The sequence below is a fragment of the Pteropus medius genome, unplaced genomic scaffold (genome assembly GCF_902729225.1).
Source record: "Pteropus medius unplaced genomic scaffold, Ma_sr-lr_union100, whole genome shotgun sequence".
NCBI classification, from domain to species: Eukaryota; Metazoa; Chordata; class Mammalia; order Chiroptera; family Pteropodidae; genus Pteropus; species Pteropus medius.
The window spans coordinates 1,811,451-1,883,539 of NW_024349222.1; the positions used below are offsets into that span (position 1 = coordinate 1,811,451).

At 31.9% G+C, this 72,089-nt stretch overlaps 1 pseudogene; it reads left to right on the plus strand.

Annotated features, from left to right (window-relative positions):
* The first annotated feature begins 54,523 nt into the window (after positions 1-54,523).
* Positions 54,524-54,642, plus strand: LOC120617154 (uncharacterized; annotated as a pseudogene).
* Positions 54,643-72,089: the final 17,447 nt, after the last annotated feature.

Genomic DNA, 72,089 nt, shown 5'->3' on the forward strand with positions numbered 1-72,089 from the left:
CAGCATTATTCACAACAGCCAAAGTATGGAAACAATCTGCCAATGGATGAATGTATAAAGAAAATATAGTATATATAGTAAGACAGATGAATCTATAGAATGTAGTAAACATATAATGGGTAAAGAAAATGTAGTACACACACACACAGTGGAATATTATTTAGACTTGAGAAAGAAGGAAATTTTTTAATTTGAAACAACATTGTTGAACCTGGAGGGCATTATGCTAAGTGAAATAAGCCAGACAGAGAGAGCATGGTATCACTTATGTGTGAAATCTAAAAATAAAAAGTCAAACTCATGAAAATAGAGAGTGCAAAAGTGGTTGTGAGGATCTGGTATTTGGGGAAATAGTGAGAGTTTGGTAAAAGTGTACAAACTTTCAGTTATAAGATTAATAAGATAGGATCCAATGTATAACAAGATGATTACAGTTGATAACACTTAATTATATAAATGAAATTTGTTAAGAGAGTAGAACTTATATGTTCTCACCAAAACAAACAAACAAAAAAGATAGATGTGTGAGGTGGTGGATTAGTTAACTCAATGAAAGATTCTTTGACAGTATATACACATATCAAATCGTCACGTTATACATCTTAAATATCTTAAAATATTATTTATCAATTTGACCTCAGTAAAGCTAGAAAAAATTATGTCTGCATAATTAAATCCTGAGAGCTTTAACCTTCACTATACCAATTTATATAACTCATTTTTATGAAATGTCCTGTAATTATTCTGGCATCTTTTCTACATGCGATTTTTAATGAAAAAAGTCCAAAAACTTGTAAGGAATAAGAGTATCCTAGTTTATGAAATATGATCCTTCACCTAACATCTTTGCTTTGCTCAAATAACAATGTTCTTAGTTAAGCCACATCTTATTTTATTATAAATACTCTTAATTTTTCCCAAAGTCCTCAGGTCTAGGACTCCTGCATTTTCTTAACTTGCTTTATTGATTAATAACCATTAAGTCTATATATAAATGCTATGACTAGGTTTGAATACTTGACAAAGTTAATGATTTGAAACTTTGATAATAACAATGTAATATCACATTTCTCCCAGTCAATAAAAATATGATTGAGAAAAAGTCCAAGAGATAAAGAGAAAATCACGATCTCTAACGTTTGACATTAGGACCTACCTGTGCACTAATGTTAGAGTGGAGAAGAGGGAGCTGGATATCCAGGCCTTTGCCTTTCAAATCTATAATTTTGAAACAGATTCTGTAGTTTGGAGGCTACTATTTATTCTGTAGAGGTCTCATTTTCAGCTCTTTCTGCACATAAACATTGTACTTTGCGAACACATAATCTCATGTTTCTTTATTGACCTCCTTGGGATGTTCTGCATGCCATATTTTCCTGATTATCTTCAGCTTTTGATTCTAATCAAGTATCAACACCTATAAGCCCAAGATTTAGTAAAACTTTTTTTTCTATGCACACACAATTTATCAATACAAATCAGCATCTTATTTTACTCAATTTAGTTTTGACTCTCTTGTCAGAATAAACTCTTTGAAATTATGTGGCCTATTAAAATTAGTTCTGTAGTTTTTGTGTCTTGTTCAGATTCAGGTTAAAATAAACCTTCTATAAATGTGAATTGAATTGTTACTACATTTAATAGATCATAATTTTATAGATATTCATAGAACAAATAAGTAGATAATCTTTATATTTAAGTCATCATTGTAGATGTATATCCTTAGTTTCTACTTGTTAAGGAATCTTTAAGGAACTTACAATGCAGTCTCTATCCTGAAGAAATTTCTGGCACAAGGAGAAAAGACATAATCTCAAATAACTATAGAAAATAAATTATAATTAATGTTATCCCATGATCTACATTGGAATACTTATGAATTTACAGATTAAAAAGGAAAAACAAATCATTTTCACCTAGAGTGTTAATAAGAAGCTTCATAGAGAAGATGTTTATCTTTAAATATGAGCCAACCTTTTTAAAAATGTACAGAATTTTAAGGTAGAGCTTGGGATAAGATGGCCATAAAAGCAAAATAGAGATTGACAAGGGCAAATGTAATGAGATATAAATGTGTAAAGGTGTCGAGATATAAATGTGATTGATAGTTTTGCTAAAGATTGGTCTACAACAAAATTAGAGCAGTTAAGAATGCCACAACAAAAAGCTGAAAGCATTTATTCTCTAGGCAACAGGTTTTAAATTGGAAGCGATGAAATTAAAGAGGTGTTATAAAACAAGTAATGTTCAGAACTGGTTGAAGAAATAAGAAGCAAGCAGCTGGAATAACTTAGTTGCACAGCATGAATAAATAAATACAAGGGAAATAGCGACAGAAATGTAACCATAGAGATAGGAACAGTTATCAGTTCCTTCTTAATGGTAATTCACAAACGATACTTCAGAAATTCTAACCGGGTTGAACTAAAATAAGAACAGTTTATTCCCTTTCTGAAGGAAATATCTATTCAAGTCAGATGTCATATTTTATTTTAAAACATTTTTATTGACTATTTTTTCAAAGCAGTTTAAACTTGACAGCAAAATTGAGGGAAAAGCATAGAGATTGTCCATGTAACACCAGCCCGTACACATGCATAACCTCCCCAATTATCATTATCCCTCATCAGAATTAAACATTTGTTACAATTGATAACCCTTTATTGACACATCATAATTACCCAGAGTCTATAGTTTACAGTACAGTTCACTCATGTGTTGTACATTTTATGAGTTTTAACAAATGTATTATGATGTGGATCCACCATTATGGTATCATAGAGTATTTTCACTACCCTAAAAATCCTTTGAGCTCCATCATTGTCGGAAGCCAGCCGACCAAGTCAAACCGGGTACCTGAATGGGGGAGCGGGGACTGAGAAAAAAGAGAAGACAGACAGGGTGCAGGAGAGAGAACAGATCTCACAACTGTCTCTCCGAGTTTATTTCTTATCCTTCTTTTTATACATAATCTGTTCCTTTTGGTATCCCAAGATAACATAATTAAAGTAACATCCTGAAGATCAAGGTACAATCCACACTTCCTTTGACACTCCCTTTGACACTCCCTTTATCTATACTTAATCTTCTTCTTCCTGGAATTCCACAGAACCAGCCTTTTCCTTTTTATGCAAGCAGGCCTCCCGAGATAAACCATGCACTCTTTTGAATTTGGGGAGCTTTAGCTCCCTACAATCATCCCTCACCGCACCCCAAACCTAGCAACCATTGACATTTTTACTATTTTCATAGTTTTGTCTTTTCCAGACTATCATGTAGTTGAAATCACATAGTATGTAACCTTTCAGACTGGTTTCTTTCACTTAATATATGCATTTAAGGTACCTTGATGTCTTTTCATGGCTTGGTCACTGATTTCTGTTTAGCACTGGAATAATATTCCACTGTCTAGATTTACCACATTTTACTTATCCGTTTACCTGCTAGAGGACATCTTGGTTGTTCTCAGATTTGGTAATTATTAATAGAGCTTCAGTAAACATCTTTGTACAGGTTTTTGTGTGGACATAAGGTTTCAGCACGCAAATACCAAGGAGACTGATTGCTGAATCCTATGGTAAGGGTAATTAGGTTTGCAAGAAACTGTCAAACTGTCTTCCAAAGTGGCTGTATCGTTTTGCATTTCCACAGCAATGAATAAGAGTTTCTGTTGTTCCACATCCTTGTAGTATTTGGTGTTGTCAGTGTTCTGGATTTTGGCCATTCTAATAGGTGTGTACTTCATTGATGTTTTAACTAATGACATACGATGTGCAGAATCTTTTTATAAACTTAATTTCAATCTGTAAATCTTCATTGGTATTAACATCTTCAATGCATATTTTGATTAAATTGTTTTCTTACTGTTGAGTTTTAAGAGTTCATTGTATATTTTGATTAATAGTCCATCAGATGTGTCTTTTCCAAGTCTATGTCTTATCTTCTCATTCTCTTTACATTGTTTTATGTTGTACAGAAGTTTTTAATTTTAATAAAGTCCAGCATATTAATTATTTCTTTCATGGATTATGTTTTTGGTATTATATCTAAAAAGTCATTGCCACATCCAAGTGTAGGTTTTCTTTTATATTATGTTCTAGGAGTTTTATAGCTTTGTGGTTTTTAATTACATCTGTGATTCATTTTGAGTTAATTTTTTGTGAAGAGTATAAGGTCTGTGATCAAATTCATTTTTTAAAGTAAATATTCAAATAAGTAACATATTTATTCTTGCCTAGACTAAAGTAGGCTGAATACATAGCATTTTTACATATTATGAGTACATAGTACTCTTACATAATCTCAATTTGCTCAAGGAGAAAGTCTTTATAATGTCAAAACTTTAGATTTAATGAATAAAGATTCATAGAAAAGTAATCATTATCCTCAGTCTCCCAATATACAGAGACCCAAGTTATATCAAAATTCATATATCTGAGCTCAGAATGTTAATTCTTGTCAAATATGTAATTTTTCAGAAGTGCAAAGGCTTTTAAATTCTTCTGGTTTTACATGTGGATAACAGTATTTCAGTGGCATTGCTGCTGTCTTTTGTAGCTTTATCCAGTTTTTACTAATCACCCAGAGGTGATTATACAAAATATGAAAACTGGAAGTTTTTTTGTTAATAATTAGACATACTAATAACATCTTTGTATTAGTTCTGTGTCCTACATTTAGCTATAAAATACTTATTTTTAATTGAAGTTTTTATTAAGGTAATTATATTTCTGAAGCTGTTGTATTAAATAAGTAATACAGAAAGATCATAGGTATTCTTAACCCAGCTTTACCCAATGGTAATATCTTGAAAAATTATAGTACAATATTGCAACCTAGATATTAACATGATAAAATCCACCTATATTATTCAGGTTTCACTATTTTTACTCATAAGTGTGTGTGTCCTACATAATTCTATAAAATGTGTGGGTTCATATATCCTCCCCACTAGGATTTCTGGTATTGCCTTTTTATAAACATATCCACCACTCTCCCAACCAGCTCTCCCTCTCTCCCACCCATGGTTCTACCCTCTATCAATCATTAATCTTCTCTTCATTTCTAAAATTGTGTTATTTCAAAGGCGCAACATAATTAAAGTCATAAATTAACATTTGTGTGTGGGGGGGGACTTGAACAACAGAAATTTATTTTCTCATAGTTCTGGAGGCTGGAAAGTTCGAGATAAGGTTCCAACAGGGTTCAGTTTCTTTTCTTTCCAGGAAAGAATAAAAAATTTAATAATAATAACACATAAAAATGATAGTTTATTATTATTTTTATATCAATTATGTCATGTGAAAAAATAATCTTATAAGATAGACACTTATATAAGTATCCTTTATTATTAGCCTTAACTGACAATTTAGAAAACTGAAGTCCAGAGACATTAAGTGTGGCAAAACCAAGGTCAAAACTCAGGTATTCTGACTCCCAAAATCTGCATTCTCTTTTCCACACCATGATATTGTTCCACTTTCCTGATTCTCTTTATTTTGGGGAGTAGATATCCAGAAGAGGGATTGCTAGGTCCATGATAATTCTATTCTTAATTTTTTGAGGAAACTCCCTAAAGTTTTCCACGGTGGATGTATCAATTTATATTCCTACCAACATTGTATGAGGGGTCATTTTTTTCTAACAACTTCTCCAACACTTGTTATTATTTGTATTATTGATAATACCAATTCTAACAGGTGTGAGGTGGTTAAAATTTTGGTGATGGCTTTTATCAATTAGCACAATTCCCCTGAGATTCATACAAGTTGTTGCATGTATTATTCTTTTTAATTGATGAATAATATTAAATTATATGAATATACCACAGTTTGTTTAACCACTTATGCCTTAAAAGACATCTAGATTATTTCTAGTTTTGTCTATTAAAAATAAAGCTGTTATATTCTTGTGTGAATATAAGTCTTTATTTCTCTGGAAAAAATGCCCAGGATTGCAATTGCTAGGCCATAGAGTACTTATATGTTGAGATTGTTAAAAAATAACCAAGCTATTTTTCAACAGTGTTTAAGTGATTTAACTTCTCTACTTCTTCAATAGTATATCTATATCTATGTATATATGTATGTGTGTATGTGTGTGTATGTACACATATATATAGCATTTTAATATATAAAGATTTCTTCTAACTCAATATCAAGTTTATTCCAAAGCTATGTATGTAGGATTGTTTATTAATTATTAATAATAATTAATTGACATAAATATTTTTACAGATATTTACTAAAAAAGATATGTGGATGGTATATAAGCACACTAAATGCTCAGCCTTGTTAGTTACTAGAGAAAAGTAGCTATTCAAAGCACGAGAGACCACTGCACACCAACTAGAAGGCCTTAATGAAAAATATTCTCTGTGTTGAGGATTTGGAGCAACTGAAACTCTGATACATTGTTGATGAGAAAATTATACGTATTTTGGAAAACAGGCCTAACAGGTTTGTTAAAAATGTTAATACACTACTCAGTTATTCACTCTTAGATATTTATCCAAGAAAAAAATCTTATGTCTATACAAAAACTTGTACACAAGTGTTCATGGAAACTTTTAGCAAATGCTACAAAACTGAAAAGTCTAAATCTATTGGTAAATAAATAGATAAACAAATTGAGGTATCTGCACACAATTCAATACTACTCAATAATAAAAAATATCAAGCTACTGATGCATATAACATGATTAGTCTCATAATAATAATGTGTTGAGTACAAAAGTCTAAACAAACAAAAAAGTACATAAATTATCATTTCATTTATTTTAAATTTTATGACATTCAAACTAATCTTTAATAACAGAAAACCATGCACCTGTTGCCTGGGAGTCTGGGGGTAGGGAGTGGGGAAGTAAGAAATTACTAAGAGGTGTGATGAAACTTTGTGTATGATGGAAATGTTCATTGTCTTGATTGTGCTGACGGTGTCATTGATGTATACATATGTCATCAAATCTCTGACTTAAAATATAAACAATTTATTGTATTTTAATTAGACCTCTAATGGTCAGGAAAAAGCAGCTCAAAACTATAATGAGATATCAACTCACATCTATTTGGGATGGCTATTATTTAAAAAAAAAAGATATCAAGTAAGGTCGGAGAGGATGTGGATAAACTGGAACATTTCCAGACTCTTGGTAGGAATGTAAAATGCTGCAGTCACTATAGAAAACAGTATCGAGTTATCTCAAAAAATTGGAAATAGAACTATCATATGATACAGCAATGTCAATTCTGGGAATTTATCAAAAATAATTGAAATCAGGATCTCAAAGAGATAGCTGCACCTCTAAGATCATTTCAGCACTATCACAGTAACCAAAATATGGAAACAATCTAAACATCCATAACTTGATGAATGGATAAAGAAAATGTGACACATACATTACAGTGGCATGTTATTCGACCTTAACGAAAAGAAAATCATGCCATATGTGATGATATAGATGAACCTTGAGAATATTATGCTAAGTAAAATAAGCTGGTCACAGAAAGACAAATGTGCATTATCCCACTTACATAAGGTATCTGAAATAGACAAACTCATAGAAACAGAGCAGAATGGTGGCTACTAGGGGTTTGGGAGAGGGAAAAATAGGGAGATGCTGTTCAACAAATATACAATTTCAGTTACACAAAATAAATAAATTCTAGAGATTTGCTTTACAACATTGTGCTATAGTTAATACTGTACTAAGCATATACATATTTGTTAATAGATTAGACTGCATGTTAAGCATTCTTACCACACACACACACACAAATAATCTAATGAGCAATCAGTCATTATTATAAACTTTTGAGGAGAGTATGATAAAATTACATCTTCATTTTAAAGGATGATACTTTTGTAAATTTGATTATGGAAAGGATATGCAATATAAGCAGGTGTTCTTTAGGAGTCTGGTATGCTATTGTAGCAATCCAACTAAAAGATAAAGACCTGATATTAAAATTCAGTCTGAAATTATATGTTACTCTGAAATAATAATCAAGAAAAAATGATTACAGATATATCATGATGCTGAGTGTACTATTCTCCTTAACAGTAAATTTTTTAATGACAAAATATTTGTCTCGGTTATAATTAACTCACAAAATTTTTAGTTTGAGCAGTACATTTAAAAATTAAAATGATTGCTAGAATTTATGGAGTAAGGAATTAGGATATGACTAGTTCTTCCCTACACAAATTAACTGGCATGTAGAGAAACTGGAGACATCAGAAAAGAGCTCAATAGTAATTAATGGACTGAAAAATAATGTATATTGGGGAAAGCTGAATGATGTAAAACTTTTAACTAAACTAGAAAGTTACTAAATTGTGATGAACTAGATTGTAAAGAATTCTGAGTGATAATTAGAAAATTTTAATTTCCAGTAAGAAAGTTATTTATTTTTTTTGCCCTGGGTTTTTAAGAAAAAATGTTTTTCCTTAAAAGAACTTTGAAATATTAAATAAGCTTAGATAAAATGGGAAATTATAACAATGCTTTCTATCCAGTGCTCTTTTCATTCTTGAGGTTTGATGATGTTCAGTTTATTCAACCGTGGTGAAGGTGGAAAATGCATTTCATTTTTGTATCATCAAGTGGGGAAATAACTATATTAACTGACAGGTTTTTTTCCATATATTTGTTGTTTCTTGATTAATTCTCCAGTTATATTCAATATTACTCTCTGAATTATTGCAACAATCTTACATATATAAGGTCAATTGATTAAATTATATGTTGAATCTAATACGTATAACTATTTCTTAAGAGAAAAATCAGAAATTCGGTCTATTTCTTTCAATTTCCTTATTCATGTATATTTTAACATAGCAATATTATAATGTGCATATCATTTTGATAACTTTTTATACTTGAAATTTTGCATATATATTTGTCATGTTATAAACGTATAAATATTATTATATTGTTAAATAATATTTGTTTTATGAATATAGCATATTTGGAATCCATTTGATTATACAAATCATTTCAAAATTTTAACATAAAAATTTTTGCAATATACACTTTTTTAATAAAATTTATTGGGTGACAGTTAATAAAATGATACAGGTTTCAAGTATACAATTAAATAACACATCATCTGTGTGTTCACCACTCAAAGTCAAATCTCCTTTTGTCACCATATATTTGACTCTCTTTACGCTTATCTACTCCCTTTCCCCATTCTCCCTCTGGTAACCACTAAACTGTTGTCTGTGTCTATAAGTTTTTGTTTGTTTGTCTTGTTCATTTGTTGCTTTCAGTTTTACATTTCACATATGTGTGAAATCTTATGGTTCTCAATTTTTTCTGTCTGACTTATTTCACTTAGCATGATAATCTCAAGATTCATCCATGTTGTTGAAAATGGCAGTATTTCATCTTTTCTTATGACTGAGTAATATCCCATTGTATATATGGACCACATCTTCTTTCTCCAATCAACTATCCAAGGGCACTTCAGTGGTTTTCATGTGTTGGCCTCAGTGATAATGCTGCAATGAACATCAAGATGTATATATCCTAATGAATAAATGTTCTGAAATTGGGGGGAGTAGATACCCAGAAGAAGGATTGCTGAGTCATATGGCAATTCCAGTCTTAATCTTTTTGAGGAAACTTCATACTGTTTTGTATAGTTCCCATCAGCACTGTATAAGGGTTATTTTTCTCCACCACCTTTCTAACAGTTGTAATTAACTTGTCTTTTTGATAATAACAATTCTTACAGGTATGAAGTGGTATCTCATTGCAATTTTAATTTGCATTTTCCTAATAGCTAATGAAGTTGAGCATCTTTTCATATGTCTGTTGGCCATTTGTGGCCAGCAATGCAAACTTCTATATATTAATTTTTTTCTGCCTTGATCTACTATTTTGAATTATATTCTTCTGAAGCCTTTGTAAGAAAACTGTTGAGTCAAAGACCTTAAAAGTTTTTCAGATTCTTTAAAAATATTGGCAAATTACTTTCTAAAAATTTGAGTCAATTTTCTAACAATATAATTACATTTTCAATGTATATACTCTTTCTCAAATGTATGGGATATTCTCATTAAAATAATAACAAATACTTTTTGCTAATTTGAAAAACAAATTATTGCATTAATTGTCATACTTTACAGTGTTAATAAAAGCCAACCTGTTAGCAATTAATTATTTTTAAAGAACAATGGGATCAACAATGTGAAACACCACACTTTTAAAATTAATTAATAAAGTATTTGTTCATATATATGTTAATGAAAGTTAGTACCTGAAAATCACCAAGTAGGTTTTTGAGAATCTTAGACATTAACATTATCAAAATTATCTTCATTATTTTTCCCTGCTCTGCCTTAGTATTTTCCTACTAAAGAGACATGAGGGTGAAAAAGAAGTAGAAACGTTCCAATTGAAGTTGTCTCATTTTCACACGTTTGCATAGAGTGAAGTAAAAGTTTTTATCTAGAATTGTGTCAACTACTTCGTTTTTCTCCCTGCATACTGGAAGTGCATTAGATGACCCTACATGCCATTGTGAGATCAAATTTTGATAAACCAATTTAATCTGATTATTCCCCTAATAAGGCTTCTCATCGTTTACCAAATTTAAAGCAGAAGAGTCACCTCATCAAGTTCTTTGATAATGTGTCTTCAATCTACATTTTTATCCTAATTTGTACTACAGGGAACATATTCCAGATGCTTCAGTCAAGCAAGAATATTTGTTCTTCCTTAGAGAGACGCCAGGTCTCCCTGCTTTTGTGAATCATCTACCCTGGGCTATTTTTTGTCCTTGGAATATTTCTTTCTATGGTAACTATGTCTGAATATAAATGACACCAACTCAAAAAAGTTTTTCTGATAAACCCAATGAGATGTGATTTTTTTTTTACTTCTTTTATCTTCCAGAAAACTTTGTTTTCAGAAGTGCAGTATTGCTTAATGTTTAAGATAGCCGATTTTGAAACCAACTGCCTGTGTTACATTCATGGCTCCTCTGCTTAGTAATTATGAAATATTGGACAAATTATTTAACCAATTTGTTTTGTAGTATATTCATCAGAAAGCGGGATATCAATAGTATCTACCTCACCAGATTGCTGCAAAAATCAAATGAATACTTAAAATACTTAGAATAATTCATTGTACAACAGTTAATAATACATAATATTTTCAACTTTTAAAAAAATTATTGGTGCATAAAACTCAAAACTTTTATTATATCATTAGCATTATCGACCACCAAATTTCTCCTGTGCCTCACAGTACATACATGCATATACCTGTAAACGCAATTAAACAAATGTAATACAGCATAGATATTGCTTTTTTTATTTTTCTTCCAAATCATAATACTTAAACTGCTGACTTGCTTATATACATTATATATGATCAGTGTATCTGTAGGTATAGCCTTCATACACCATTTCTCTGTAGAATATTTAATGGCATAAAATGTTTTTAAACAAATTTACTCTAATAACTTATTTATCCTTTCTACAAATATCTAAGGAGCATTCACTCTATGCCAGAATTTCTTTCTAGGCCATGAAAATACATTATATGATAAACATGGTAGGTTGAATAATTAACTCAAAAGATATTTATTCTCTAGTCTCTGGAACTTTTTGAGTCTATTACTTTGTAAGCAAAAGGAACTTTGCAGATGTGGTTAAATTAAGAATTTTGGTAAGAGGCAAATATTCTGGATTATGTAGATGTACTCAGTGTTATTCCTACTCACAAAAGAAAGGAAGAAGTGTCCAAGTCAGGAGACTAAATGTGATGATAGAAATTAATGTTGGAGTGGTGTGCTTTGAAGATAGAAAAAAGGGATCACAAGCTCATTAATATAGACAGTCTCTATTGAATTTGTGATAACTTATTATAGAAATAAGAAACTAATATAATTGTTACAGTAACACTATCATTCAATCATACATTTGAATATCGATGTTATTTTATAATCCCCTCCCACATTATTCTTGGATTTGCTAATAAAACTTACTTTTGTCAATGATACATTAACAAACATAACATTCAAAATATTGCACATAATATATTAAGGTTTGTCGTCTCTTATTGTTGGAAAACATTCTACTACCCTGTGAAAAATCCCAAACTGGCCTTTTTTAGAATAAAAGAAAACAAATGGATAGAGTTTGCAGCTATTCCAGCCATGTTAGCCTTAACAGTCATGTCCCAGATTCATTAAAAAGCCTAAAGATTACAAAAGCCATGCAGCAGGAGTTTGTTTGGATAAAACTGAGTGAGGAAAGGACAAGTAGTAGAGAATGAGAGAGGAGGGATAGCAGGGCCATGGAGGCTGGGGGATGACATGGATTATGCTCTGATAGATAAGGGAAGCCATGAAGTGGCATCATCTGACTTATATTTTAAAATAATTATTCTTGCTGCTAAACAGAGAAGAGACTATAGCTGGGTAAGGATAAAAGCGCAAAATCCAATTAGAAGCTTATTGCAGTAGTTCAGATGAGAGATGATATTTGATATTTGGATCATGACGGAAACAGTAAAAGTAGTGCAAATTTGTGAGTGAGGTTCAAGGATATTTTCAAAGCTGAGAAGAGAGGATTTGCTAATGGATTGAACATGAGTTGACTATAAGGTTTATCTTATTTGCTGATGTAGGGTAAACTGGGGCAACAGCAGGTTAGTGTTTGGGAGAGCAGGTAAATTATGCTTCAGTTTTGAAGATGTGATGTTGAAGATGTTTATCAGATGCCTAAGGGGAGATGCTAAGTAGGCAGTTGCCATTGTTACATAGACAAAGCCAGAGTTCAAGGAAGAGAACAGAACAGTCTCGTTGCAGATAAAATACTGTGAGCCATCATCATATCCATAGTAAAGGCATATTCATTTGCATTTCACTTTATCATGCTTCACAGCTATTCTATATTTTATTACAAATTGAAGGCAAGACCCTCAACCAACAATATTATGACTCACTTTGTCACAATACTCACTTACTTTGTTGCGGTGGTTTCTAAATAAATCCATAATATATCTGAGGTATGTCTGTATTTAAAACCGGGGGAAGAAAAGCTCTTCTAGGGAGAGAGTATAGAGAGGAAAGAGAAAAGCCCTGCAACTGAGTCCTAGGGCTTTCCAAAACTGAGAACAAAGGCAAAGAGAAGGAACCAGTACTTGTGGAGGAGGCTGTAATCAAATTTTATCTACCAATATGTTCTATGTGAAATCCACACAAAAAATCTCATTTAATTTTCTATTTTATATATGTAAATGACCAAGGTTCGGGAACTTAAACAATTTGCCTAATATTATAAGTGTGGTAACTAGCATGAATTCCCTAATTTATAAGTTCCCAATTCTGAAGTTTTAAACACAGATCTGACTATATTAAAGAACTAAGCCACATAGCCATCATTTTCTGTTCTTGTATAGAATTATTCACTAAAAATTACTAAGGTTTGTTTGACTTGTCATACACAATGCTTCTTGGGATTGGAATCCCTAGTTGCCCTCTATTTTACTAACTACAAAACTGTTTACAGCTGGGATATGTTCCATTATTACTCATTCTCTACTATGTAAGATAATTATCCAGAGCATAAAAAGAAGTGAATAAGGCTGTTGGAAGAGAACGGTCACATTACAACAATTCAGTTTGGTTATTACCGCATCAGTTCTCCCCTGTTGGTTTTATCCTCTCAATTGTTGAGCATTATCTTCCATTTTAAAAATCCTTTATACTTGGAGGGACCGAATAACATTTCATTAAAATTATCATAAAGCTGACAAGCAATGATGACTATAAATAATTTTACTGTGTAAGCCTATAGGATATAAACACTTCCTACTCTGATACAAAAAGGTGAATAGGCTTCATGGGGGAGTCGTAGAATCTAGGTGCTCAATTTTACTCTGTCTCTTCATATTTGAGCTGGAGGGATACAACATAAAAAGGTTGTTTCTAAAGCAGCTTTTAGCACCTTTGGCTTTCTTTAATTTAAGCACCATAGAAATTAGGATTTATGATGAAGAGAATGTTTATATTGACAAAAAACAATTTTAAGACATGTAAAAGTAATCAATGTATCCGCATTATTTAAAATCAGACAGAAATTGGGTCACTTTTAGATTACTCATAAGGCTAATGTCCAGGGCCTCTATCAGTGAGAAAGTTGTGATTTAAAATGAAATAGTATATGCGTATGATTATATTTTCATATATATTAAATAATGTCACATATATGCAGGGTATGCTCATTTTTTTCCTAATAATAGCAAAGCATTGAAAAAAGTCCAAATACCACTTTCGAAAAATAAAATTCAAACTCCTGGACAAGGGACAGAATGCTCTTCACAACTCGTCCCTAATCTGTGTTCAAGGATATCTTCAGAACACGATTTTCTTCACTTTTACAAGCATACAGCCTGGGACTCAGAGCTACGAACCAAGCCCCGGGCATCAGACTTGAGGAGACAGAGATAGAGGAGATGATAATTTACTTATGAGAGTCCCAGCCCTTAATCTTATAAATTCTAAATCATTGTTTCTGGTCTGCATTCTAAGAATCTACTTTTTTAAGAAGTGTATTTTGAAAAGAACTGGACTAACCCCATTTATTATTAGTCATTACTCTTCACTTCTGAACTCTTACTTATTCCATTCCCATTGCTGAGAATATTTTTCTTTTCTTTTTGGGTAATTAATTCCTATGATATTTGAAGTCCAAATCTACATCTCTATTCCTTGTAATATGTTTCCCTATGTGTGTTCCATTAGCATTTTGTATGTATTTCCCTTTTATTTCTTATAAACTCAAAGCATAGATCACCAACTAGTCGTATTATCACATGGGAGCTTGTTAGAAATGAATCTCAGACTCCACCCCAAATTTACTGAATCAGAATCTCTTTTTAACAAGATCCAAAGTGGATTCTTATGCACATTAAACTTTGACAAGTAATTCTTTTCACATTTCACAGTAGCTACTTTTTTAAAGGACATAATTTCCTCAGCTTTCAGCACAAAAACAAATATATAGTAAGTACTTACTATGAATATGCTAAGTTGAAAGTGTATTTGTAAAAGGATTTTTGTTGCTGCAAAGAAAACAGGAAGGAAATGTAAACATACAATAAAAAAAAAGAATAATGATTAATACAAAACAGGAATACATAGGTGTATGAAAAATGTGATAGAAACAGTATTCATTATAAGATACTTCATTTTCATGGTCAAAGGACTCATTTCCTTTTGTGGCTTAGCAACCTTGTACAAGTAATGCTTAATGTTGCTTGGCTAACTTAAAATTCAATATTCTATTTTAGCCCATTTCAATGTCAAAAAGTGTTCTACAATGTTATTAATAGCACAAACCATTACCATGAAAACATTAGTACCTCTGTTTGCAGTAGTGATTTTAAAACAAGTTTGTATAAATGTTTCAAAAATCCCCAATGTAGAGTCAACTTCCTTGAAAGTCCTGATCAAAGGTCCTGGGGCGTGGCTTAGGAATCTGCATCCGTACTCCCCAGAAAATGTTGATTCATATTATCATGAGAGCTCTTGGCTGAGTATACAGTTATTTTTAGTTATTGGTTGAACTGTGTTCCTTCCAAAAGATATGTTGAAGTCCTAACCACCAGTACCTCCAAATGTCACCTTAATTGGAAATATGGTAGCTGTAGATGTAATTAGTTAAAATGAGATAATACTGGAATGAGATGAGCCATTAGGTCATCAAGAGGAAAGAGAGAGAGATGGAGAGACCACCAGATGAAGATGGAGGCAGAAAATGGAGTGAGGGATTGCAAGCCAAGAAACACCGAGGATTGCTGGCTGTCCTCCGAAGCTGGGAGAGAGGCATGGAATAGATTCTCCCTCAAAACCCTCAAAAGGAACCAAGTCTGCCAACAGTTTGATTTTGGACTTCATGCCTCCATAACAGTAAGAAAATAAGTTTCTGTTGTTTTAAGCCACCTGGTTTGTAGTATCTATTTTCACACCAACCCTAGAAAACATATTTATGTTTGTTTTGAGATAGTACAAGTGTCACTCTTGTTCTTTTCTTGTTGTCGTAGAGAGCTGCCATTCTCAAACATTAGTGAATGTACCATGATCTCATTGGCTGTGTATACTATGATTCCTAAACTCCGCCTTTTATCAACAGAATCTTTAAGAGTGGTTACTGGGCATCTGCTCCTTTCTAATATAGCAGACCTGCTGAGTACTTTTTATTTGAGACTACCAAACTCAAACCTTGTATTTCTTGGAAGGTTAGTGGGCAGTTCAAACCACAGTATATCATTAAATTGCATTTATCTTTTTAAATACAATCAATAGATGGAAGTGAAGTATGCTTTCCAACTAGATCTTCCTAATTTCAAAGTCTATTCACTTTCTCGACTGTGACAGAGCTTTACCTTGAAGGCTATTGGGGGAGGAGGACAGAGGTAGGGTGAGCAGGGATGTTAGGTTCTCATTTGCAAATAGAGAATCTGAGTGGAGAGAATTTATTTGTGTTGAAGTTTTGAAAATTGCCTGCAGGAGATAATGAGCAGAGCAGATTAGCTAAAGTTAAGGGCATCTTTTGTAAAGCCTTGGTGTGTTTGGGAACATATGTGGTGGCGGGCAAAGTGTCTTCTTTCTTTTTATGCACAGAATCCAGCATCACGGCGGCAATCTGTAGTGCACAGTAGCATTTGAGAGTATTTGGAGGTGGCATCTTTAATATGACATTGGCAATCTCATCAAAGGCACTAACAAAACTGGCAATGAAGAGATTTCTTTAATTTAATTATTCTTCAAATAAATAAACCTAAGCCAAGTTTTCATCATTAAGATGTAAACTGAAATGTTACTTCATCAAAGAGACCTTTCTTTATTGTTGTTCCTGAAACAGAGAGCATTGTCCAGTTGCTCTAGCAGAGTATTCTGATTACATTTCTTCATAACTCTTATATCTCTCTGAAATTATAATTTGTATTTATTTGATTGCTTATGTAACATTGATTTCTCCTTCTGAAATAGACGACCTTTAAGCACAGGGGACTTGACTGTGTTGATCACAACTGAATCTTAGTCTAGAGAGATACCTGGAATATTCAAAGGTTCAAGATATTTGTGGAATGATTGAATAAATAATCCAGTGAGCTAGATCAAAAGAAGATAAATGTGGCAGTGGTGTGCAATAAATCATTGGATAGGATAGTTTGGATTTTTTATAGAACACTCATTTTGAAGCAACAAGGAATCATTTGTTGTATTTGGGATTCACAAGATATTTCATATTTTGGTAATCATGCTGATAAAGTCTCAATTATATAATTTTGGATTAGAATATATGTGACAAAAGTATGTACTTATATATACAAATGTATATTATTTGGATCTCTCTCTCCCTCACCCACAACACATATACATATATAAACACACTTTAAAAATACTTAAAGCTGAGACAACAAAATAAGGAATATTAATAACAAAAGTACTTAAAGCTACCAAGTATAAAAGTTTTTCATATTTTCAATTTGCTAGAATCAGTGCAAAATTATTTTAAGATTAAATAAGGACATACTTAAGAGGTTTTAGTGTTCATCTATTATGCATTGAGGATATACTAGTATGTGAAATAGTCACTAAACTCACGGGCTTCTGTCTGGATATTCAAATAAGTAAATGTTCATTTGACATATGGAACAGCTCAATGCTATGATAGAGGAAATAAAAAATGTACAGCGAGCATAGGTGTCTAACTAAACCAGATATAGAAGAAATCAGGAAAAAAAAAAAAAACCTCCTAAGAGATGATGGTGGTTAAGCTGTGACACAGATGAGTTAAAACTACATAAATAATGGATGTGTGAGTGTGAATTTGTGTGTGTGTGTGTGTGTGTGCATTTGCATATGTGAGTTTTGTGGTTACATAAGGGCAGAGATGAAGCAAAGCTAGAGCTCACAATGGGGGTTATCGCACTAGTGATCAGAAAAATAAAGGTAAAAGTATTTTGTATACATTTTGTTGACAAAAGTTATAAAATTTGACAATATCTAGCATTGTAGCAAATGTAAATCAAGGGTATTGTTTATATATTATTTAGGTAGAGATGTAAATTAACATAGTCATTTCAGAAAACTGGAATTACTTCATAATTGGACATACTCATACACTAATAACTCAATAATCTTAATTTTAGACACATAATCACACCAAAAAATGTGTATATGTGTGTGTATAAATAGTAGACAAATACAGGTATTTTTATAGCATTACTGTCTGTTTGCATGGAAAAATTATGAGTGTGCCATGAAAAGAGTATTATTATTTATTTAATTCTGTATAACTCAGGTCTAGTGGAGGAGGACAAAAGTATGTGGGGACTTGTACTCATGGTAAGTAGACTGTATTAGCTGTGTTGATAATCTTGACAGAAATAGAAGCTGTGAGAATGGAAACAAGAGAAAGGACGAGATATATAGTTATCAGGTGTCTTTGATAGGATTTGTTGACTGGTTATGAGGATGAGAAAGGAGGAATATGAGTGACTAAAGGGGCCAACTCAGTTCATGGTAGTGCCAATTACTGAGATATTGAATATAGAAAAGGAAGCCAATTTGGGACATGTGAAGAGAGATATTGATTTCTACTTAAATAATAGGAAAGCATTAAATAAAACAGTAGCTCTTTGGTGTAGCCACAGTAATTTGCAGAGTATTGGATAAATTTAACAGTTTCTTTGGGTGTTTAAAAGTTTTTTTTATAATGAAAAAAACATACTGAAATATAATTTTTTCCTACATTCTGCTTGAAACTGATTCATAGACAATTACCATGGTATCCCTCATATCACAGGTCAATATTTTTTTAAAACATAAAAATAGATCGTCTATCCATTTTAAGATGTTTTCTGTTGTTTGTACCATTATATATTTACAGATTACTTTTTAAAGCTCTCTTATCATTCTTGACACTTCAGAAAAGTGGATATTATCCCAAGTTGGCACTTAGTTTAATCTGCATATGGATGATTTTGTTTTTCCTCTTGTTGATCCTTGAAGACTTTCATTTGTCTCTCCCATATGGCAAAAATGGGTACATATTTTGTGAGCATCTGCAAGACAATATTTAATACCATCAAATTCCTAAGAAATTATGTTCCAGGTGACACATGTTTTCACAACCAGTGCAGTTAAAATATTTAATGTCATACTGCCTGAACAGAATAAAAATCAATTGTCAGTTTACTGAACAAATAGGAATATTATTTGATTCTCTATAATTTATTTTGGGCAAAACTGTATTTTAATTAATTTATTTGACCATTCAATGTGTTATTTTGATTATTACTTTTTCTGTTTGATCCAAATGTCCATCAAAAAAATGGAATCAGGATGAAGGTTGACATACAAAAGTGGTATGATATTGTAGATGACACCTTCAACTTCATGTTCATATGCCCTGTTGATACCAGTTGTGACCTAAAATTCTAGATGTTGAAACTTAGAGATTTTTTTAAACCTTGGAAACAAATGTTCGATCTCCTGATGTTTCTTTTGTATAAAATATTTTTAAATACTTCTTTTGGAGTTATCTTCAGGGTTAGATTATAAGCCATGCAAGGAAATAAGTACCATTGCTTCAAAGTTTTAAACCAAAACTTTATTGCTAGTTGTTAAACTCATTATTCAGTCACATTATCTCTGAGAAAAACTTTGGATGCTTCCAAAATTTAAATCTAAGATTAAAGGGCAAATGTGTTTTACTACTGATAGTATTAAAATAGATATGTCACTGGAGACAGCATTCATTTGGATGTATTATATCTTAGATGCTTTTCTACAAAATCTTTTGCATAGCTTAAAATTTATATATTTTTTTCTATACCAAGCTGAGTATGACACACATGATATTTTCCCCAGGAAGTTTTCTAAATAATGAAGAGATTACTAAACACTGCTATTAAAATCTCTGTTATTCCTCTGAACTAAGTCATTTTTTTTTTTTTTTTTTTTTTTTTTTTTTTTTTTTTTTTTTGTTAAGAGCCAGAGAGTATTTGAGTCTCTATGGGCCATATTGTCTCTATAGCAACTATTCAACTCTACCATGGTAACAAGAAAACATGTATAGACTATATGTAAACAAATGGTTATGACTATGTGCCAATAAAACATTATTTACAAAAATATGCAGCAGGGTCCATCGTATTTAACCTCTACTCTAAACAATCTTAGGTCTCTACTGAGTAGACGTAACACATATTTTTTACCCTGTTTAAAAAATAATTAATAGATAATGGAAGGGCATATAATGAGTACTGTGTAAGCATAAGCGTAAAGTTAAATATCATAGGTAGAACTAAGAAAACATCTCCTGTGTATTGGAGAGGTTTCAATATTTATTGAATGAATAACAAATATCAGCCTTTATAATAAGAACAGGAGAAATAATAATGGAAAAAACAAACACAAATCCCAGTCAAAAGAAGCCTGCATTTAATGCTATGAAGAACATTCCTGTGTGCTTTGGAATGGTATTCTCTGCTATGAGAGGCAAAGAGTTAAATAAAATCACTTATTTCTTTTCTTTTCTTTTCTTTTTTTCCATTCAGGTCTCCAAGACTTTCCATAACCCAAGCAGCAGATTAAACTATTTGCAGAATGAATAAGTAAGACAGGGATAAGAGAAAACAAAAATACTGCTGTATAGGTAATAAGATTACAATATAAAGACTTTATACAATTTGACACATCTAAAGTGATAATAGAAATGGTGAAAATTCATATAGTAGCATCACTTCTAAATCTATATCAATGTAATTTTCTAGAAGAAATTAGAAATTAATAATTTGAGGGAATCTGCTAGTAACTAAGGGCACTCCAAAGGTGCTCCATATAGGTTACTTCCTTGATCTTAAACAGAAACCACCTAGTGAATTTGAAATTATTTTTTATATTTGTCACATATTAAAGTTAGAGCTTAAAAAAACATTCTAATCAACCAATAAAAAAATCTAAATCAAATAACTGAATTTTTCTACAAAAAATCTATGCTGCTTACATTATAATAAACTGTACACAAAAAATAATATGAAGAAGAATATTAGAATTATTATAAGTACTATTATAAAGATAAGAAACTTTCCCATTAATTAAAATCTTAAGACTTGGCTTATACTAAATAGCAAAAATCATCTTCTTAATTTCTGAATTTGTTTTCAGGAAAAAGAGTCTTTAGATGTGACTTTTAATCTTCCTTTGCAAATAATTTTAATAACTGTTCAGTCATAACAGTAGAACATATACTGAATACAAAATATTATCATTATCCACTGATAATGATATCTACCTTTTGTACAAAGCAAGTCAATTACTTTATATGACATTCAAGAGATGACATTCTGCCTCCTACCAGAGCAAAAACCAGCTGTAAGGATTTGTGGGAAATTTTTGTATTTATTTCTCACGTGCACTGTTATCTAAGATTTTGTGTAAAGAAATTTTGACTTCATGAAATTTTGACCTAGTTGAAAGCTAATCCCTGTAGAAGAAATAATTTCACTCTATCCACTATACCAACCTCATAGAATAATGAATAGAATATAGAGAAAATGCTTTAACTATACTTGGCACAGTGTGTAAGATTTGATTTCATTTATATGAGATACCTAGAACAGGCAAATTTATAGAGACAGAGAGTACAAAAAATTACTATGGGCTGAGGTAAGGAGGGCATAGGGAGTTAGTGTTTAATAGCTAAAGAGTTTCTATTTAGGATGATGAAAATTCTGGAAATAGATAGTGGTGATGGTTGCACAACAACATGAATGCTCTTAAGCCACTGAACTGTATACTTAAAAATAATTAAAATGGTAAATTTTATGTTACGTATATTTTACTACAATAAAATTATTTAAAATAATATTTAAGAAGTCTCAAACTCTAGCTTCTACTGAGAGAAATAGTACAAGCTACTGCTAGGTTAACTACATCTTGTTATATGTAAGAAAATGAGGATAAACTAAAAGTCTTCATGTTACCCTCTTTTTAAAAATTTAAAAATTTATTATAGTTGTGTAAACTGCAATGTTCAACACTTATTATCAGTTCTAGCTCCCATATCATATAGCATAAGATTATTTTGAATTCATTACATTTTACTTTATACATTTGTTATTTAAGATAAAATTACTATTTAAATCGTTATTTTATTAAAATATTACTTACCTGGAACAAAAATATTGTTTTGGTCTGTTCATTTGTTTTTTATTATTTATTTTATTTTTGTGTGTGTGTGTGTGTTTGTTTGTTTACTCCAAATAACATATAACATAAATCTTTTTGGAATATGCTATATCTGGTTCTGATGTATTCAAGATGCCCAAGTTTTAAAATTATCTAGACCTGTAGAGTCTAGAATAACATGAAAAGATACTCGACTTCACTAGCTATTAAGGAAATGCAAATCAAAACCACAGTGAGAAACTCTCTCACACCTATTAGAATGGCAATCATAAATAGGACAAGTAATAAGTGTTGGAGAGGTTGTAAGAAACTCTCATACAAGTGAAATCATATGGTTCTCTATTTTTTATGTCTGATTTACTTAATTTAGCATGCTAATCTCAAGATCCATCCATGTTGTAGCAAATAACAGTATTTCATCTTTTCTTATTGCTGAGAAATATTCTATTGTATTCATGTATGAACAATTTAAATAAGGTCACGCTACAGTAGATCATATGATACCAGAATTTTTTGATTGTTGCAAGTATGAAAAAATTACAGTCTCTCTCTGTTAAGGAAGTGGATTTTAATCCCATTGATAGATTTCATTCGTTTCCTCTTTTGCTCTACCCTGCATAGCATAAGAATAACCTCAGTATCAAATTGCAAATATGATAGGTATAATTTGTCAACATAGGTCAGGATTGACCTGCATTGTCTTTCTCTTTAATAGCTCACCTCACCTAGCATGTAAAGTCACCTTTAAGAATACCAACTTACCTATATTACTACCAAATAGCTCGTTTTCTTCTTATAAACCAAGACTTCAAGAAGTATTGGTTTATAACACCAATCTCTTCTCCCCTCAAGAATGCCTAGGTGTTTTCTGAGCTGCATATTTTTCCCAGAAAAAAAAAAGTATAGATTACCCTCTAATGCACATTAATCTGTGTATTTCCATGGATGTATGTAATATACTCCATCTGAAATATGGCACAAGGTGTCCATCTGTAATGCACTCCCCTTTCTGAAGCAAGTCTGAGGCATTTCCTTATTGTATAAACTAGTTATCTAGAAAATTGCCATTATTTCAGAAAAGTGCAATTTTTTAAAATTACGTAGGGATTATGTGCTCTTAAGGGTACTTTGAAAATGACAGGTTTTCCAAAGAAAGTCTTAAAAGCATTTACGGGAGTCCAAAAAAAAAAAGTGCTTTCAGTAAGAGGAAAAACACTTTGATTCTGTCAAATAGATCACTCAAATTATTCTCTGTACAGCTTCTCTCTGGAAAGTCATATTTTTCCTAGTTCTTTTAATTTTCATTCCCATAATTGTCCTTGCCAAGATTATTATATATAATGTAATTTTGATTACATTAATGGACTAGTTTATAGAAAATATTCAAAAACAGAAAAGTAATATAAAAAGAAGGTAGACCAAATGCAAAACTCATCCTATTAGTAGATTTCAAGTATGAGGCTAGCTTTAGAATTTGCATTTATGATTACATCATTGTTGCAGTTTCCTCCTTTCCAGCAGCATCTTAAAGATGAAAGCATAGTTTTAAAGTTGAATGATTCCTCTTCATATTGTTATATAATTTATGGAAATGCTTATTAACATGTTTCTTTATATTTCTTTTACAATCTTGGGGGTGTGAAAATGGCCTTCAAATCCACAATTTCAACTTTTCAAAGATAATCAATGAAATTCAGAAGTCCTTGGAATCAACAGTACATTTTTATCTATGAGGGGGTACCAAGTATCAATTCTTTGGCCTATATTCCTCAAAGAAAGAGTATAAAATATCTTTGGATATTTAATGTCACTTACATGGACATTAAACATAAATTTTAACATACCAGTAAATGAATTTTAGAAAAGAAATGTTACAAGAAAAACCCTAATCAGCTCCATAAAAACCTCTGTGTAAACTATAATTCTAAAACTTTATTATTACTTCTTCAAATCAGACAATTTATTTTCTAACCATTTAGCCATGAATGGGGGAAAAAAGTGAAGTAATGAGTAAACTATTTCTTAAACCAAGAAGTATATTTCTGAACATAAAAGAGTAAATAGCAAAATTATTTGCCACTGAGCATCTTTTCCTTATTTTGTTTTCATTGATGAAAATGTTTTAAGATTGGAGAATACTAAAGTTATGATTGAATAATGAGAAGCCACAATATATTTTGTATTTTAATGCATTTTTGAGGGTCTAAGAGCTTCATATCATTTCGATTAATATCTTAAAATAAGTATCTTCCAAAAAGTTATGTGTATTGAGTACTTCAAAATGACTATTAAAATCCTAAAGGTAGATCAAATATGCTTGGTGCCAAAAGTTATGCCATCCTGCTAAGATAATTACCACATTTTTTAAGTGTACTGATTTCATCATAAGTATTAATCGATTTAATATATACTAGATATTATTTTAATTTTTCAATTCACAGTTTTTCTCCCTTTTTCTATTTTAGTAACTCACATGGTAAATCCTATTCAGAGGGTTGTATATACTAGTATATGTACATGTAAGTACATATCCAAATAATAGATGTGCTTATGAAAATTAGAAAAAGTAATTTATTTTGCTCATGATTAATGAAAATGTCTGATCAGTAAACTGTTGGATAATGAATGACTTAATAATCATAATATCAGAGGCTAACTAAAATGCTTGTGATATATATAAATTCATATGAATAAATTTATTCTTCTTTGCTTCAATAACAATGCAATAATTGTGGCCTGTGTTGGTGTTTTTTAATGAAGTAAAAACAATGAAATATTCTATTATATAAGTGTGTGTGTGTGTGTGTGTGTGTGTGTGTGTGTAAATTAAGAATTACTTGCCAAATATAAATCAGTCATTGTATACTGATGACTTAGAAAGTCTTATACCAAGTAAATGTGTTCAAATTACCTTTATAGACAAGGACAAAATGATTCAGAAATCTTATGAACAATTTTTACAAAAAATATGAAAAGAAACTCCAATAACAAAATAAGAGACTATTCATTTATAAGAGAATAGAGAAATAAAATCAAATGTCACATAATGATTACAAGGCCTATTTGTTTCATTATCTTGCAGATCCTACAGGTGTTGGCTTCACTGAGGAACACTTGAAGTATAATGTGATACTCAAGGTGGTCTAAAGAGAACCCAGCCTGTTATGTGCACTCTATCTGTGCCATATTCTAAATCCGTGAAGCTTTATATAAAGAATTACCTATTTGATAGAACACAGGAGTGGGAGAGGGTATAAAGCTCGTCTTCTTGGAATTCTTTCTCACACAAGGACCCTTCTTTTCTGAAGCCTCTGGGTATCAAGGAAACATAATATATTGGCATTGCCCAGATAGGGGGAGGAGCTAAATATCAAGAATTCTAGGTTTTCTCCTTTGTTTCTCAGTGTCAGTAAGAGACTGTCAGAATAAACAACATTAAAATGGCACAGATGTGGTATCCAACAGAATTACCAGGGAAACATATCTTACTGGCATTGCTACTGGGAAACTATTAAACTTTGAACTACATCATTCTTTGTAGTCCTCATATCTGTGTTTAACAAATGGATATGATAATATTAATTGTTGATTCCCCCAAAACTCATTTATTTCTAAATAAATGTGTATATGTATACAAGTAGTGTGGCATTCTAAAATTAATTATTGTAACTTTTATATGTTTTGATAATATATACATATGTTCTAAATTAGCCTGTCTGTGATTTTTTTTCATTATGTTGGAATAACGTAAAGAGTTAGTGGAATACATACCTTTGGAAACTATTTTCATGGTTAAGATTTTAAGTGCTGACCTTTTGGTTTAATTCAAAGAGCCTCTCATCACAAGAGTAACTCTCCTAGAGTAATCTCCTGATAGTTTAAAAGTATATTTGTTATCTACTAGGCTTTGTAATGTCTATTTAGCTAAAATGGGTTCTGAAACACTTTTATAATTCTCCAAAAATTTGTACAGTGATGAAAATAAATTATTTGAGTAATCTTTCATCTGAGACGAATTTAAGAAAAAAAAAGTATTTTTGTAAATAATAAAATCTCTTTATAGGTTTAATTTTTTAACATAAGAACTAAGAAGAATAGCATGAAACAAAGATTCATAGAGAAGATTCCATTTTCCATTTCGTACAGCATTATCAAATTAAAAATAGTCAGTATGTTTTATGTATATTTTTATATTTTTTATAAACTTGTTGCCTTATTTTTACCCCCGTATAAGAGCAAAAAACTTTAAAATAATTTATATTTTTATCTAAAAGTCAACACTCAGTTAACGAAGTTAAATTTTTTGCACAATCTACCATTGATTCTCCTTTTAGAAAGTAATGAAATACTTTGGGATATAGTAGCTTTGTACTGAGAGACAGCTAGGTTTATATCCTGGCTCAGCCATTCTAAATAAATGTATATTAAAGGAGTCATAAGTTGGCCCTTTAGTCCAAAGGTAGTGACATGCTCAGGTAGCCTTTTTTCCCTCTCTTCCCAAAGTCAACACCCATGTGTTTATCCTCTGTACATTACACATCAGATGCTAGAAAAGGCAAAACTAAAAAGAGTCTGGTTGAAAAAAAAAATAGTAAATATTTAGAAGAAAGCACTCCTAACTAATGTCAAACTGATTTTCATAAGATGGTGAAACTCTCAAACTAACCATGCAAATACTGCTAATGTTCAAAATACAGCATACCATAGCATATGAATACATATTAATATATCAGTGTATCTTTAATGGTAAATACTTTTTTGAAAATTCTTTAAGTGATGTCTACTACCAATTCTATTGTCTTTTAATGTTTAAATATAGTTATTAAGATCCTTAAGTAAATTACTACGCATTTGAATTTCCACAAATAGTTCTTAATTTCATATTTTTTATATTTACATCAAGGAAATGAATGTATACTGACATAATAATGCCTTCTATTTTGTTTTCCTTAAAATAATAACAGAGCTTAATAAAAATATTTCACATTAAATTTTATATTCTCTAAATACTGCAACAGGCAGGTGTTATCTTTGTAGTAAAAAATAATAATAAAGTGTGTATGGTAGTTAAATAACTTAATAAATATTGCATAGTCAATGAGGTATCAGGAATTTGAAATTGAGAGAGATTCTGATTCCAATTCCAATTCCTTTTTTTAGTGCAATAATGCATGAATTTTGCAATTCTTTTATTTGTACTCTTTAGATTTAGCTAGAATATGTAAACAGGCTAAATGACATTCTCTGAAGTGATCTAATATTGTTGGTAATAAGTGTAAAGTTATCAATTCATAGATTTGTTTGCTTCAAAGACTTAATTGTTATCTTTAAACTATCTTCTTTATTAAACATAATTACAAGCTTATACATAACAGGAAAAAATGAGAATATAATTAAATATAAAACTGATATAAGTTTATCAGATTGGCTCATGTTTTGCTAAACTCACTTCTTTTCTTTGCTTAATATTCAAGTTCTATGCATACTACTAAATAGTTAAGTCACGTACCTCTCCAAGCTTAAAAGAGATTCTACGTTCTATTTCTTTGGCTAATGATGTTCTAAAAACTACTAGACAGATAATAGATTTCTAGCATCTATAAATTAATGACAAAATATATTTCTCATTTATGTCAAAGTTCTCATTTATGTAAAGGTCTGAGGGAAGTATATTGGTCAGAAGAAAGGAATATAGGTGTGAGAGTTAGCACAGATAGTAAAAAGATGAATTTAAAAACCTCAATTTCTTCATGTAAAATGAAGACTATCATGCCTAACAAAAAAATGTGAAGATCAAATGAAACTCTCATGGTAAAAAAGCATAGCACATTTTAGAGGTGTATCCTTGAACTATCTTATTTCATGTACTGAAACACTGGGACTTTCCAGAAGATAGAAATTGCAATGTTTTTATTCCTCTCTCTGTTTAAAACAAACCTAAAACATGATCTTGAAAAAAAGAGATCAAGCTAGATGAACATTAAGAAAGCTGCACAGGCTAAACAATAATCCCTGGTCTATAACTATAAGCGTCAATTTTGAAAGGCCCCTTTACCCTTTCAAAGTACTAAGAGATTCAGACTTATTTAAAAAAAATCCTTAAAAAATATAAATATTCCAAAAGCATAGTCATTTGGCCTTCATCCTAAACCTGGATTTTTTAAAAGGTCTCTTTGAAAGCATAGATAATGGTGATTCAATTCTATTTATAAAATCATTATAATGCTATTTGTAGCCAGGGTAGCTTAGTCATTTGACCTACTCTAAAGTTTACAATGGTTGTACCTCTTTGGTCATGGCTGCCAAAACTCAAAGAATTCTAAACAGTGAGACGCAAGTCAACCCCTTGGAACTTAATGAAAATGGGTTGCTTAGTAGCAATTGTCTTTTAAAAATGGTTAATCATAGCTGATAGAGCAAAAGCATGTGTATTCACATTTCTAAATAGCTAAGAAAGGTGATTTCTCTCCAGTAAGAATAAAATTGACTATAATTATAAATTACAAATCGAAAAGGGTTATGCATATTTTTCATCTATGAGCTTGCAAATTATTGTGACTTGATGGAGAGAGGGTTAACTGAAATCAGATGGAAGTTTGTAACATCAAAGTACATAGGTGTGACTCATAACAGATAAAGATGAATTGAAAAAGTTAATAGATGTCTTAGATGTGTGCACTTTGTGTATTTCCACAGAGCTTGACTCAGCTGGGTTAAGAACACTGTGTTTTCCTTGGTTTTCTTGGGACAAAATTGAACATAAGCAGATGTGAAATTCGAGTTATGCTCAAATTGTTTCCTACTATATCAGTCTCTTTGGAACAAATTTGTGTTTCAAAACAACCATTATAGCAGAACTGACTGCAGTTGAACTCTGTAACAAGACACAAATTTTCTTCTTCCTCTTGCTTCCCTTTGAAACCTAGCAAAAAGCAGTGTCAATAAAAATTTGAAAGATTTGGTAATGTGGCTCTAGGCAGAAGAACAAATAGAAGTCTTTTTGGAATATAAATGTAGAAGGAATATGCTAAAAAGAAATCAAAATTTTTCATGTTTTGCAAGTTCTAGCCCAACAAAGAGATTAGAGAATGCATTCATGTTGGAACTTAATGAAGCAATTCAACCAGCCAGAATCTGTGGAAATGTCTGCATCCATAGCTTAGGGGTTAAAAAAGTATCCAAAGGATGCTGGAGGAATACATTATTGAAGAAAACTTGGAATTACACAAATCTGTGTAATTGGAAATCTTAAATTCCTCTATTAAATTAATGGTTTTAAACATTTATGGTCCTCTTGAGGATTTGATGAATGCAATTAAATATAAGACATTAATGCTTATCTTGGTCCAGTCCATTGTGAAAAATAAAGCATGGGATTATTATGGCACAGAAAAGATTTACATTTTTAAAGGTTTTACATTTTATTTCTAAGATAAATACCATAGATTGCATTCATCCTAAAAGTATTCCATTCTATGATAGACTGAGAAACTGTATATCAAAGATAGAATATTCTTTTTTTTTAATTAAAAACCAAGCATATCTTATTCAATCATAATTGTTAATTATCTATGAAAATTTGACTTATGAACACAGTTTTAACTCTCTTCTTGGAACTTAATTTTTATGAGCTCTAGGTTCCTGAGCATTATGATTTTTTATTAAAAGTTAAAGAGATTCCAGGCCAGGGTCAACTACATGATTGAGAAAGTTGCTCCATATCACACCCTACAAAATGTATAGTATTTTAATTTGGCTATAGAAGAAATTCTCAAATTGTCTTGTCTGTGTATGTCTACCATGCAGGATTTTTAAACTATGCATTTGCTTTTAACCTATAACTTAAAATATAGAATTAAAGCATATTATTCCTATGAGATTGCATATTGTTATACAAGAAAGTCTTTATTCCTTCCTGAAACAAATAACCAATTATGGGGACCCTCGTGGAGATTAATTGATCATCCAGATCTATCTTTGCTTCTTCTATAGGGATGTCTGAGTTATACATACAATTCCACCATCGAAGAAGAAAACTATAAGCCAATGTTTAAATAAATTAAAATTGGTTTTGCATGATTTAGAATCAAAGAGCTCTGCTTTCTGATCATTAATTGACTTCTAAACAACTGTGGGAATGAGTTTGAACATATGACTTAAATATTGAGCTATAGATGCTAGAAGGGACATATCTATCTGTGTTTGGCTTATCCAGCATCTCATATACCCCTTTACTTATATTTGAAGTTATAACTTTCTCTTTTGTAAGTGGTGGTAAAGTCTCATAGGCACATAAGCCAAGTCAAGATTTGAGATAAAGCTTTGTGTGTCAATAACAAGGCGAAATTTTGAGTTAAGCCTTCAGCTCAACTCACCAACTAATAAATTATAAGGATGAGGAAACCAGTATTTCAAAGAAAAAAAAATCTTTGAATATCCAGTCTGTTCTTCAGAAAAAATAAATAAATAAAAAGTTATTCTTTGCATTTATATTTGCCTAGATGCAATTGTATTTTCTAAGAGCTGATTTTTATACTTTGACATGATTCTGAACAATTTTTTTATAAATGTTATTCTTAAAAAGCTAGATTTCCTGATAATTATTTTTACTTGTTTCTGAGTTTAATTATTGCCCTTCTAAATCAGTTTGTAAACATTTCTCAAGAATATAGAGCTATAACTTTGTATGTACATATTTATGTAATGAACAATGTCCTCTCACAATTCTTTCTGATACTTACTGCTTTTTTAAAATTTAGACTCAAGTTCAGAATAATACAACTGTTGATTTGGCTTTCACATAAAAAAACTACATTTAGTATTTCCTAGATAGTCATTAAGTAGCTCCAAGTTTTATTCCCTCCCTTATTAAAAGAGAATTAATAGAATGTGTACATGTGTTTCTTCATATATTAATTAGATAATGTTTCTGTAAAAGTTATACTGTTTATGAAGCTTAAACGAAGAAATCAGCTGCTAATTAAAATATATAAATAAATAAAAGAAAAGCCAAAACTCTCTTTAATGGGTTGTGTACAGGTAAAATGTTATTGACATCAATAGTTTCAGAAGAATGTTTACATCCACGTGTTTCATTATAGATAGAAGGAAACAATGTGCAGAGTAACATTCTAATTTTCAATAAATTAATATTTAATGAGATTTTAATCCTAGATTAAGCTATCTTCATCGTTTTTGACAATTAACCCACACTTTGCTGGATGAATGAAAGTCCCTGGAGTTTTTTCAGTGTCCTACTGTCTATAATGTGTTTTTAGCATAACAATAATCTTACATGTATGTCATATATCAAAAAGAGGATTGCATTTGCCTCCATTCTAGTATTATTGATTGCTAAAATAAATTATTTAGAACCACTCAGTATTATCAAAAAGCGTTCCTTTTTTCTCTCTCTCTGCTAGCCTGAATCACTCTTGTAAAGGCTAAAAATTAGAGGGGTGGAAAAAAGTATAAGAACAATAATTTCAGTAAAGTACTATACTTCCTCTTGACGATTAGTAATGCAAGAAATAGATTCATGAGTAGATCATTCCCAGTGAAAGATGACTTCAATGTCAAACAGACTCCTTTAAAATACTGAATTGTATATCAAACCTATATCCAATATATCATTTGCAAATATATTCTCCCATTCAGTGGGCTTTTTGTTTTGTTGAAAATTTCCTTCACTGCGCAGAACCTTTTTATGTTGTTGCAGTCCATGTGTTTATTTTTGCTTTTGTCTCTCTTGCTTGAGGGGCCTTTTCCAAAAAGATAATATTTAAAATGATGTCAAATAGTTTACTTCCTATTTTTATCATGTTTTTAATTTTTGATTACAGTCGGCACACAATATTATATTAATTTCAGTCATATAACATGGTGATTAGACATTATATATTTTATGAAGTGATCACCCCGATAAATCTAGTACCCATCTGACACCTTACATAGATATTACAATATTATTGACTATGCTTTATTTCCCCATCACTGTTTTGTAAATACCTATTTGTACTTCTTAATCACTCCCCCTTTTACACTCACCACCCCCAACATCCCACCCATCTGGCAACCATCAAAATGTTCTCTGTATCTATGAACTTGCTTCTGTTTTGTTTGTTTGTTTATTTTGTTCTTTAGACCCTATATGTAAGTGAAATCATTTGTCATTTGTCTTTCTCTGTCTGACTTACTCCACTCAGCACAGTACTCTCTAGATCCATCTTTATTGTTGGAAATGGTAAGATTTCCCTCTTTTTATGGCTGAGCGATATTCCATTGCATATATATACCACTCTTTGTCCATTCATCTATTAATGGACACTCAGGTTTCTTCCATATCTTGGCTACTATAAATAATGCTGCAATATGAATTTCTATGTCCCTTTGAAGTCCTGTTTTGGGATTAATTTGGATAAATTCCCAGAAGTGGGATTAATAGATCCTTCTTTGTCTGTTGTTATAGACTTTGTTTTGTTTTTAATTAAAGTTATTGAGGTGACATTTGTTAATAAAATTATATAGGTTTCAAGTATACAATTCAATAATATATCATATGTATGTTACATTGTGTGTTCATTACCCAAAGTTAAATTTTCTTCTGTCACTAAATATTTGACCCCCATCTACCCCTATCTCGTACCTCTTTCCCCCTTCCCTCTGGTAACCCCTAATCAACTGTTCGTATCCCCGAGTCTCTGTTTGTTTGTCTTATTCATCTGTTGCTTTCAGTTTTATATCTTACATATAAGTTAAATCATATGGTTCTCAACGTTTTCTGTCTGACTGATTTCACTTAGCATGATAATCTTAAGATCCATCTATATTGTCACAAATGGCAGTATTTTATCTTTTCTTATGGCTGAGTAATATTCCATTGTACATGTGTACCACATCTTCTTTATCCAATCATGTAACCAAAGACACTTTCAGATGTTTTCATGTCTTGGCCACTGTGAATAATGCTACTGTAAACATCGGGGTGCGTATATCCTTGCAGATAAATGTTTTAAAATTTGGGGAGGGTGAATATCAAGAAGAGGGATTGCTGGGTCATATGGTAATGCCATTCTTAATTCTTTGAGGATCTTCATACACTTTTGCATAGTGGCTGTACCAATTTACATTTCCACCAGCAGTGTATGAGGGTTACTTTTTCCCCACAACCTTTCCAACACTTAATTACTTGTCCTGTTGATGATAGCCATTCTAACAGGTGTGAGGTGATATCTCATTGTGATTTACTAGACTTGTTTTAAAGATCATTTTGTCTGGTATATTGCTACCCCTGGCTTTTTGTTTATTACTATTTTCATGAAATATCTTTTTCTATCCTTTTACTTAAATCTGTGTCTTTCGATCTAAAATGAATCTCTTGTAGGCAGCATATGTAAGGAACTTGTTTTCTTACTCATTCATCCACCTTATCTTTTAACTGGAACACCTAATCCATTTATATTTCAAATAATTCTTGATATATATATTTAGTTATTGTTATTTTATTATTCATCTTTTTTATCTTTTTTTTTCTTTTTTCTTCCTCTTAAAGACGTCCCTCCAACATTTCCTGTAATACTGGCTTGGTGGTGATGAACCCCTTTAGCTTTTCCTTGTTTAGCAAGCTCTTTATCTGTCCTTCAATTTTAAATGATAGCTTTGCTGGGGAAAGTAATCTTTGTTATATACACTTGTTTTTTTTTTGTTGTTGTTGTTTTTTTTTATCATTTTGACTATTTTGTGCCAGTCCCTTCTGCCTTGCAACATTTCTGTTGAAAAATCAGCTGATAAGCTTATGGGAGCTCCCTTGTAGGTAACTAGGTGCTTTTTCTCTTGCTGCTTTTAGATTCTTTAACCTTTCACATTTTAATGATCATGTGTCTTGGTGTGGACCTCTTTGGGTTCATCCTGTTTGGGACTCTTTGGGCTTCCTGGGCTTGTATATTTTCTTCTTCACATAGGGAAAGTTTCTCATCATTATTTCTTCAAATAGGTTTCATTTCCTTTGGTACCCCAATGATGCAAATGTTGATACCCTTGATGTTGTCCAAGAGGTCCCTTAATTTTTTCTCACTTTTTTGATTATTTTTTTTCTGCCACTCTGATTAGGTGTTTTCTGCTACCCTATCTTCTAAATCACTGATTTGATCCTCTGCTTCATGTAATCTACTGTTGATTCCCTCTAACATATTTTTCATTTCAGTATTGTATTCGTCATTTCTGACTGGTTCTTTTTTTATGTTTTTTATCTCTATTTTTACACTTCTCATCTCTTTGTTAAAGGTCTCACTGAGTTCATATACTCTTCTCCTAAGTTCACTGACCATCCTTATAACCAGTATTTTGAACTCTGCATTTGATAGTTTGTATGTGTTCATTTTGTTTAGTTCTTTTTCCAAAGCTTTTCTAGTCTGTCATTTGGGATATGTTTCTTTGTCTCCCCATTTAACTGCCTCTCTGTATTTGTTTGTATGTATTAAGTAGGGCTCCCGGTCTTAGTGGAATGGTCTTATGAAGTAGGTGTCTTTTGGAGTTCAGTGGTTCAATCTTCCTTGATCACCTGAGCCAGGTGGTCCAGGTGTGTCCCTTTTGTGGGTTGTGTGTGTCCTCCTGCTGTAATTGAGCCTTGTTTGCTGTTTGTTCATCAGTTAAGGAACTGACCCTTAGGCTGATTGGTTATGAGGACTGGGTGATGAGCAACTGGTCCTGTGGAGCAGGATTCACTTTAGCAGGGCTCCATTGCCTGCCCAATCTGCCTTTTGGGTATGTTTCTGGAAGCAGCCAGGTGGTGCCCCAGCTGGGTCCAAAGCGGCTGGCCACCAGGAGGGCCAAACTTGGGGCCTCTTGAAAGGAGTCCTTCCTCAGGCCAAGTTCAGCTACAGCCTGTGCCTTGCCCAGAGCCACCTGGCAAATAGCAGCCACCCATGCTGGGTTTGGAGGTGCCTCAAGCATCCAAGCAGTGAACTGAAGCTGGCTGCCGCTAGTACTGGGCTTGAGGCTACTCAGCAAGAGATAGATTGCTCACCAAGGCTAGATTCTGCTTCTTTAGTTTTTGTAAACCTTTGAGAGATTTTAGGAAAACTTGCAGCACAAGTGAAGACAGGTCATTTGAATTGAAAATCCACTGAAAGTGGCTTGAGGGACAGAGTCTCGGGGAATCACCAGAGCAGGGCAACTAGTATTAGATACATTGATGAAGACTCACATATGGTGCCCACTTGGGTCTGCAAGCTGGGTTGGGGAGGGCTCAACAAAGGAACAATGACTCTGCCAGCACTTCTGTCTGGAAGAAAGCTGCCCCACCAGCCCTTGCCTGAAGCCAAACAACTCAATTCCTCCTCATATGTCCCTGGCACCTTTCAAACTGCTGCTCCAGGGCTGGAGCTCAGAGCGAGTGAGCCCTTCACTGAATAAGTCTGCATGCAGGCTGCATGAGAGGAAAGACTGTGAATCACTCAACCATCATTCCTGCTGGTTTTCATAGCCAGAAGTTTTGGGGACTTCTCATCCCTGGGCTGGAGAGCTCAATGAGGTGTTGGGACCCTTCACTCCTCTGGGAGAAACTCCACAGCCAAGATATTTTTCCTGATTCTCAACCACCACATGTGAATGTGTCACCAGCTTGTTCCACATCTGTACCCCTCCTACCAGTCTCAAGGTAGCCTCTTCTTTTTTGTAGGACTTCTTTCAGTTAGACTTTATGCTACCTTTAATGATGGCTGTTCTATAGTTTGGTTGTAATTTTGATGCGGTCATGAGAGGAGGCAAACACAGTGTTTACTTACCCCACCATCTAGACCAGAAGCCCTATGTTCTCTTTGAGGAGTTTTATGGTTTCAGACCTTACATTTCAGTCCTTAACCCATTTTGAGTTTATTTTTGTATATTGTGTAAAAGAGTTGTCCAGTTTGATTTTTTAGTTTTTTCATATATCTGTCCCGTTTTCCCAACTCCACTTGTTTAAGAGACAGTCATTACTCTAGTGTATATTTTTACCTCCTTTGTCATAGATTAGTTGACCATATAAGCAATGGTTTATTTCTGGGCTCTCTACTCTATTTGATTGCTCTAAATGTCTGTTTTTGTGCCAATACCATACTATTTTGATTATTATAGTTTTATAGTATAGTTTGAGATCAGGAGCATTATACCTCCAGCTTTGTTATTTTTTCTTAAGACTACATTGGCTATTCAGGGCCTTTTGTGGTCCCATATCAATTCTTCTAGTTCTGGGAAGAATGACATTGATATTTGATAGCAATTGAATTGAATCTTTAAATTGCTTTGGGTAGTATGGTTATTTTTAACAATATTAATTCTTCCAATCCATGAACACAGTATATCTTTCCATTTATTTGTGTCTTCTTCAATTTTTTTTTTTCTTTAATGTCTTATAGTTTTCAGAGTACATGTCTTTCACTTGCTTGGTTAAGTTTATTTCTAGATATTTTATCATTTTTTTTTTACACAATCATGAATGGTATTGTTGTCTTCATTTCTCCTTTTGATTGTTCATTATTAGTGTATAGAAATGTGACCGATTTCTGGATGTTAATTTTGTAATCTGCTACTTTACTGAATTAATTTATCCATTCTAACAGATTTTGGGTAGACTCTTTAGGGTTTGCTCTATATAGTATCATGTCATCTGCAAATAATGACAGTTTTAATTTTTCCTTTTCTATTTGAATAACTTTTATTTATTTTTCTTGTCTGATTTCCGAGGTTAGGATTCTCAGTACTACATTGTATGATAGTGGTGGGAGTGATCGTCATTGTCTTGCTCCTGATCTTAGAGAAAAAGCTTTTGGCTTTTCACTAGTTAGTATAATGCTAGCTGTGAGTTTGTCATATATAGCCTTAATCAAGTTGAGAGAAGTTTCTTCTATAACCACTTTGTTGAGAGTTTTTATCATAAATATATATTACATTTTGTCCAATGCTTTTTCTGCATCTGTTCAGATAATCATGATTTTTATCTTTCATTTTGTTGATGTGCTGAATCACATTAATTGTTTTGCAGATGCCTACCTTGTATTAAACTAGGATACATTTTTCCATCATTGTTTTTGTTGTTTTGAATCATAATCAGGAACTTCTTATATGCATACTCAAATGTTATCTGACTATAATCGTTTGAATTAAATACTGTATTACATAATTTGAACTGTGCATACTGCCTTTATAAATTCTATTTTTATTCATATTTTTGAAATACATAAGTTTGAATATTCATTACGCTATACAATTCAAGTAAAAAGATTCAAAGCTCTGAAATGGTCTATGCATTTTTCTCCAAACAAACACTGTTATATTCAATTTTCTATACAATTTCAACTTTTGCATGAGTTAATCCTTGAACCCTAGCCTTCAATTATATCCTCTGTGTCTCAGGCTAAAAGAAAATCCTGAATTAAGTTACCTAAATTATATAAATTTCTTGATCTTTATTTCTTTACCATACCCCCAATAGAGATTAATAATATATATCTCCTAAGAATATTTGAATTTTAAATCAAATGCCATCTGTATAAACGATAGCACATTTAAGAGGTATAGAGGAAAGGCTTGACATCTAGATGCCTAGGATTAGTTGGCATTTACTTCCTTATGCTTTAATTTTATCAACTCTAAAATGGTGATACAATGGTGCCTATTTAGTATATTTAATGTACATTAGGTCTTTATAATTTGTTCATCTTATAATTGAAAGTTTGTATCTTTGGCCAACAGTTTTTGAAAGCACAATTTAATTGTCGTATTTTTATGATTTTTTTTATTTTACCTCTTGGAATATTTTGAACTATAAGAAGTTGTGTATTTCAACATTTAAGAGTGTTTTTTTTTTTTAATTTTGATAATCAGAGAGTTCCTTATTGCATGTGATAATTGTTTTAATGCAAAACTGTAAAATCTACATGCTCATTAGGTTGTAAGAATCCTTTATATAAGATAGACAAAGTTCTTCATCAGATACATTATTGTGAATATTTCGTCCAATTCTGTGTTGTGTTCTATTTTATCATATAAACTTTTGAAGATAAGTTTTCAATTTTGGTAAACTCCCATTTATTATTCTTAATAACTCATTTTGTCTTAAAAATAATTTATCTATTCTGTCACAATGTTTAAAATATTTTTTCTAAACTTTGATATTATCATTTACATTTATTTTTTAACATTTTATTTATCATTTTATTTAACACTTTATGTATTCCCCCGCTCCCCTTTCCACCCTTACCCCAGGTAACCACTAGTCCATTGTCCATGTCCATAAGTCTCTGTTTGTCCTGTTCATTTATTGCTTTTAGATTTAAATCCCAAATATAAGTGATAGTATGTGATTTTCAAACTTTTCTGTCTGGCTTATTTCATTTAGTATGATTATTTCAAGGTCTATCCATGTTGCTGCAAATGGTAGTATTTCATCTCTTCTTAGAGATGAGTAATATTCTATTGTATATATGTACTACAGATTCTTTAGCCAATCATCTGTCGTAGAACACTTTGGTTACTTCCATATCCTGACCACTGTAAATAATGCTGCTATGAACATCAGCGGGCAAATATCTTATTGAATATGAGTTTTCAAGTCTTTGAGGTAAATATTCAGTAGAGGGATTGCTGGATTATATGCTAGATCAATTCTTAGTTTTTTGAGGAACTTCCATTCTGTTTTCCATAGTGGCTGTACCAATTTGCAGTCCCCCCAGCAGTGGATGAGGGTTCCTATTTCTCCACATCTTCTCCAACATTTGTTATTACTTCCCCTGTTGATTATAGCCATTCTAACATGTACGAAATGTTATCTCACTGTGGTTTTGACTGGCATTTCCCTAATAGCTAGCGATGTTGAACATCTTTTCATATTTGTTGGCTATTTGTGTGTCCTCCAGGGAGAAGTGTCTGTTCAAGTCCTCTGCCCATTTTTGATTAGATCATTTGTTTTATTGTTGTTATTGAGTCATATGAGTTCTTTGTATATTTTGGATATCAGGTCCTTATCAGAGGCATTGCTTGCAAATATATTTTCGCATTCTGATTGTTGTCACTTTACCTTGTTGACGATTTCTTTTGCTGAGCAGGAGCTTTTTAGTTTGATGTAGTCTCACTCATTTATTTTTGCTTTCACTTCCCCTGCTTTTAAGGTCAAATTCATAAAATCCTCTTTAAGTTCAAGGATGCTGAGTTTTATTCCTATGTTTTCTTCTATGCATTTTATTGTTTCAAGTCTTATATTCAGGTCCTTAATCCATTTTGAGTTAATTTTGGTGTGTGGTGATAGACACAGTCTAGTTTCAGTCTTTTGCAGGTGACCTTCCAGTTTTCCCAGCATCATTTATTGAAGAGTTTTCCTTTCTCTACTGTACGTTTTTGGCTTTTTTGTCAAAAATTATTTGCCCATATAAATATGAGATGGCTTTTGGACTCTCAATTCTGTTCCACTGGTCCGTGTGTCTGTTTTTCTGCCAATACCATGCTGTTTTGATCACTGTTGCTTTGTAGCATAATTTGAAGTCGGACAGAGTGATGCCTCTGGACTTGTTCTTTATTCTCAGGATGGCTTTTGCATTTTGGTGTCTTTTGTGCTTCCATACAAATCTGTTGATTTTGTGTTCTATTTCTTTAAAAAATGCTGATGGGCTTTTGATGGGGATTGCATTAAATTTATATAATGCTTTAGGTAATAAAGTCATTTTCACTATGCTGATTCTTCCAATCCTTCGAACACAGAATATCTTTCCATTTCTTTGTATCTTCTTCAATTTTTTTTAATAGCATCTTGTAGTTTTCATTATATAGGTCTTTCACATGTTTCATTAGATTTATTCCTAGGTATTTTATTTTTTTTGTTGCTATTACAAAAGGATTTATTTTTTCCACTTCTTTTTCTGACACTTTATTATTAGAAAATAGGAAAGCTATGGGTTTTTGAATGTTGATTTTGTATCTAGAGATTTTACTATATTTGCTTATTGTTTCTAGTAGTGTTCTTGTGGAGTCTTTAGGGTTTTCTAATAGAGAATCATGTCATCTGCAAATAGTGACAGTCTGACTTCTTCATTTCCTACTTGGATGCCTTTTATATATTTCTCTTGTCTGATTGCACTCACTAGTATTTCCGATGTTATATTGGATAACAGTGGTGATAGTGGACAGCCTTGCCTTGTCCCTGATTTTAGAGGGAAAGTTTTTAGTTTTTCATCATTAAGTTTGTCATAGATGGACTTTATGATGTTAAGGTACTTTCCTTCTATACCGATTTTGTTGAGAGTTTTAATCATAAATGGATACTGTATCTTGTCGAAGGCTTTTTCTGCATCTATTAATATGATCATATGATTCTTATTAATTTGTTTATGTGGTATATCACATAAATTGATTTGCGCATGTTGAACCATAACTGTACCTCTGGGATGAAGTCCACTTGATTGTGGTGTATTTTCTTTTTAATGTGTTACTGTATTTGGTTTGCTAGTATCTTATTTAGGAATTTTGCATCTGTGTTCATGAGAGATATTGGTCTGTAGTTTTCTTTTTTGTGTGTTATCTTTACCAGGTTTTGGTATCAGGGTAATATTTGCCTCATAAAATGAGTTGGGAAGTATTGCCTCCTCTTTAATTTTTTGGAAGAGTTTGAGGAGAATAGGTATTACATCTTTGAATGTTAGGTAGAATCCACTGGTGAAGCCATCTGGTCCTGAACTTTTACTTTTTGGTAGGTTTTTGATGATCGTTTCAATTTCCATATAGCTAATTGGTCTATTTAGATTTTCCAGTTCTTCTTGATTCAGTCTAGGAAGGTTGTATTTTTCTAAGTACTGGTTCATTTCTTCTAGGTTATTAAATTTGGTGTCATATACTTTTTCATAGTATTTTTGTATGATCCTTTGTATTTCTGCAATATCCATTGTAATTTCTCCTCTTTCATCCCTGATTTTGTTTATTTGTGTCCTTTCTCTCTCTCTCTCTTTTTTAGTGAGTCTGGACAGGGGTTTGTCAATGTTATTAACTTTTTTTTATAAAAACAGCTTTTTATTGCATTTTTTTCTATTGTATTTTTTTTGTTTTTGTTGTGGTTTGTTTGTTTTCCTTTCAATTTCATTGATTTCTGCTCTAATTTTGATGATGTCTTTCCTTCTGTTGATTTTAGGCTTCACTGATTCTTCTATTTCTAGTTTTTTAAGATGAAGTATTAGGTTGTTTATTTGGCCTTTTTTTTGTTTTTCGAGATAGGCCTGTAATGATATGAACTTTTGTCTTACAACCACTTTTGCCATGTCCCAAAAGTTTTGATATTTTGTATTATCATTATCATTCTTTTCTAGATATCTCTCGATCTCTCTTTTTATTTCTTCTCTGACCCAGTAATTCTTCAGTATCATGTTGTTTAATCTCCATGTATTTGTGGTTCTTCCTGATTTCCTTTTATAGTTGACTTCTAGTTTCAGAACATTATGATCAGAGAATATGGTTGGTATATTTTCAACCCTCTTATATTTGTTGTGGCTATCTCTGTGTCCCAATATGTGGTCAATCCCTGAGAATGTTCCATGTGCACTAGAGAAGAATGTATAAGTAGCTGTTTTGGGATGAAAAGCTCTGTAATATCAATTATGTTCAGTGATCTAATGTGTCATTTAAGGAGGTTATTTCTGTATTGATTTTCTCTTTGGATGATCTGTCCATATCTGACAGTGGTGTATTCAGGTCCCCTACTACGACAGTGTTTTTGTCGTTTCTCTCTTTAGTTCTGTTAGTAATTGCTTTACATATTTTGGGGCCCCTAATTGGGATCATAGTTATTAATGTGTTATTTCTTCTTGATACATGATTTCCTTTATCATTATGAAGTATTCTTCAGTATCTTTCTTTATCTTTTTTATTTTGAAGTCTATTTCATCCAATATTAGTACCGCTACTCCTCTTTTTCTCTGAATGCCATTTGTTGAAATATTTTCTACTGTTTCATTTTGAGTCTTTGGAGCTGAGATGTATCTCCTGGAGATAGCAAATATTGGATTTTGTTTGTTGATCCATTCTGAAACTCTGTGTTTTTTATTGGTGAGTTCAGTCCATTTACATTTAGGATGATTATTGGAATATGAGGGCTTCTTATAGCCATTTTCTCTTTTGCTTTCTGGTAGCTCGGTGTTTCCATTGCTTCTTTGTCCTTGTGTTTCTGTTTTCTTTATTTTGGTTGGCTTTTGTGGGTTTTGCCTCTGGTTCTTCTTGTTTTATGTTATATACTTCAGTTCTGAATCTTTGGTGTGTGGTTACCATTATGAGTATATAAAGAATAGTTATATATATACATATATTGGCTTTTACTTTCTTCTGTGCGTGCCTTATCTCCATTCCCCTTTGCAAATTTGGATCTTTGAATCCTCCCCTTTTCATTCATTGTTGTCTCGATTTATACCTATGTATGCTGAACGTTCATTACTATCTTACTATAGCAAATTTCTTCTTATTTTTAGCTTATTATGCCCTGTGGCTAGTAAAGGTTCAACTCCTCTGCTTTTATCAGCCTGCTAGTCATCTTATTCCTAATTATGCATTTTTTTTGTCATTTTATTTTAGATGAGTTGACCCCTTTCAGTATTTCTTGTAGTGTAGGCCTCATAGAGAATTCCCTCAATTTTTGTATATGTGAGAAGGTCTTTATTTCTCTGTCATATCTAAAGAAAAGCTTAGCTGGATACATTATTCTTGGCTGCTAGTTTCTTTCATTTAATAGTTTGAATATTTGATTCCATTCTTTTCTGGCTTGTAAGGTTTCCGCTGAGAAATCCAATGATAATTTAATGAGTTTTTCTTTATAGGTTACCATCTTCTTTTCCCTGAGAATTCTGTCTTTGTCCTTGATTTTTGATAATTTAATACAATGTATCTTGGTGAAGGCCTTTTTAGGATGAGATAATTGAGTTTTCTGTTGATTTCTTGAATTCAAGCTCCAGCTCATTCCTTAGATTTGGGAAATTCTCGTCCACTATTTGTCTAAAACTGCTTTCTAATACTTGCACCTTTTCCTCGCCTTTGATAATGCCCATTATTCTTATGTTTCCTCTCCTGATGGTATCAGCTAGTTTTTGCATTTATCTTTCATTATTTTTCATTCTTCAGTTTTTCTCTTTTTCCTTCTGATTTATTTCTAGATTTCTGTCTTCGTTATCACTGATTCCTCCATTTGGTCAACTCTATTTCCAAACTTGCTATTTCATTTTTCAACTCATGCAGTGTGTTTTTTATCTCCAGAAGTTCTATTCAGTTCTTTTTGAGGGTTTCAATCTCTTTGCTAAAGAATTCATTTTGCTCATCTAGTTGTTTTTTTCAATTCCTGAAATTGCCGATATGAATCGTTTAGGATCTCACTGAGTTTTTTCAAAAGTACCATCCTGAATTCTCTCATTTAAGTTGCATATTTCTATGTCTGTAAGCTTATTTTCTGGAGATTTTTCTCTTTCTTTCTGGAATGTCTTATCACCTTGGTTATTAATTATGTTTAATGGATTATTTATCCGTTTAGGCATTAACAGAAATGTATTCTGGTTTTTTGTTTTGTTTTTTTTTGTTTGTTTTTTTTTTCCCTAGAATGAAAATTGATTCTATATAAAGGTCTCTCTTTAGCCTGTTGCAAAGAAGGCGCTTTTCCTTTGGGTTCCAGTAGGTGGCGTCTAAACCTCTCTGCTTTATATAAAGCCTTAATAATGCCTTTTTTTTAATATATAGATATTTAATCATTCTCACTACCCTCAGTCTCAGTCCCTGTCAGTGTTAGCGACAGTTTTGGTAGCATTTGGTCAGATTCCCCTGGGGGGTGTTTGGTCTTGCAGGATATAGGAGGAGGTGCCCGGTGGGTTGAGGGATGGGTCCTGCGGCTCAGCTTTGGTTTTTCAACCTGGCATGGTAAAAATCAACTGCTGTTTCTCTGCCGTCCCACTTTTCTGCCGTCCCTGTTTCTGTGCCTTCTACCCTGTTGACTCGGTACTGCTGTAAGCCACATGGAGCTCACAGCACTCTCAGGCAGGGCTGTTCAGAGAAGTTGCCACACCTTCTCTCCTCCCCTTCCTCCTACAGGGAGCTCTGGCTGTGAGAGGCACTATCTTTGTTTATCTCAGTCTACCACCTTACACCTGGGATTCTGACCTGTGGTAGCTCTTATGAACAGATCCCATGCTCAGACATGCTGATGTGCAGTGATAGTGTTTCTCATTGAGTTTTAGATGTTCAACTTATTGTTGTTTCAAGGGGAGAGATCTGAGGATGTCTCTCACTCCAGCCAATCTAGCATTTACATTTAAGTCTACAGTCTCATTTAAGTTAATTTTTCAGTACAATGTGAGGTGAGAGTTTATATGTATTCTATATAGAAATTAAATTTTCCCATCATCATTTGTTGAAGAGACTTGCTTTCCTCAAGGATTTGTCATAGTACCTTTATAAAAAGCAAATGAATGTGTATACATATGTCTATTTTTGTAGATTTAATTATATTACACTCATCTATATGTTTATCCTTTTGCATTATCTTGGTAATTGTAGCTTCATATTAGGTGTTACAATCAGTTAGTGTAAGACTTTTAACTTAAAATCATTTATGTTATTATAGGTCATTCATTTCCACATATATCTTAAGACCAGTTTTTCAGTTTCTAAATATAATTGGACTAATATTTTTTTTTTATTTATTGTGGGGTTGACATTTCTAAAAGGATTCCAACATTTAGCTTTATTTTTGATAAGGTTATATATTTATATTAGCTGTTGCCATTTTTGCTTTGTTTTTTGGTTGTTAGTTTGATATTCCTTTTTCAATCCTAATAATGGGGCAGTTAATAACGTATCAGAATAGTCTGGACTGGCAAGGTTGTACTGCTTACCAGTTTGCTAAAGCTATGAGAGAAGACAAAACATTGTCAAGTAATGTATATCTTTAAATATCTATGTTATATATATGGAGATAATATAAATAAACTAGTATATAGATTAATAGAACTATATATGTAACTATAAATATACACATGTAGTAGAGACCTGTGATTTAAATAATTTGATGTCATTCTATGTAAAAGTTTGATTTTAATATAGTGATTATAATTTCATAAAATATCATTCTGTTTATAACCTCACAATATATCTTGATCCACTAAAATATCCAGAAAGCATAAAGAAATCAGTATCAAATTGTTTTGTTCTGGAACCTTGAGAGTTTTCTAGGAGGAAATATTTAAAGTATCCATGAGAAGTTTTAATACACAAGGATTGTTTACTAGGTAAACATACTAAAAACAAAACATTAGAGCAGATGTTCTTAAACTTTTTGTTTCATGTACTTTGATGACTGGTGAAGCCCATGAACCCACTTACTAGAATAATACTTTTAAATACATACATATTCCATAGGATTACAAAACAAAGTAACAACTCTAATGTGGAATATCTTTTGGTAACCAAGTCACAGTTATTATTTATATTCTATACTTCATTGCCTATAATTATAATAAATTCAAAGAAAATGTTTAAATTAATTAAATGCTACTGAAAATAAAAGCATAATTTTTTTCTTCCTGTATCCGTGGGCTCCGTGGAACCAAGATATGAATCCTTTGGGTATCTATGAACTTCTTAGAATAATATCTAAATTAATGAAAAGAAAATAACAATTATTACAATCAAGGGGAGTATCAATATATTAGTACATTTTTCTAGGTAGGGTATTAAATATTTTACTATCATATATATTGCATGTGTTTAGTAAATAATCTACACTTGTTTAAAATTAGATTTTGGCATATATTGAAGATTATTATCAAATGTAAAAATACTGAAAATTCTGAAACAACTGAAGATTAAAACATACTGAGTTATAGGTTATTTCAGTGTAAAGTCACATTTTCAGTTTAAATATTCTGACACTGTCACATATTTATTAGAATAGAATTTGCAAAGATAAATAATAAGATATGTTCTCAGCTCTTACAGGGTTTATAATCTAAGGAAAGAAAACTTGAATATGCTTCCTAACTGAATTTTTCCCTTCTTTTGCTACCATATTTTTCACCCTACTTATTCTTAGCCTCCTCTAACAGAAGTGTCCAGCCTGTCATAGGGCCTGGATGAGAGTTCCAGGATTTGTCATTAGACTTGCCCATTCTAGGTGGGGGATAATAAACAGACAAACTGACAGCAGAAATTAAGCATGCTGAGCAAGTCCTGATCTTTATGACAGTTTGCAAATGTTAATCTTTATACTTTCAAAAGCTAAATATTATGATTATCAGAGACAGGCCTTCTCCCCAGATAGGAAGAACATAACAGGGAAGATAGAAAGCTGTCCATGAGCACTAAAAGTAAAATTACTATCTAAAAATTCATAAGTATAACTCTAGGGAGAGAACAAGTAGTAGTAAAGACTACCCTTACATATAAGTTGCCGGAGCAAGAAATAATAGTGTGAAAATAGCAGAAGCTCATAGCATGAACTGAGCACAATTAGACCAGATCTGGAGTGGCAGAGGGATACTGAGTTCATCATAAGCACTAGAACTGTGCATCTTGGAGAAAAGTAACTGAGAACAAATTCAATCTAGTGACCAGTGCAATAACATAGCAATGGTGCGTTGTTATAAATTAGGGTTTGCAGGAAAGAATATCTCAAACAGGAATAATCACATGAGTAAGCTTAAATTTCAGAAATACTTGGAAGAATCTTTTTGTACTCAAATATATTTAACCAATCAAGTGTTCAGCTGGCAAAAATTCTTAAATCTCTGTCTCTTTTGAAATTGCAAATGATGAAGTAATTTTACACAAAATATCATTAATTGATAATTAACATATGCAACCATTGAGTGGATTTTATTAAGTGTTTACTGTGTACCAGGCACTACATTATTCTAATGGCTACAAAGACAAAACAGTGAATAAAAAACAACCCCAAATCTAGAGGTATTAAGTGTTCAAATTGAAGCAGAGTACACTTAAGTTACTAAATGTTTATGCAAGTGCCTGTCTGTGCTTGGACCAGGGACAGGGGTCACGGAGAAATTTGAACTTTGGGATGAAACATGAAAAATGAGTTTGTTTTTTCTAAGCACGTAAAACAAAGGTGAAGATTCTAGGAGAAAAAATGGAACAATGTGTGTAAAACTTAGAAAAATAAAAAGACGGTATTACCATGCATTACTGCCTATTGGTATTCCAGTGTTAATAAACTTACTTTACCTCTTTCAGCTAATTTCTATCAGGTTAGGGTGAAACACACTGATGTAATATAAAGGAAACCTAGAAGGAAGAAAAGTACATAAAAGAGACATATTTATTTCTTCCTCTACCAATTGAGATTTGGGCTGTCTTTGCTTGCAAAGGAGAAAGATTTGATTTAGACATGATGATATCCTATATACTTAACTTTTAGCTTTAGAATTACTTTTACTTTTGAATTTTCAAAATATTTTCTCATGAACTGAGCATATAAAAAAATAAGAGTTTAAATAGCTATTAGAACAATTTAGCAGCATATCTAAAACGAACTGACATTGCTCCCTTACTCCAAGTAGAGGCAAAACTTTCTTCTTATTTCACATAATTCAATCTGTGCTACTCTTGAATTTGTAAGGGCAATAAGAACAAAATAGATATAGACTGCTCATTAACAGCATATATGACTTTTTGATCAGGATGGAGCTTGTTGGTAATTCCATTTTCTGCCAAAGCCATTTCATGGCAAACTAATTGCTGACTATAAAGGTTGTACTCATTATATTACACTGATCAACCCCTGGGGAACAGTGTTAATTTCCTAGCCACCATCCTGCATAAAACTGATTTCTTAAAAGAGCCCCATTAATTTGTACAAGTATTTTAATTTGTGTCTTTCCTTTTTATACTCTTCAACTCTCTAGACTTTTAACACATGTTTTATCCTTATTGTTTAGCCAAGTCATAATCATATGGACAAATAGATGATCTCAAGATGCTTAGTTGTTAACCTTACTGAATCCTACTGTGTAAAGCCTACTTGTCAAAAGAAGGAGATCACAACAGTGGAAAAAGAGGACAGGGTATATATAACTACAGTCAACTACTTCCAGAGGAAAGGCATTTAAATTCTTTAGGCCCATAACATTGATTGGGACCTTCCTCCTAATGAAGGTGGTCTTTTACCTATAAAAAAATAGAATGAGTTATATAGCTATCATCCCTTGTGAGGGGGAAAAAGATGAATCAGTTCAGTGTTGAATGTAAAGAGCATACAGTCATTTTGTTCATATTATCTGAGAAAACCTTTTTTAGAATTGACAATATGTAAACAAAATACATTTTCTACATACTAAAAAGGCTCTGTCTTTCTTTGTATTAGATCAGTTTAAATAAGATATTGATAAATAATTTCAGATTAATTATTCATCTCAGAGATCATGAAAAAGAGGTTAGGAGGAGACATTAAAATTACAATAGAAATGGAAAAAGTAGTGATGTAATATAAATAAAAAATAAAATAATTATGGTAAGAGTGTCCCATATATATCTCTTGATATCCTCCTTGAGGAACATGCCTAGAAAAGTATGTACTCATTCTATTTACACAACTGTGTACATATATTAAATAGATTTCTAAAAATCACGCTTTTATTTTTCCTCATTATCTAGGTTCTCCACTATTAAACTGTGAGATTTGCTTGGTGAAAATGGTACATAAATGTTTTATTCAGACAAGTTGTGTGATGAGAATATCTAATACATATTTTTCACTTTACTGTAATTCAAGGCAATTTCAAATTTTAGATTAGTATAAAAAGAACATGTTTTGTGTAATTTTTTTAGAAAACAGAATATTAAAAATAACTAGTAATATGTTTAAAATAGATGTAGAATGAGTTTTCTCAGATAAGGCTACTAAGTGGATAGAGTGGTATTCTATGCAATCATCAATCACAAGATAGAAAAATGACAATTATAGAAAATATTAATTACGGTACATAACAAAGTTAATTTTTATTACACCATTAATATGTATTAAAGAATACCCATTGAGTTTATTATTTTACTATTTAAATAGCAGTATAGCACTTTTCATTTTTATAATTTTTAGTCATATGAAAGAGTTTAGAAACATGATCTAACACATAAAGGATTTTGAAAGACATTATGATTTAAGTTCTCTTCCTCAGAAGGAAGCATGTAGCACACACTCTCAGAGAGAGAAAAATGATAGTTCTGTCTTTTCCTCGACAGTGATGAGTAGGTGATTGATTGGCAAGCTGGTACTCCTCAGAGCCTCCAGCTAGACAGCTTCCTGTTCTGCTCTGACATGCTGATTACAAAGCCAGGAATCTAGAATGCTTCATCATCCCATGACATAAATAAGAGAACTTGGATAATTCAAAGCTGTCATTCATTCTGTTCATTTAACAAATACATATGGTACATCAGGCCATGTGCTGGGTTCTTAGGGTAGAGGAAAAAAATTATTCTGCCTTCAAGAAACTCTGTCTACTTTGGAATAAAACCAATACAAAATAAAAAACGTATAGGAAGGAGAGATGGCTTAGTAGAGAGGTCTAGTAAACAGAGTCTAGTCAAGAGAGAATCTCCAGTTATAACCACTCCAGTTGTTTTAACAGGGGTATTTTAATATAAACAATTGTAATATTGTTGAAGAACTGTTATGGCCAACAGAAGAACACTAAGTATCACAGTGGTAGTTAATGAAGGAAGCAATTAACACCTCTTATGCTGAGAAGACAGGTTGAAATTATTTACATTTAAAAACACAAAGGAGGAGTTTTGTGGAGCTGAAACTCCAATATATATAAGGAAGATGGCACTTTACACCAGGTATAACGTCTCAGGACCTCGGAAATAGGACCTCTTGGAGCTGGCACTCAGACTTTGAAGGATGTCTACCAGAAGGATGGTTCTTGAATCTCCAATGGGTCATAATGAGGCTGTTTTTGGGAGTGTCAGAAAAAACTGGACACTGAGATGAACTGTTATTAGTACATTAATTGCCACCTCCAAAGTCAAGACACACTTCTGTTGTAATGCTGACAGGAACAAAGACTGAAACTAAAAGCAAAACAAGAAGAACCTTAAACCCTTCTTCCTCCTCCAATTTTTTAGTCTCCCTCCAATGCCTCCAGTGGAAGAAGCTAATAGGGAGCCAGACAGCAAACTGAAATTTGGTTTACAGACTCCTTGCTGAGCACAGGAGGGAGAATTCTAATCTGAGAAACCATAATTTATCAAATGTCATGGCACGTAAATGTAGGAAAATTAAGGGCAGTAAAAAAACCCAAAAACTTCATAAGAGAGAGAAGATTGAGCTAATGATGAGACAGTAATCAAGTTTTCAACAGGGTGGTAAGAGACTTGGTATGACTCATTGAGATGGGTGGTTCACAAGAAGGGGAGACAAGATGCATGACTTACCAGAAATGATGATCAAAACACATATTTCAAAAGAGAAGCAGATAAAACTGGTTGGATTAACAGAGTGTCAGTTTATGAAGCTATCGGAGAATAATTTGGATAAAAATTTACTATGTAGCCATTAGACCTTGTAAGAGAGGCTAGTACTATGAGGTAGATATTATTGTTTAAGGAAGCCTGAAGTAGTTATAGGTTTCGGGATGGGTTGGAAGAGGAGGAAGAGAATGAATTAGAGACCAGTAAAGGAACGATTCTCATAGTATAGGATCATGGTGATGAGGATGGCAATAAGAGGGTCAGTGCTGAAAAATTCCTAACAAATTATAAAAGAAAAATTAATCTGACATTAAAATTTGTTTAACATAACCAAAAGTAAACTCCTTACATAGTGAATAGTGCCAACAACTCATTATTTTAAATTTAAAATAGTTTGTAGTTTCCTCAAAAAATCAAACATAGAGAACTACTTTATGAACAAGAAATTGCACTTCTAGGTATTTTTCCAAAGAAAACAAAAATAATAATTCATAAAGTTTTATGCACCCTTGCATTTATGGCAGCATTATTCACAATAGCCAAGATATGAAAGCAACATAAATGCCCTTCAACAGACAATTGGATAAAAAAGTTATGGTTCATATACATAATGGAATATTACTCGGCCATAAAAAAATGAAGTCTTACTATTTGCAATAACATGGATGGACCTACAGGATATTATGCTGATTGAAATAAGTCAGACAAAGAAAGACAAATACCATATGATTTCACTTATATGTGGAATCTAAGGAACAAGAGAAATGAACAAACTAAACAAAAACAGACTCACTGCTGATTGCTGAAGGGGTGTGGGGTTTAGGGGCTAGGTGAAAAAGGTGAAGGAATGAAGAAGTATAAATAAGCACCTACAAAATAGTCATGGGGATTTTGAGCATAGCATAGGGAATATAGTCAATATTATTGTAATGGTTGTGTGTGGTTCTAGATGAGTGCTAGAATGGGGGGATGACTTCCTAAATTATATATCTAGTCATTGTGATGCATACCCAGAACTAATACAAAATAATAATATATTTCCAAATAAAATAAAAAATAAATTTAAGATGAATGAACAAATTATTATTTAGAGGGTGAAGATGTAGCTTATAATCATTAAAAATGAGGTGATTACTTATTTCTCATTATCTTGTAAAAAAGGGCACATAAATGTAATTAGACCCTTAAAAGACATCATCCCAAGGCAAGAAGAAGAGAAGGAACAATAAAATGGTAGAAAAATAAATCAAAGACTTAAGAACAATGTTGAAGAGTTGCATGATATGGAACTGGAATGAGGACAACATTTCAAAAGAGGAAAGGTTGTTTAGGTTCTTCAGTTGGGAATAACAAATCAAATAACATGAGGTCTAAGAAGATACAATCTATTTTGTCTTGAAGACTATGACACAACCTTTTAGAGATCAATTTCTGTAGAATTGAAGGGACAGAATCTAAAATACAAAGCATTAAAATAAAAGGACTGATTTTTTAAAATGGAAGATTTTAGCAATCAAAAAAATGAAACTAGATTGCTATCTGTCACCATACACCTAAATTAACTCAAAATGGATCAAAGACCTAAATATAAGATCTGAAACAATAAATCATGTAGAAAAAACATAGGAACTAAACTTATAGACCTTGGATTTAGAGAGGATTTTATAACTTTGACCTAAAAGGCATGTAAGTAAAAGCAGAAATAAATAAATGAGACTTAAAAGCCTCTGCACAGCAAAAGAAACAATCAACAAGACAAAGAGGCAACCAACTGAATGGGAGAAGATATTTGCAAACAACACCACCAATAAGGGCCTAGTACCCAAAATATACAAAGAACTCATACGACTCAACAACAAAAAAATAAAAAAAATCCAATTAAAAAATAGGCAGAGCTTTTGAACAGACACTTCTCCCAAGAAGGCATATAAAAGGCAACAGACATATAAAAAGATGCTCAACTTTACTAACTGTTAGGGAAATGCAAATCAAAACCACAATGAGATACTACTTCACACCTGTTAGAATAGCTAACATCAACAAGACAAGTAGTAACAAGTGTTAGAGAGATGGCGAGGGGAAAGGAACACTCACACTGGTGGTGGGGATGTAAATTGGTATAACTACTATGAAAAACAGTATGGAGTTTCCTAAAAAAATTAAAAATAGAATTATCATATGACCCAGTAATCCCTCTTCTGGGTATCTATCCCCCAAAATGGAAAAAAATTATCTATAAAGATATATGCACCCCAGTGTTTATTGTAGCATTATTCATGTGGCCAAGACTTGGAAACAACCGAAGCTCCCTTCCAGTTGATGACTGTATAAAGAAGATGTGGTATACATACATAATGGATTACTACTCAACTATAAGAAAGATGAAATACTTCCATTTGTGAAAATGTGGGTGGGTCTTGAGATAATCATGGTAAGAGAAATGAGACAAAAAAAGTTGAGAACCATATGATTTCACTTATATATGGGATATAAAACTGAAAGCAACAAACAAATGTGACAAACAGAAACTCATGGACACAGACAGTAGAATAGTGGTTACCAGAGGGAAAAGGGGAGGGGGAGAGGTAGTGATAAAGGGGGTCAAACATATGGTAATGTAAGGAAATTTAACTTTGGATGTTGAACATACAATGCAATATACAAATGATGTATTATTGAATTATACATTTGAAACCTATATAATTTTATTAACCAGTGTTGCTCCAATAAATTTAATAAAAAAGAAACAAGGTAATATGACAATGCTCAAGAAAGTTATTTTTGAAATTAGAAGGCATTATAGCTAATTCTAAAGTGTTAGAATGAACTTTGCTTCTTTATATGTTGCCGTATTATAAAATTAAAGAAACCTTAGCTTCTACTTTTTACAAAAAGCTTTATGTGCCCTACTGCCATGAACTAAATACGCTGCATATATTACTACATTTAAGATATATATTATGCTTATTTAATTAATCAAGAGACTAACTTTAAGAGACAAAGGTGCATCATTAAGGTCACAAGTAAAGTAAGTATTAGAATCTCCAATTATTGTAATGGATTTGCCTGTTCCTTTATTTTTCAGTTTTTAAATGATTTTGAAGCTCTTTAATTAGGCATATATGCATTTATGATTTTTATGTATTCCTGATGAATTGACTTTTATTTATTATAAATTGTCTTTTCTTCTAAGACTCATATTTTAATTTCCACATTGATATTAATATAGACAAAACAGACCCTTATTGTTTACTTTTTGAATGGTTTATTTTTTCGCTCTTTTATTAAGGCTAATTATGTATTTATATTTCAAATTTATCTCTTTTAGACAGTATGCAGTTGGGACTGCCTATTTTATCAAGTATGATATCTTTTAATGGAAATATTTAGTTAATTTACATTTAGTGGAATTACTGATGTAATTAGATTTGAAGTGTCCATTGTTTACTTTTTCTCATTTGCACTTTTTCTCATTTCCTGCCTACTTTTGGATTAACCAAAACTTTTTAGTATTCTATTTTAATTAATCAACTGGTGTTTTTAACTATATATATTTTTAAAAATTGTTAACCTAGGGATTACAATATTTTATTTCTTATCAAAATCTACATATAGATAATAGTATGCTTCATGTAAAATATAAGAACATTGCATGATTTCGTTTCCTTTATACTACCACATTATTGATAATATAGTTTTCATATATTTTACATCTATGTATATTATAAATTTCACAATAGATTTTTTTGCATTTAAATTGTCAACTGACTTTTAGATAAATAAAAAGAAAAATGTATATGCTCTTTAAAGTTACTCAGGTAGACTATGGCCATGCCACCCTGAACAAGCCCGATCCCGTCTGATCTCGGAAGCTAAGCAGAGTCGGGTTTGGTTAGTACTTGGATGGGAGACCACCTAGGAAGCCCAAGTGCTGTAAGCGTAAAAAATAAAAAATAAAGGATTGTAAACTGACAAAGTCCTTGTAATCTGTGGCCTCAACCAAAGGTTGCCTCACCTGAAGAAAAAAGTTACTCCTTCTAGTGTTATTTTTTCTTTCCTATAAATGCATGTTTTTAAAATTAAACTTATTCAGTTGACATTGGTTAATAAAATTATATAGGTTTAAAGTGTACAATTCAATAATAGGTCATATGTATATTGCACTGTGTGTTCAACGCCCAAAGTCAAATTTCCTTCCATTATCATATATTTCTCTCCACTTAGGCTGCTATCATTTCTCTGCAGCTTGAACAAATTACTCCTTATTTCTATATAGTTTAGATACAGTGGTTACAAATTTTCTCAGCTTTTATTGGCCTAAAAAAGTATATACCTTCATACTTGAATGATGTTTTTAATGAATATTGAATACAGGTATTCCTTCCTTCCTATGATTTCAGTACGTATGAATTTCAGTTACCGTGGTTAGTTAAATAATAATAACCCCTCACAACGTGGTTCAAATTTCAGTTACCACAGCATATTAACTGCGAGTAATTAGATAAAATATAAATTTTGCTGCTATCTCGTTAGTCCAAATATCACCATTTAAGTAACAAATATATAGCTTGATTAGCTATCAATTACATTATTTCTTTTAAAGTTATTCAGTGATTGATTACTACACATCTGTTATTCAGTTTAAATAAATGGAGCAAAGCATATCAATGTGTTACCTTCTTGTCTCTTGGATATACTGATATGACATTCTACAAAAATGAATAATCAAGAAAGAAAATTGATCAACAAAGATAAAATTTCAGAAAAGGAACAAAAAAAGTATAATGCCTGAAATAAAATTTGAATTGAACATAAATGAAGTTATGGAAGAATTAGATGCTTGTCAAGACACTCTACTTATTACTTATATATCTAATAAACAAAGCACATTCTCAATATATAGTAGTTTTCTCCATGATTTTGCTTTCTGTGGTTTCTTTTAGCTGTGGTCAACCACAGTCTGAAAACATTAAACGGAAAACTCAAGAAATGTATAATTAATACGTTTTAAATTATACACCATTCTAGAACCTCACACCATCTCACTCAGTCCCAATCAGGACTTAAATTGTTCCTTTGTTCAATGTATCCATGCTATATACACTACCCACTTATTAATCACTGTGTTATCAAATGAACTGTCCTAGTTTCGCAGTGCTTGTGTTCTAGTAATCCTTATAGTAGTCTAACGCTACCTCAGAATGCCTAGGTCATTCACCGCACTGTCTCATCACACAGGCATTGTATTTTCTCACATCACAAGAAGAAGGGTGAGTGTGGTACAATGAGATATTTTGTGTGTGAGAGAGAGACCACATTTGCATAACATTTACTACTATATATTGTTATAATCTATTTTATTATCAGTTTTTTGTTAATAATCTCTTACTGTGTGTACTTTAAAAATTAAACTTTATCACAGGTATGTATATACAGGAAAATTAAAAAAAAAAAAACATAATATGTAAAGAGTCCAGTATTACCTGCAGTTTTAGACATCCACTGGGGATCTTGGAACATATCTCCCTAAATAAAGGGAGACAATTGTACTTTTATCATCAAAATTGATCTATTAAACTGTGAAAAGGTTAAAGATTCTAAAGTGAAGTTTCTTCATATCGGGGGATAAAAAACTTGTCTAACAACTTTATGAAAGCTATAGAAACCATTTTTAGAAAAATGAACATGAATGTAATATTCTATATGCAACTTCAAGGATTCACACAAACACTGAAGCACATTTAAAATGAAAAAAAAAAAAAAAAAATGAGAGGGACAGCCAAAATGAGAGAAAACAAAAAGAAACATGTCTCAAATGAAAAAAAAAACAGGAAAAGAACACACACACACACATACACACACACACAAAACTAAATTAGAAAAAAGCAAGCAACCTACCAGATGCAGAGTTCAAAACACTAGTTATGAGGATGTTCAACAAACTTAAGGAAGAATGGATGATTTCAGCAAAAACTTCAACATAGTAAGCATAAAAAAAGACATAGAAACCATAAACAAAAAAGACACTGGTCAAAAATAAAGAATACGATAACAGAGATAAATAATACATTAGAGGGAATCAATAGTAGATTAGATGAAGCAGGATATCAAATCAGTGATTTGGAATATAAGGTAGCAGAAAACACCTAATCAGAACAGCAACAAGAAAAAAAGAATTAAAAAAAAAAATGAAAAAAAGTTAAAGGAACCCTTAGAACAACATCAAGCATAACAACATTTGTATCATAGGGGTACCAGAAGGAGGAGAAAGAGAGAAGGATAAATAAAACTATTTGAAAAAATAATGACGGAAAATTTCCTTAGCCTAGTGAAGAAAATAGACATAAAATCCCAGGAAGTGAAGAGTCCCAAACAAGATGAACTGAAAGAGTCTCACCCCAAGGCACATCATAATTAAAATGACAAAAGTTAAAGACAAAAAAGAATCTAAAAGCAGCAAGAGAAAAGCAGTTAGTTACATACAAGTGTGCTCTAATAACACTGTCAGCTGATTTCTCAACAGAAACTTTGTAGACCAGAGGGACTAGCATGAAATATTAAAAGTGATGGAAAGCAAAGACATATAACTCAAACTATTCCACCCATAAAAGCAATCAATTAAAATTGAAGATGAGATAAAGCGTTTTTTAGATAGGAAAAAGCTAAAGAATTCATCACCACCAAGCCAGGGTTACAAGAAATGTTAAAGAAACTTATTTAAGAAAAAGGAAAAACAACATAAATATGAATAATAAAATGGTATTAACTATGTAGCTATCAATAATCACTTTAAATGTAAATGAATTAATTGCTCCAATTAAGCTAAATGGATAAAAAAGTAAGACTCATACATACACCGTCTACAAAAGACCTACTTAAGATCAAACACACACAAATAAACTAAAAGTAAAGGGATGGAAAAAGATATTTCATGCAAATGGAAATGAAAAACAGCTGAGATAGCCATACTTATATCAGAAAAAATAGACTTTAAAACAAGGGCTATAATAAAAGACAAAGAAGAACATTAAATAATGAAAAAGTGATCAATCCAACAAGAGGACACAACCCTAGTAAATATTTATGCGCCAAACATAGGAGTGCCTAAATATATGAAACAAATATTGACTGACTCAAAGAGAGAGGTAAACTATAATATAGTCATAGTAGGGGACTTTAACACCCATTTGACACCAATAGACAGATCTTCCAGATAGAAAATTAACAAAGAAATACTGGCCTTAAATGTCACACTAGACCAGATTGAATTAACTGATATTTTTAGAACATTTCACACCAAATCAGCAGAATATACATTCTCAAGTGCACATGGAACATTTTACAAGATACACTACAAGTTAGGTCACAAACAAGTCTCAATGTGTTTAAGAAGTTTAAAATTATATCGAACATCTTCTCTGATCACATTGTATGAAAAAAGGACTCAACTACAAGAAAAACACTGAAAAATACACAAACACATGGAGGCTAAATAATATGTTACTAAACAATGAATACGTTTACAATAAGATCAAGAAAGATATCAAAAGATAACTTGAGACAATTGAAAATGGAAACACAACAACTTAAAATCTATGGGACACAGTGAAAGCAGTCCTAGGAGGGAAATTCATAGCAATACAGGCTTACTTCAAGAAACAAGAAAAAGCTCAAATAAACAACCTAACTTTACACTTAACTGGAAAAAGAACATCAAACAAAACCCAAAGTGAGTAGAAAGAAGAAAATAATAAAGATCACAGTAGAAATAAATGAAATAGAGTCTACAAAAACAATACAAAAGATCAACGAAACCAAAAGCTTGTTCTTTATAAAGATAAACAATACATATATACAATAGAATATTAGCCATAAAAAGAGATAAAATACTGCCATTTGTGACAACATGGATGGACCTCAAGATAACCATGCTAAGTGAAATATGCCAGACAGAAAAAGTCAAAAATCACATGATATCACTTATATGTGGGATAGAAACCTGAAAGCAACAAACAGAGACTCATGGACATGGACAATAGTCTCTAGTCATTACCAGAGGTAGGGGGTGGAGGGAGAGGGGAGGTAGACAGGGTAAAGGGGGTCAAATATGTAGTGACAGAAAGAAATCTAACTATGGGAGGTGAACACAAAATGTAAACATATATATACCTAAATGTTAAAGTGTACAGTTGAAACATTGGATTTCATTAACCAATGTCACCATAAAAATTAATCAATTAATTTTAAAAAATTAATAAACCTTTAACCAGACTCATTTAGAAAAAAAGAGATAGGACTCAAATAAATAAAATGTGGAATGAAAGAGGAGAAATGACAACTGACTCCACAGAAATATAAAGGATTATAAGAAAATAGTATGAGCAATTAGTGCCAACAAATTGGACAATCTGGAAGAAAGGAATAATTTTCTAAAACCATACAATCTGCCAAAATTGAGTCAAGAAGAAACAGAAAATCTGAAATGACCAATTACTACTACCAAAATTGAGTGATAATAAAAAAAACTCTCAAAAATCAAAAGTCAATACTTTGTGGAAACATGGAAGAGTGAGAGACATCCCCAGATCTCTCTCTTTGAACAACAATAAGCTGAACTCTAAAACTCGACAAAAACATCCAAACTGCACACCAGCACGTCTGAGCATGAGATCTGCACATAAGAGCTACCACACGTCAGAACCCCAAGTATTGGGCGATGGGCTAGGAGACATAAAAAAGGTGCCACTTGCAGCCTCTGGAGCTTCCTGCAGGAGGAGGAAGAGGAATGAAGGTGTGAAGACTCCTCTGAACAGCCCTGCTGAGCCTGCAGTGAGCTCCTTGCATGGGCGGCAGGGCCCAGGCATCAGGGCAGAAGACAGAGAAGTGGAACAGGACTACAGAGAAAGATCAATTGATTTATACCGGCCCCTGCTGCAAAACCAAGGCTGAGCTGCAGCTCCCAACTCCCAACCCAGAGAGACCCTCCCCACATACCTCTGAGACTGATCACCATGGAGCTCCAGGGGAATCGGAGAGAACATTGCTGAGACTATCATTAACACTGACAGGGACTGAAACAGAAGATAGTGAGTGTGATTAAATATCTACAAGAAAATATTTTAAAAAGGCATTTTTAAGGCTTTACATAAAGCAGGGATCCAAGAGCCTTAGGCATCACCTATTGGTATTCAAAATAAAAGCACCTTCTTTGCAACAGGATAAAGAGAGACCTTTACATAATAAATCTTCTTTCTGGAAAAAACAGCAGAATACACTTCCATTAATGCCTAGGTGGAGAAATAGTCCATTAAACAGCATGAACAATCAAGATGACAAAGCATCTCAGAAAGAAAGAGAAAAATCTGCAGAAAATAAGCTTACAGACATAGAAATATGCAACTTAAATGATAGAGCATTCAGGATGGTACTTCCGAAAAAACTCAGTGAGTTCCGAAACAATTCATATCATATCAACAATTTCAGAAATTTTAAAAAAACAACTAGATGAGCAGAGCAAGGAGATTGAACCTCTCAAAAAGAACAGAATAGATCTTTTGGAGATAAAAAAAAAAACACTGCAAGAGTTGAAAAATGAAATAGCAAGTTTGGGAAATAGAGTCGACCAAATGGAGGAAAGGATCAGTGATAACGAAGACAGAAATCTAGAAATAAATCAGAAGGAAGAAGAGAGAAACCGAAGAATGAAAAATAATGAAAGAGAAATTCAAGGGCTAACTGATACCATCAGGAGAAGAAACATAAGAATAATAGAAGGCAAAGAAAAGGAGCAGGGACTAGAAAGCATTTTCAGACAAATAGTGGATGAAAATTTCCCAAATATAAGGAATGAGCAGGAGCTTGGAATTCAAGAATTCAATAGAACACCCAATGATCTCAACCCAAAAGGCCTTCAATAAGACACATTGTATTAAAGTTATTAAAAATCAACGACAAAGATAGAATTCTCAAAGCAGCCAGAAAGAAGAAAACAGTAACTTATAAAGGAAAACCCATTAGATTATCATTGGACATCTCAGCACAAATCTTACAAGCCAGAAAGGAATGGAATTAAATATTTAAACTATTAAGTGAAAGGAACTACCAGGCTAGAATAATGTATCTAGCTAAGCTCTCCTTTAGATATGAAGGAGAAATTAAGATATATAAAAATTGAGGGCTGTACTACAGGAAATACTGAAAGGTGTCAGCTCACCTAAAACAAAAATAACAAAACAAAACAAAACAAAACAATACATAATTAGGAGTAAAGTGACAATCAGGCAAATAGAAGCAAACCAGTGCAACCCTTACTAAGAACAGGGCATTATAACTTAAATAATAAGTGAATTATTATAAAAAGATAGTAATGAATGTTCAGTAAACATAGGGACAAATTGACACAATAATGACTGAAAAGGGGAGGATTCAAAGATCCAAATTTGCAAAAGGGAATTGAGATAAGGCAGGCCCAAAAGAAAAGGGTTTTTATGTGTACAACTATCCTTTACATATTCATAATGATAACCACACACTAAAGATTCAGAACTGAAGTATATAACATAAAACAAGAAGAACTAAGGCAAAATCCACAAAAGCCAACCAAAATAAAGAAAACAGAAACACAAGGACAGAGAAGCAATGGAAACTTCGAGCTACCAGAAACAAAAGAGAAAATGGCTATAAAAAAACCTCGTATTCCAATAATCACCCTAAATGTAAATGGACTGAACTCACCAAAAACAAACAAACAAACAAACAAAAAACACAGAATTTCAGAATGGAGCAAAAACCAAAATCCAATATTTGCTGTCTCTAGGAGATACATCTCAGCTCCAAAGACAAAGATAGTCTCAAAATGAAACAGTAGAAAATATTTCAAACAATTGGCATTCAGAGAAAAACAGGAGTAGCGATACTAATATTGGATGAAATAGACTTCAAAATAAAAAAGATAAAGAAAGATACTGAAGAATACTTCATAATGATAAAGGGAATCATGCATAAGAAGAAATAACACATTAATAACTATGATCCCAATTAGGGGCCCCAAAATATGTAAAGCAATTACTAACAGAACTAAAGAGAGAAACGACAAAAACACTGTTGTAGTAGGGGACCTGAATACACCACTGTCAGATATGGACAGATCATCCAAAGAGAAAATCAATACAGAAATAACCTCCTTAAATGACACATTAGATCACTGAACATAATTGGTATTACAGAGCTTTTCATCCCAAAACAGCTACTTATACATTCTTCTCTAGTGCACATGGAACATTCTCAGGGATTGACCACATATTGGGACACAGAGATAGCCACAACAAATATAAGAGGGTTGAAAATATACCAACCATATTCTCTGATCATAAGGCTCTGAAACTAGAAGTCAACTATAAAAGGAAATCAGGGAGAACCACAAATACATGGAGATTAAACAACATGATACTGAAGAATTACTGAGTCAGAGGATAAATAAAAAGAGAGATCGAGAGATATCTAGAAAAGAATGATAATGATAGTACAAAATATCAAAACTTTTGGGACATGGCAAAAGTGGTCATAAGAGGAAAGTTGATATCATTACAGGCCTACCTCCAAAAACAAAAACAAGCCCAAATGAACAACCTAATGCTTCATCTTAAAAAACTAGAAAAGGAAGAACAAATGAAGCCTAAAATCAGCGAAGGAAAGAAATCATCAAATTTAGAGCAGAAATCAATGAAATTGAAAACAAAACAAAACAAAAAACAAAAAAAATATATAATGCAACAAAGAGCTGGTTCTTTAAAAAGGTTAATAAAATTGAAAACCCTGTCCAGACTCACTAAAGAAAAAAAAAAGAGAAAGGACCCAAATAAACAAAATCAGGGACGAAAGAGGGGAAATTATGACTGACATCGCAGAAATACAAAGGATCATATAAGAATATTATGAAAAAGTATATGACACTAAATTTAATAACCTAGAAGAAATGGACCAGTACTTAGAAAAATACAACCTTCCTAGACTGAATCAAGAACTGGAAAATCTAAATAGTCTGACCGGCAGCATGGAAATTTAAAGAATTATCAAAAACTTACCAAAATGTAAAAGTTCAGGACCAGATGGCTTCACCAGTGAATTCTACCTAACATTCAAAGATTTAATACCTATTCTCCTCAAACTTTTTCAAAAAAATCAAAGAAAAGGCAATACTTCCCAATGCATTTTATGAGGTCAATATTACTATGATACCAAAACTTGGTAAGGATACTGTAAAGAAAACAAACAAACAAACAAACAAACTACAGACAAATATCTCTCATGAACACAGAGGCAAAAGTCCTTAAGATATGAGTGAACAGAATACAGCAAAATATGAAAAAGATAATACACCATGATCAATTGAGCTTCATCCCAGGGGCACAAGGATGGTTCAACATATGCAAATTGATTAATGTGATACACCACATAAACAAATTAAAAAATAAGAATCATATGATCATATCAATAGATATAGAATCCACTGATGATCAAAACTCTCAACAAAATCGGTATAGAAGGAAAGTACCTTAACATCATAAAGTCCATCTATGACAAACCCACCATTATACTTACTGGTGAAAAACTAAAAATCTTCCCTCTAAAATCAGGGACAAGGCAAGGCTGTCCACTATCACCACTATTATCCAATATAACATCGGAGATACTAGTGAGTGCAATCAGACAAGAGAAATATATAAAAGGCATCCAAATAGGAAATAAAGAAGTCAAACTGTCACTATTTGCAGATGACATGATTCTCTATTAGAAAACCCTAAAGACTCCACAAGAACACTACTAGAAACAATAAACAAATACAGAAAAATCTCTAGATACAAAATCAACATTCAAAAACCCATAGCTTTCCTATATTCTAATAATGAAGTGTCAGAAAAAGAAGTGGAAAAAATAAATCCTTTTGCAATTGCAACAAAAATAAAATAAAATACCTAGGAATAAATCTAACGAAACATGTGAAAGACCTATATAAAGAAAACTACAAGATGCTATTAAAAGAAATTGAAGAAGATACAAAGAAATGGAAAGATATTCTGTGTTCGAATGATTGGAAGAATCAGCATAGTGAAAATGACCTTATTACCTAAAGCATTATATAAATTTAACACAATCCTCATCAAAAGCCCATCAGCATTTTTTAAAGAAATAGAACACAAAATCAACAGACTTGTATGGAAGCACCAAAGACCCCAAAATGCAATAGCCATCCTGAGAGAAAAGAACGAGGCCAGAGGCATCACTCTGCTCGACTTCAAATTATGCTACAAAGCAACAGTGATCAAAACAGCATGGTTTGGGCAGAAAAACAGACATACGGACCAGTGGAACAGAATTGAGAGTCCAGAAGTCATCCATATGTATATGGGCAAATAATTTTTGACAAAAAAGCCAAAAACATTGAGTGGAGAAAAGAAAGCCTCTTCAATAAATGGTGCTGGGAAAACTGGAAAGCCACCAGCAAAAGACTGAAACTACACTGCAATCTATCACCACACACCAAAATTAACTCAAAATGGATTAAGGATCTGAATATAAAACCTGAAATAATAAAGTGCAAAGAATTAAACATAGGAACTAAATTCAAGACCTTGGACTTAAAGAGGATTTTATGAATTTGACTTCAAAAGCAAGAGAAGTGAAAGCAAAAGTAAATGAATGGGACTACATCAAACTAAAAAGCTTCTGCTAAGCAATAGATACCATCAACAGGGTAAAGAGATAAGCATCCAAATAGGAAAATATATCTGTAAGCAATGCCTCCTATAAGGACCTAACATCCAAAATATACAAAGAACTCATTTGACTCAATAACAACAATAAAACAAATGGGCAGAAGATCTGAACAGATACTTCTCCCTAGAGGACACACAAATGGCCACAAATATATGAAAAGATGCTCAACATCGCTAGCTATTAGGGAAATGCCAATCAAAACCACAGTGAGATACCATCTCATACATGTTAGAATGGCTATAATCAACAGGAGAAGTAATAACAAATGTTGGAGAGGATGTGGAGAAATAGGAACCCTCATCCACTGCTGGTGGGACTGCAAACTGGTACAGCCGCTAGGGAAAACAAAATGGATGTTCCTCAAAAAACTAAGAATTGATTCACCATATGATCCAGTAATCTCTCTGCTAGGTATTAACCCCAAAGTCTTGAAAACTCATATCAATAAAGATATTTACACACCGTTGTTCATAGCAGCATTATTCATGATGGCCAGGACAGGGAAGCAACCAAAGTGTCCTACGATAGATGATTGGCTAAAGAATCTGTAGTCCATATATATATAATGGAATATTACTCAGCCATAACTAGAGATGAAATACTGCCATTTGCGACAACATGGATGGACCTCGAGATAATCATGCTAAGTGAAATAAGCAGACAGAAAAAGTTGAAAACCACATAATATCTCTTATATGTGGGATATAAACCTAAAAGTAACAAATGAACAGGACAAACAGAGACTCATGGACATGGACTATAGACTAGTGGTTACCAGAGGGTAGGATTGGGGGGAGGAGAGGGGCGGAAGACAGGGTAAAGCGGGTCAAATATAAAAGGGTAGAGGGAAGGTGAAGTGGGTAAAGGGGATCAAATACATAGCAGCTGACGGAAACTGGACTTTGGGTGAATACACACAATAGAATATACAGATGTCAAATTATAATGTACATCTGAAAATTATATACTTGTATTAACCAATGTTACCTCAATAAACTTAATTTAAAATAATAAAATACATCATCACTAAAAAAATCAAAAGTGTATTCAAGAAATGATGTTGGGAAAACTGGACAGTTACATGCAAAAAAAAAATAAAATAAAATAAAACTGGACCACCTTCTTATACCATATACAAGAATAAACTCAAAATGGATTAAAGACTTAAATGTAAGACCCCAAACCATAAAACTCCTAGAAGGAAACATAGGTAGTAAACTCTCTGATATTGCTCTGAGTAATATTTTTTCTGATAAATCTTCTTAGTCAAGGGAAACAAAAAATAAACAAATGAAATTATAGCAAACTAAAAAGGTTTTGCATAGCGAAAAAAAATTGTCAACAAAGACAAATTGCTGAATGGGAGAAGGTATTTGCCAATGATACATCTGATAATGGGTTAATATCTAAAATTTATAGAGAACTCATACAACTCAACACCCCCTCCTCCCAAAAAACAATTCAATTAAAAAATGGACAGGGGATCTGAATAGTCATTTCTCCAAAGAGGACATACAGATGGCCAATAGACATATGAAAAGGTGCTCAGCATCAGTAATCATCAGAAAATTGCAATTTAAAACCACAATGAAATATTACCTCACATGTGTCACAATGGCTATCATCAATAAAACAAAAACAACAAGTGTTAATGAGGATACAGAGGAAAAGGAACTCTCATGCACTGGCGGTGGGATTGAAAATTGGTACAACCACTATGGAAAACAATTTGGTTGTTTCTTAAAAATAGAAGTAACTTATGACTCAGCAACGGCATTTCTGGGTATTTATTCAAGAAGACCAAAACACTAATTTGAAAATGTGTATGCACCCTACATTCACTGCAGTGCTATTTATAATAGCCAAGATATGGAAACAACCTAAATGTCCATCAATACATGGTTGAGTAAAGATGTGGTACATGTATACAATGGAATATTACTCAGCCATAAAAAAAATAAAATGTTACCATTTGCAATGACATGGATGGACCTAGAAGGTATTATGCTAAGTGACGTAAGTCAAACAGGAAAATGAATACCATATGATTTTAATTATATGCAGAATCTAAAGAACAAAATGAACAAATATAAGAAAAACAGATTCATAATTACAGAGAAAAAATGTTGATTGCCAGGTGAAAGTGGGGTTGCGGGACTGGGTCGAAAAGGTGAAGGGATTAAGTAATACAAATTAGTAGTTACAAAATAGTCATGAGAGGTGTAAAGTATGGCATAGGAAATAATGTCTACGATACTGTAATAGCAAGTATAGTTTCGGGTGGGTACAAGACTAACTGCAGGAAATCACTTTGTAAATTATATAAAAGTTTAACCATTAGGTTGCACATCTGTTACTAATATAAAATAATATTGAATGTCAACTAAGTAAAAAATAAAAATTTAAAAAATTAAAAATAATAAAATAAATAAGTAGAACAAAATCTAGCAAAGAAACTGATTTTTTTATATCTTAAGCAAACTGTGCACTATTATAAAATTGAATTAACTTCAAACAAATTACACATCAAATTAATTTTAAAAATTCCAAACCAGTGTGGAAAATTCACACTCAAAAAATGTGTTATTAAATATATAAATGGCACAAATGTAATATGTAAGCTACTGAACCTACAGAATTCAGAAGTGCAAATTTTCAACTGCTTCAAGGAGCTCTAGGGTTACTTTGGAGGTGCTGCTCCTTCAGGAATATTGGGCAGATGTTGCTGAAAATACTTGTTTTTTAAACTGTTTAAAAAGATTATCTCTTATGTTTTAAACAGTGAAATCCCTAATTTCATTTTTAGTTCAATGACAGTTATGATTTATGAAAAAAAAATAACTTGCAAAAATAATAGACTCTAAACAGCCAGATTCTACATTTAACATTAGACACTATCACCATATGATGTATTCGACTGTGATTATGAAATGGTTCAGTTAAATTCCACTCCTGCACTACCACCCACTGGTATTGTGAAGAGTACATGGACTAGGATGGTTTATGATTCTTCTTAAACTGATAAACTCTGAGAGCTCCTTCATTTTCAATTAGTATCTTTACAGAAATCAGTAAAGTTCCCCTTAAATAACCAGCAAGTAACAAGAATGTGCTTGACAATCGAGACTCTCATGACTATACTATTCTGTCAGTTCTTAACCTAACAGATCAAATAAAATATGCTCTCTCTCTAGGATATGCACACCATTAACTGCTGACTGTAATGCTGTTGAAAATGATCATGAAGCATAGTATTTGTACACAATTCATTACATGCTTTCCATCATATTGAATTAGCATCATGTCACAATTAGCTGTTGTTTAGCCTGATAAGAATTTGTTGTAATTAGATCTTGCTTCGTATTTATAAAAAACAGATATAATTTGAAATAATGTATTAACTAAAATAAAATGACTAAAAATGTAATTTCCCCAAACACATTGATGTTTTTCTTTTTCTTTGTGTGTGTGTAAAATCTTTATATGTACGTGTGTGTGTGTGTGTGTGTGTGTATATATATATATGATAGATACACATATATATCCTTATATCTTTATATTACATCCTTATTGGATGTGGATAAATATAACATTTTTCTCATATATATGTATATATGTGTGTATATTTAAATATGTATATGTATATTTATATACCTCCTTATTACATGTGAATAAAGAGACATTTGTGTGAGTATATATGTGCACACAAACAAATATATATGTATATGTATATATGTGTATATATATATACATACATATATACATATACACATATACATGTACACATATATACATACACATATATATGCAGAAAAATATATATATACACATATATGTATATATATACACACATATACATATATATGTGTATATATATATATACACATATATATTATATATATACACATATATATGTATATATATACACACATATACATATATATGTGTATATATATATATATATATACACACATACACACATATATATATATATATATATACACATATATATGTATATGCAGAAAAATATTCCCTCTTCTCTTCTAGGGTTTTTTGGCAGGTCTAGCAATTAAAATGACATAAGACAGATTAACAAGAAAAACAGATTTAATTATGTACATATGAGCTCCCCATAAGAATATGAAAGCCACAGGCAGTCAGGCAATTGAGGCTTATATGTCACCCTGAACTAAGGAGAAAGGAGTAAGGGTCTGAAATTTCAAAGGGAAGGAAGACAGTTTACAGGAAGATAGAAAAAGCAAAGTTCTGGTAAACAAATATTTGCTATGTTGTGCTAAGATAATGGGTCATAGAAATTTGATCTTTAGGCCATATATATCATATATATATGATAAATATATATATATCATAGATATATACATATATATATTTTTTAAATGCATCATATATGATTCAAGTAAGTAGGAATTATTCCATATTTGGAGGTTAAAATATATATATGACATAGCTGATTTTCATATTAGATGACTTAGGTTTTCCTTTTTATCTTAGAGAATTTCATATTTTAAAAGTAATATACTATATTCATTAAATATCTTTAAGACATCTTCATCATCATTAAATCTATTCTAAGTATGAAACTTGCTTATCATTTAATTTACCACCCAACAGTATTTGAAAAACACAACTCGAATGTCATGTTTTCATGATTTTTGTATTATAATTCTTTGAATGTTTTTAACTTTAAGGATTTGTGTATCATTTATTCATTTTTTTAATTCTAATAATCTGAGAGTTTCTTGTTGCATGTAGTACTATTGTATAACTAACTGAAAAAAATCTACATGGATTTTTAAGTTTATAAAACTTAGGATATCCTAAGTTTTATAAAATATTTTCTTCACCCATGTGAATGTGTATCTTTATTTGTCACATCTCTTACCATAAATTATTGTTCTTTGCTAGGTAAAGCCATATCACTGGAGTGTGGTATGATACAAGCTAAGCACAGAGAAAAATAAATGTAGTATTTGGGTACATAATGTGGAGAATGTGGAAGGTGGCATTATCAATTATTTACCTTAGAGAAATAGCCTTCAAGAAATGTATAGCTTTAATGGTTTAAAAAATGTAGAGATGACAGCCAACAAATAATAATTTGCCACTCACTGGCTAGGAACATGTCACTTTCACATGAATTCATGATATCCTATGATTCATGAAGTGTTGACCATTATTTTATTTATGTCATTCATTACATGAGCAATATGACAGAATTCATCTGTTTAAGTAAGCTGGATGTTTCTAAACTCTCTTGAGTTATGTTGGTTTCTCTTGCTGCAGTTGCAGCTAGATATTTAATCTCCTCTTTCTTTACTTACTTTTGAAATTCAGTTCTGTAGAAAAAAAATTCTAATTTCTCAAGATCACCTATATGTAGAAATTCCATCTCATTTTGGATAAATAAAAAGTTACATGGGTTATTCATTAATTATCTCAATACCAATGTTTATACCTAATGACCATACTATAGTGAACCAAAAATTAATCTATAGTAATGGAACCAAATAAATAAGAATTTCCAATATAAAGTGTTGCTTCCTAAAAAGGAGAAGAAAAACAGAATGACAATTGCAAGAAACATTAAGAGAAAGTGCCATTATGAATAAAAAGAGAAGTATGCTCTTTCTTCCTTGCTTCTTTATCTCTTTCTTTACTGACAACAGGAATATTGAAGAAAAATGTTCAGAAAAAATAAGACTCATATTATTAAAGAAACTATTTTTCTCTTCTACTCCCAAATCTCTGTTTTGTTTTGTTTTTTTTTTTATTTTCCCCTCCAGTGATTGATACTTAATATTCTATGGGACTTTTATGCACAAATTATTGTACTAAGATTTTCTGCCTTATGTATGTATCACAAAAATACAGTAACTTTAAATATCTCTCATATACTTTATGTTAGGTATGTTATATGTAAATATATGTATTTACATATAAAAGATATTTTGCATATATTTACATATAAAATACCTAACAGAAGATTAAGTGATCTATATTTATAAATAATCTTTACAATGATATATAAATAATGATATATAAATCTTTACAATGATATATAAATAATTATGGTTTTCTATATATTTAAATATACTTAAAAAGGTATACATAGAAAACAATACTAAATTCTTATAATAAACAGTATGTTAGTGTCATTTACAGATAAGAAAACTGAAGTGTAGAGAAAATGCCTTGCCCAAGATAATGCAACACCTGACACATGAAATAAGATTCAAACTCAGATCTACATGGCTTTGTTTTCCATGTTTTTAATCATCATGTTGGACCTTTAAAGAGGTCTTTATTAAATACTGTCCTTTTTCTCCAGCCTAATTCTAAATACATTGAGAAATTAAACAAGGAATAGAAGATGATGGTTAACATATTACCTTTACCACAGAAAAAGGAATCGGTAAAAGATTCAATTTCTCAAGAGAGCCACTATACCTCCTAACTGAACCCCAGTCTCAGCTTGCCTGACATAGTCAGAAGCAATGTAGAACCAGGGCAGAACTTCCCCCATAATCCACTGGCAAAGCAAACTCTCCAGAAGAGACAAGACTTCACACCAAGGGGAATAAAAGATTTTATTGGGATAAGCCCTTCCTCAGAGGCAAAGTATGTTGGGGAAAGCCCTGGGGGGTACATATGAAAAAGCTCTCAAGAGAAATCCGAAATAAGGAAAAGCAATCTCATTTAATACTTCTCTTCAGGAAATTGGCATATATCAAATGTATTTCTTATTGAGGAAAATATTTGTTCTAAATACTCTGAAAGAATATACTCTATGAAAGGAATACTAACTTCAGGGAGTTAAGCCTTCTTGAAAGATGGTCCTTATATACACATCACTGAAGGAAAAATATCCTATTTTTTATTTTCTGAAAATATACAAAAATATAAAAGAAAGAGTTATAAAACAGAACATTATCATCATTATCATCATCATCATCATCATCATCATCCCAAAATTATACCTGAGGCTCATCAAAATTCTTCGGAGCCATCAATACCATAATATATGTTTTTCTGAAAAGCAATTTGCATTTTTTCTTTCATTTCCATCTATGTCGGAGGAAATAGTTTATTGTTCAGTAAATAATGTATTTTTGAATGTATATCAATAATTTTTAATTAATGTAATTACTTTTGCTTGCTAAAACATATTTTCTTCAAATTTCTCAAATTGATGCACAATGATAAATCTAATATTATTTTAAACATACAAATTTCTTTTTAATAATAAAAAGACATTCACAATTAATAAATATTATTCATTCCATTTAGCTTTATGTACATACTATAATTATTTTACTACACCTGATAAAATAGTAAAAAGAAATTCATTGTCCAAAGCAAAATCATAGTTTTTAAAATGCCTTTTTTATAACTTTATTCATAAAAAACTCACTAGTATAAAAATATTTATTATTATTACTATTAGAGTATAGAAATGATGTTGGCTTTTGCTTTTGACCATGATGTAGTTAATAGCTACTGGATTTATTCACCTTAATCAAGCAGATTATCAAAATATATGGAACAATTGTTTTCAGACATTTGATAACAGACGGTGTAAGACTGCAATCT